The 72,089-nt window shown below is 31.7% G+C and overlaps 7 protein-coding genes across 7 annotated transcripts in view; 2 read left to right on the top strand and 5 right to left on the bottom strand.

Moving 5' to 3' along the window:
• The window catches only part of LOC11420060 (transcription factor bHLH63), a 2,387-nt gene extending 409 nt beyond the window's left edge, over positions 1 to 1,978 (bottom strand). The window contains exons 1-5 of the mRNA XM_003606884.4: positions 1,320 to 1,978; positions 848 to 982; positions 664 to 735; positions 279 to 488; positions 78 to 180 (exon numbers count right to left, since the gene is read on the bottom strand). Coding sequence (XP_003606932.1) covers positions 78 to 180; positions 279 to 488; positions 664 to 735; positions 848 to 982; positions 1,320 to 1,796 — 997 coding nt within the window. The 5' untranslated portion in view covers positions 1,797 to 1,978. The remainder of the gene's footprint in view (positions 1 to 77; positions 181 to 278; positions 489 to 663; positions 736 to 847; positions 983 to 1,319) is intronic.
• Positions 1,979 to 31,363: 29,385 nt separating this feature from the next.
• Positions 31,364 to 33,601, bottom strand: LOC11412979 (3-ketoacyl-CoA synthase 4). The gene has a single exon (XM_003606879.4). It carries the CDS (start codon positions 33,160 to 33,162, stop codon positions 31,648 to 31,650), a length of 1,515 nt encoding a protein of 504 aa, XP_003606927.1. The 5' UTR covers positions 33,163 to 33,601; the 3' UTR covers positions 31,364 to 31,647.
• A 15,488-nt stretch (positions 33,602 to 49,089) lies between these two features.
• On the bottom strand, positions 49,090 to 49,734 carry LOC25492748 (probable histone H2B.2). The gene has a single exon (XM_013600956.3). The coding sequence runs from the start codon at positions 49,687 to 49,689 to the stop codon at positions 49,243 to 49,245; it is 447 nt and encodes a 148-aa protein (XP_013456410.1). The 5' UTR covers positions 49,690 to 49,734; the 3' UTR covers positions 49,090 to 49,242.
• A 1,069-nt stretch (positions 49,735 to 50,803) lies between these two features.
• Positions 50,804 to 51,529, bottom strand: LOC11417139 (probable histone H2B.1). Its single transcript, NM_001425027.1, has one exon. The coding sequence runs from the start codon at positions 51,467 to 51,469 to the stop codon at positions 51,023 to 51,025; it is 447 nt and encodes a 148-aa protein (NP_001411956.1). The 5' UTR covers positions 51,470 to 51,529; the 3' UTR covers positions 50,804 to 51,022.
• Positions 51,530 to 55,118: 3,589 nt separating this feature from the next.
• Positions 55,119 to 56,120, top strand: LOC112420872 (uncharacterized). The gene has a single exon (XM_024780630.2). The coding sequence runs from the start codon at positions 55,119 to 55,121 to the stop codon at positions 56,118 to 56,120; it is 1,002 nt and encodes a 333-aa protein (XP_024636398.2).
• A 7,903-nt stretch (positions 56,121 to 64,023) lies between these two features.
• Positions 64,024 to 64,389, top strand: LOC11416846 (ubiquitin-40S ribosomal protein S27a). The gene has a single exon (XM_003606874.1). It carries the CDS (start codon positions 64,024 to 64,026, stop codon positions 64,387 to 64,389), a length of 366 nt encoding a protein of 121 aa, XP_003606922.1.
• Positions 64,390 to 65,400: 1,011 nt separating this feature from the next.
• LOC11413936 (glycine-rich RNA-binding protein GRP1A) lies at positions 65,401 to 66,489 on the bottom strand. The gene is made up of 2 exons (XM_003606873.4): positions 66,301 to 66,489; positions 65,401 to 65,989 (listed from the first exon to the last, which is right to left on the bottom strand). The coding sequence occupies exons 1-2, from the start codon at positions 66,412 to 66,414 to the stop codon at positions 65,609 to 65,611; spliced, it is 495 nt and encodes a 164-aa protein (XP_003606921.1). The 5' UTR covers positions 66,415 to 66,489; the 3' UTR covers positions 65,401 to 65,608.
• Positions 66,490 to 72,089: the final 5,600 nt, after the last annotated feature.

The following is a 72,089-nucleotide window of genomic DNA, read 5'->3' as shown; positions in this document are numbered from 1 at the left end:
TCTTGCATCTACTTTCTACTTCTAAGATAGCAGGCTAAGGCAAAAAGTGATTTGACATGTCATAAATTTGTATCTACCTGTAAATGGTTGAGAAGGAAATGATGTTGATCGTCCTTGATCAAAATCTACACTATGAAGATTTTGAAAATCACCTTCCCAAGTTGAGGATGGTAGGATATGCTGCAATACACATAAATTAAGATCAATTTTAGAAAACTAATCATATTAATGATTCGGAACAATATTTTCGAGGACAGATACATAGAGAGGAAACATACAGTGAAACATGATGGGTCGAGAAAGATTTCAGGTAAAGATGCAGATGCCGGTGCATTAATGTTCCTTCGAACCCCAATTTCCGGAGGGAGTATCCCCATATTGTTTATCAATCCACCACAACATGAAACTTGTTGTTGTGCTGAATTGAATTGAAGATATGCAGGGTTAGACATTTCCGATTGCATCATTTGAAAATTTTGAGTAAACACCTGTAAAGATCAAATAATTTAGGAGCACTTCAGCATGCATTCTAAAATAATTTATGGCTGTGTTGTGATTCGCGATACTGTGGATAATCGCGGTCAAATGTTGACTCATAAGCTTTAATTACGGTCAAATGTAGCTGATACAGCCTTAAATTTCTACAACTTGCATTGTCCTTACCTCTTTGGCAAACAATTCATCAATGTTGAAGTCAAGTCTTGGGTTTACAGCTGCTAATTTCATTGACAAGAACTGCATTTGGTGATAATGTACAGTTCAGTTAGATGGACTTGAAACTATTCTTAAAATAGATACCATATTATAAACTAAAACATGATAGATCAAACAGGACTAGAACTCTAACCTCGACTTGTCTTTGAAGAGACTGAACATAGTTAATAATTTCATCAAGCATTCCAGCTTTGCCTGCAATTTTGTTGCATCCTGGTACTAAATCTTGCAAATACTTCATCCTTTCGCTTATTTTTTCCCTTCTAACCTGCACAAAACAGAACAAACAAACATTGGACTTTAAACTCCAAGTAGTAAACCGAAAAATCATATTCTATTGTACAAAATAAATGTCTATTTGATTTCATTGTAGAAACTATCTATATTGTTAAAACAGATTCTACCTCCTATTAACGGTTATTTTAGCATTAAACCATATTAAAAAATTGTTATATGTAAAATGTTTTTACACTATCAATCAATCATGATCGTTGGAATAACTTTTATAATCATACATATTATGAGTGTATTGATAATCACATTTTGTTAACCAAATAATGACAAATTAAGAGAAAAATAGTGAAAGATAAGAATTGTGTACTCACTCTTTCAGCTAAGCTATGACTATCAGTAGCTTGACCACGACGTGCTCGAACATGAATGTAATCAGGCTTATGATTTTGAATCTCTGAACCTTTTGAATTTTCCTTGGAACCAACATCATCACAATTTTCTCTATTTTTCAACTTTGTATTCTTATTTCCCTTTATTTGCTCCGTGATTTTGGATTCACCTTCTTCAACACTCACTTTGATCCTCTTGTCTTTGGACTTCATATCCACCTTGTGATCAGCTTTCCTTTTCTTGACAGTTTCTTCGACGTTTTCGAAACCCAGGTCCCCGGGTTTCATAGAGTTAGCTACAACCTCACCAAGAGCAGAATCACAACCAACCATAAAAAATTGTTGATCTTGTTCATGTTCATGTTGGAACTTCTTCCTTGCTCTTTGTCTTTCCAACACTGTCATGTCGGAAATGATTCCTCCTACTAGATTTCCTGAAGTGTTAAGACAATGTAACATGTTGTTGTTGATCTTGTTGTTGTTGTTGTTTTGGGTACTGTACTGTTTTCAGTGTGTAATGTACTAGTTCTTGTTACGTGCTAAACGGAGAGTTAAGGGAAGAAAAGAGTGAAGTGATAGTAGTAGAAGCTGTTACACGTATATATAATGAAAGGTGGAATGGGTATGTGAAATTATTATTTACTTTGAAAAGCTTGATTATAATTTTATTATATATAATAAAAGACTTAACTGCAACACTGTCTAAGAAGAAGAAAAAATGATACAAAAATTTATGTTGAAAATGATATATTTAATGCATTAAAACTTGTAAATTACTCCCTCCGTCTTAAATTGTATGTCATTTTAGAAAAAATATTTGTCCCAAATTGTATGTCGCTTTATAATACCAATGAAAAATTAATGTTACCTTTTCTATTATATACTTAACTATTTATTACTATCTCTTCTTTCAATTCCTTCATTTATCTTTCTCATATCATTTATTGAGGACAATTTTGTAAAACAACTCATAATATCTCTTTTCCACACAGTATTAATTACATTTCTTAACATGTGTGAAATGCCCAAAACATCATACAATTTGAGAGGAGGGAGTATAATTTTGATCATCCATTTTTAATTGCATAATTTCAGTCCTCATTTCGAAAATGACCATCCAATTTGATGGTGTGTAAATAAAGCTGATCACTCAAAATCTTTGGAATCATTTCAATGGATCTTCTAGGAGCTCTGCATGTTTGGCTACACCTCAATTTTACATTCCATTTTTGAAAACTTTCATCTATTAGACATTAGTTTTGACGTGTCTAATTTAAATTGAATCATCTAAATTACGAATTGGTGAAAATTTGTCAAATGAGACAAAATTAAGCAATTAAAAGTGGATACCACCAAAGATCAAAACTACATTTAAGTTTAAAAAATTGGGCTGAGAATGGCGGAATCTGAGAAGGTGTGGCCGGAATTATTAGAAGAGAGAAGTGAGTGTGTGTCAGTGTGTAGGGCAGAGAGCCAATCGATATATCCATAACAGAGGCCGTGGGCTCTGGGCCCTACTGATATGACTGCCACGTGGGCGTGTTCCATAGCACAAAAAATGGGTCCACTCCTTTCAGTTTTTCTATTTTATTTTGGGTCTGGGTGGACCAAAACTTCAATTTTCACTAATATAGGAATTTTCGAAAATATACTAATAGTATGCCTTAATAATTGGGTGATTTGTCAACTCAATATTTCAACTTCAATAAAAATAGGTTTCAAATTAAAACAGTGAAAGCAATTTTCATAAATTTAAAAATTTGTAGACTAAAATAGTAAATCAGTAAAAATATGATGGCTAAGTGCATTTAATCTTTGATTTACAAATCCTTTCTAATGAAAGTATGTATGATTGAGATTAAAACTTATCATTCTTCTTTTAAAAATGTTCCCGCACTCGTATTTATAAAGTTCTAATTCTTTCTTTTGCTAATGTACAAGATTATCTTCATCTTCTTTGACAAACTTATTCTTAATGCGTCATTTCGCTCAAACTAACAATTGGTTTTTTGTTGATGATAGTGGTTAAAATCAGTTATTGAATTTTACATCGACTAATACAATTGTCAATGTTATTGTATATTTAAATCATGAAGTTTTATTACCCAATCAACTAATCTTTTAGGTTGAACTCTCTCATCGTATAATTAAAATACTAATGAATAAAATAATACAATCTTATGAGCTCTCTCATCAAGATTCATATTCCTGGAAACATAGATGAATCTAATAATTCATCATATACCACCTAATATGGTTGTCCATATTAGTAGCAACCTTTCATTATGAACGTTTATTTCTACTTCTAGTCTTCCTTTTTATTCAAACAAAAACATTTTTTGACATTTGTATTTTTAAATAATATTTTGATTGTCTAGTCATCACTCATGTCCACCTTTTTAAAGTAACATTTCTGTCTTTTCATATTGATCTGTAAATGTATAATCTTAAAGCTAACTTGAATGGGCAAGAGTTAGCTTAGCTATAGAAACCCATAAATAATGATGTGCTTAGATACTCTAATGTTGAATATTTAATAAGAGTCTAATCCTTTCAACGATTTGCTTGTGTTTGATTAATCAACAAGTGAGGCTACACTTTAAAGAAAGGGATTGATGGGTTTTAAAAACAACCTATTCAAATTTGTCGGATAATCATAGGTTAGGAATTGACATCATATTTAGCTGCTAAACATGACATTGATTTTTTTTTGTTATAATTAGTTATTTGTCATTCTAATGACACATACCTTTCTTATAGGTAAAATTTGATCATGTTGTAAGATGGTGCTTTGCAAACTTGCAAGAGGGCACTTCATTTAATATCAATTCAGCTAAGATCTTACAATGACCTAGTTTTGAATCCTGATGGATAAATCAAGTGTACTTTTGTCGGTGTTTTTTGAGCGTTGAAGTTGTATACGAACATGGTTAGTCTTCGAGACCTAACACGCATGGATTTTCATTTATCAAATTTTTGTTTTTGCAAGAGGGCACACTCTCTTTCATTTCTATTTCTATGTAGCCACTTGACATTAACATTATTCATTAGTCTAAATCAAGCTTTGCTTGCAAATTTATTCTCTCATTTTAAGCTTGAAGCAATATTGTAAGGTAAGGGGCAACCAAATTAATATTTCAAACTTTGTAGGAACAAATCCAGAGAGGATGAGGGCAACTTCCATTATTATCACATATGGACCCTCTCTCACCTACACCCTCCCTCTCCAACTTTATTTTTTGTTCAAGAGTCTCTCTATAGGTCCCCATTATTTTCTATATATGTTACTAGTTGCATACACTTAAAAATGACCCTATACCACAGCAAAAGGTGAATGGGACCTGCTTTCTTTCTACATCTCATTTTCCCCATCACTTTCTTTGTGGAATACATCAACAGAAAACTACTATGTCCCCCTATTAATTTGTTTTTCTTTCTAGTTTCTTAAGTGCTTTCCATCTTATATATATATTCTCTTTGACTAACCCTCAATAATATATACACTGCATTCATTATTTAGGCTTAGTACCAATCCATACAACCTGTACAAACAAATAATGTTCTTGTTATATTTAATTATAATAATTATAATTAGGAAAATTTATGATATATATTCATATAGCTATAGCTAGCCCAAATTTTTTTACGCACAATATATTAGTATTTTAGTGCCAACCAATTGTTCAGCAATTGATAGAAATTAATATCACTGCCTATGTACTCCTTACCTCTCTTCTTTCTTTATTATCATTTTATTTTAAATCGATACTAATAAAAAATAATAATTCCTTATAAAAAAATACTAACATGGTATTGAAATTTAAAAACACAAAATAAAAAGATTTTTTTTTCCTCTAAAAAACAATATTTTTTTATGAAAACAACAATTAAAAATAAAATATTTCGTGCAGACGAAATATACTACGATTTAACCAAGTTGTTTGGGCTCCACTGGCAAGGAGCTCCTTCCAAGTACGTACATGGGGAATACCGAGTTCGATTCTTAAGGGGAATAACACTTGGCCAGTACGCATGCCTCTACGCATGAGCCGAATTAATCGTCCATCATTGATGAATCGGAAACCGATATGAAAGAAAAAAAAAAATACTACGATTTGTCAATTAATGACATGAGAGTTTTGAGGTATATATATTTGCTGTTTCTTATCTACTCTTTTCTTTGTTTTATTTTCTACTGCTGATACAATATCTATCTGCTACTGTTTTGCCCCTTTCAAGGCCCACCAAGAATTCCAAAAAATGTCTCACCACTTGCAAATATATAGGAAAATTAATTGGAAAACCTTCTTATCTTAATCTTATCTAATTGATATCTATATGTACCAAAATAATAATTGTGGGAGGGAGATGCGAGATGGCATATCAGGAAGAGAGCAGCAGATTCAATGTACAAAATTGTACAAGGAAGGGAATCATATTTAGTGGCTAGAATGAATTAAAGATGTTGGGTTCTTGAAATTTGAGACTCTATTGGAAGTATCTATTGCTCCATTCCTTAGTCCATGCATGCATAAATTATAACACATGATGGATATGCCATGGGCTTTCTTCTCCTCTTTAATGCAGAAACATGCTCAACCTACAATTCTCTACCAAACAATACCCTATGTATATATCTACTACTTATTACTAACATTGACTTTTTTTCTTAATAAAAACAATTGACTTTAGTTTTGAAAAGCAAAAAAATATGATATATTAAAACATCAAAACAATAGGCCATCAAACCAAAATGAAAAATGATAATTAGTTTTTTTTTTTTTTTAGGGTAACAAGTGCCTTTAAGACACTTGACAAAAAAGAAATTTTATCTTAAAAATGGTGTATTTGACATCTCTAAACTTTAGAAATTGATTTTTTTTACCATGAATTTATCACTTAAATGGCCAAGAAGTATGATATATTAAAACAACACAATCACAACACAAGGAATGTCATGATTGAGAATAAACGAATGTTAAAGATTACAGAAAAGGCACCAAACAACAGTGCCACTAAATCAAAAAAGAAAAAAAATAATCAATTAGCAGTTTAATTCACTCATAGACATCTGAGTGGTTGGGTGTTTCATTGATAGTAACCATAAAAAAAATCTTTAACTTTAGACTTCACTCAAGACCATATCAATAGTTTAACCGTGTCAAAAAGGGAACTTGATAAAAATGATTATCAACTAGCATGTAAAATCAGTCTTAAACATGTGTGGTTTAATGCTCCACTGATGGTAATTATAAGAAAAACCTACCTTTAACTTAAAACGTAACCTAAAACTTGTTGAATGCTCCATTGATAGTAATCATAAGAAAAATCATTAACTTTAGACTTAATCTAAGACCATATCAATAGTTTAACCATGTTAAGCAGGGAATTTGATAGACGTTCCTGATTACTAAAAACCATGGTTTCGATGCTTTCAAATAGACCACATGAATGCTAACCAAATTGAATGAAGACATTTTTTTACTTGTTTTCCATGATATATCAAACCTATACATTACACCGCATGACAAAAGCTCTCATTTGTTCATGCACAATAGATACCTAATCAAAATAGAACATTCAACCATATTTTACCAGCAATAGAACAATAAAAAAAAACAAATATTAAGGATGTTTGATTCAAATTACATCCTTCCTCATTTAAAATTGATGCTAAATATTGCGCCCTCTACGGATTAAAATAATTTTAGTTAAAATACGATCATTTAAAATGTAAGAAGGCAAAAAAAAAATTAGCCTTCTTACATTTTGTCAAACTATAATACCAACAACACTTTGTTTTGCTTATAAAATACTCCATCCGTCCTAAATTGTATATCGCTTTAGGAAAAAAAATTCTCTCAAATTATATGTCGCTTTATATTATCAATGAAACATTAATACTTTTCCGATTATATCCTTAACTATTTATTGCTCTCTTTTTTTTCAATTATTTTATTTATTTTTCCAATATCATTTATTAAGAACAATTTTGTAAAACAACTCATAATATCTCTTTCTCACACAGTACACAATATTAATTACATTTTCTTAATACGTGTGAAATGGCTAAAGCGTCATACAATTTGGGACGGAGGGAGTAATATTTAGTTTCAGATATCAGCACAAAGTATATTAAATAATGAATATTATTTAAGTAATAATGAATATTATTTAAGTAATATTCATTATTCTTGTGGATTGGTTTGGTTTGGTTCGGTTGCTGAGATGCAAACCGCAAACCAAACCGAACCGCACGGTTTAGTACAAAAGTCATCCGAATTCATCCGAACCAAGTGCGGTTTTTTACGGTTTCAGTTTGGATTGGTTTGGTTTGCGGTTTTTTATTAGGTTGGTTCGGTTTTAAACACCACTAAATTAGATTAGATATATATACAGGCGGTCATAATTGATTTTGTTAAATTTATTTTTGATGAAAAATGATAGAATATAAATTAATTCATTCATATTCCTGTCAAACATATAAGTTAATTCATGTTTAAAATATTTCTACAAAAGTGAGCTGAATAATAAAAAAAAAAAAAAATGCCATCAATATATATTTTTCAAAGTGTTAATTTTATATTTCATATATTAAAGTTCATTTTTTGGAAATATAAAAATTATTTATTTTCTGTCAAAAAAACTTATTTATTTATTCACTAAAAAACTTATTTTATTTATTATCATATTACAACTTAACTATATATTATCGTGCTATTAAATAAGTTCGTTTTTATGAAGAAAAAAAATATATTGGATAAAATTCTCTTAGAATGGGCAATGAAATATATTATATATATATAACTGATGGTACAGGTAAATCAAATTGAAGAAAGAAAGTGTAAATAGTCAATTTCCCCCCTGAAATTGTAAGTTTCATCAATTACCTTCTTGAAATTAACAAAACTTCAATTATCCCTCTGAAATTTCACAACGTTAGTCAATTTACCCCCTCTGTCAAATTTTTCTATTAATGAACATGACGTTTTGCAAATACCCCCCTGAAGTTTTGCACTTATGCGCAAAATGTCCCCCAAACTTAAAAATTTATATTATTTTTTCTTAAAAACAAACAATTAATAGTTAAATATTAAAGCTAACTATTAATTTTGGAGTTTGGAAAAACTATATACATATATACATCAAAATAGGAAAAAATGTGTATTTTTAAAGTGACAATAATGATTATTTCTAATAGACAAATTATTATTTTTAGAGGTTTATAAACAAATTAATAATCAGATTTAAATTTATATTTTCTCCTTCACCATCTTAGTCTTTTAACTCCTCCAACTCCTTCAACAATTTGCTCAAACCATTTAAACTACACAACCCCCAATATTAATCCACAAATCATCCCATTATTGTCACTTTAAAAAATTCATATTTTTCCCCATTTTTGAGCCTATTTTGATGTATATATGCATGTAGTTTTCCCAAATTCCAAAATTAATAGTTAGTTTTAATATTTAACTATTAATTGTTTGTTTTTAAGAAAAAAATAATATAAATTTTTAAGTTGGGGGGCATTTTACACATAAGTGCAAAACTTCAGGGGGGTATTTGCAAAACGTCATGTTCACTAACAGAAAAATTTGACGGAGGGGGTAAATTGACTAACGTTGTGAAATTTCAGGGGGGTAATTGAAGTTTTGTTAATTTCAGAAGGATAATTGATGAAACTTATAATTTCAGAGAGAAAATTGACTATTTACTCAAGAAAGAAACTAGTCAATCGTCACAAAAAAAAAACTGAGAAAAGAAAAGTACAATGATTAAATGAACAGTTTAAATAATGTGATGGAATAAACATGTTTTGTTGAAGATAAGAAGAAACATGAATCCAGCTATAATACTACCCAAAAAAGTGAATCCAGCTATAAGCCTCATTAGAAGAAGTATGCATGGGGTACATGCATTTATATAGAATGGATCCTAAAGCTCAAAAGGTCAAACAATGACAATATATGTGCTAAACTACACTTAATTCAAAAAGAAAACATTTGTATATGCTTTATTATTAATAGAGATGGTAAATATCTCAAAAAGACATTTTACAACAATTTTTTCTCTTAATTGTTGTATATTTCTAGTGAATTAATTTTAATTAAAAGTAAAAATGAATTAAGAAAAAAAGGATGGGAAATAGAAACGACTAGTAAAGACAATTAGCCATGTCTCTACCAGCACTACAAAAATAGCCAAGCAAGGAAAGTAGGTGTTAGCATAAATATAAATATTATCATATTCCTTTTGTTTTTCGTTTTTCTTCAAATATATTGAATCACACCCATCCAAACAAGTCCTAGCTAGGGGGTAGCCAAGTTGTACTTCAATTGGGCCCTTTGTATTTTGTCCCTCATAGTAGAGATAAACTTTCCCACCTTCGATATGAATTTAGAGATGCTCATGAAAAAATGTATATATGCGTGGTTTTATAGAAGTTCAGGGGAGAAAAGTTGCTCATAATATGAATTTAGTTGATACCATGAGGATAATTTTGTTTCAATTTTACCAAATCCATAGCTGTAATGTTAAGAGTTTCACATTAAATATGGATAAATGTGTTTAATGTTGTATCTAAATTACGATGTTAATTGTGACCAAATTATAGTTTTTTTTTTAACGATAAAATTTATTAATAACAAGGCCCTGCGTAAGACGAACGGTGACCTGAAGACAAAAACTAAAATGAAAAGAGTGTCGTATATAGACGGAACATCCAAAACAAAATGCATACATCGGACATCTTAAACACCAATAAAAAACAAACATTCAATCACCACAAAAAAAAAAAAAAAAAAAAAAAAAAAACATTCAAGACTGAATCATCACGAAAACCAAGCTAAACCCCTACAAACTAAACATAAACCAAAAGTTGAGTCAAACTCACACTCCATCGTGAATGGCCATAGAATCAAAATCCAAACACCTATCGCCTGATATTCACATCAAAGCCACTCTAAAAAAACCAACACACCCACTAAAAAACCCAAACAACAACACCTCGTCTTCTCATCACCACAAACAACACCTCACCTCATCACCCCAACTTAGCCGAAATTCTGAACCAATTCAACTTCCACCACCGATCAATCCTCAGTCTATAGAAGAAGACACAAAAACACGCCAAAACAGCTTGAGACAAGAAACTAACTCTCGATCTCGAATCAAAAGTGATCGGCCCACCAGACTCCAGAAACAAATCACTAGACGCCCCTCAACTTCTGGACTTTGAAGAAGACACCTTACCCTTAACCATCCAAAAAACTTAAATCTAGATGCTAACTTCCGATCTCGAAATAAAAGCGATCGGCCCACCAATATCCATAAGACAAATTTCATAGTAGTTAACAAGTGGAATAGTAGCGCAAATCATAGTTGTATGTTAGGAGTTTAGACTAGTTTTTTGTATTGAGTTTTTGTCATTTGATTAAATCTTTACATAAATTTGTTCAAATTTCCATAGTCCTTTCATAATTACTATGCATGTCTATTTTGTGTAAAAAATTGATTTTAGAAACTAATTATCTCACAAGTTGAGTAGAATCACAAGAAATGTCAAAACATTTCCACAGTTTTAACTTTGCACTCTCAATTTTGGATTCAACTCAATATATCCCTTCTATCAAAACATTAACATACAGATTCCCATAGACATTTCATTTCATAATAACTAGTAAGTATGCAGAATAGTAATTCAGACACAGTGCAGTTGGCAATTATATTTCAACTTTTAACTAGGTTCAATATTTGACCGCATTTAAACTATACTTTGTGTATTGAATGCTGATAGTGATCTAAGCTAAACCAACCACCAAGCAAAATTCCGACAAAATGATTATTTTGTTGTCCTTATTTTGTAATAATAAGGTATTCCTATTCCTAAGTCGTATAGTACTACAACTTAATAGAGTAATTCAATTCATTTGCCATGCAGTAACATTGAATTGCTGCAGCTGCAACGTGATTTACCTGCCATAATGTCTGTTACTACAGAGAGAAGGGAGACTGGAAAAGGGTCACTGCCATGCAGGACAGTGTGTACAGCTTTGTTCACAATGAATGCTGCTTTCCATTAACAGATTGGGAGAAGATGCCAACTATTCAAGGCATGATAGTGACAACATTTTACAAGACTTTGCGATATTTTCAATCCTTTTTAAGTAATTTTCTTTTTACAACAATATATACATCTTTGGTATGTGTAATTCCTTGAAGGACATTTCAGCTCAGAAGATAAAAAACTTATTAATCAAGCGTGTCATTTCAACTGTTGGGTTTCAACTGTGAGTGATTATCCCACATCGATTAGGAATGGAGAAAACATTGGATATATAAGAGAGGGACTCATATACCTGATGTTTTAAGGTTTTAGGTGGAGAAGTGGTGTCTAAGTCTCTTATAGGGTCCTGGACGTTTAGCCCATTGGCACTCCCGGCGCTCCCCGAACTCCCCAGCAATTGGTATCAGAGCCTTGGTTAAGCTCGGTGGGGGGAGCGGGAGCGGGATCCTTGTCTGGATCAGGCAAGTGATGTGGGTGACTCACAATTGAGGGGGAGATCGACTATGAATAGAAGAAACATTTGACATATAAGAGAGAGGGTCCATATACCTAATGCCTTAAGGTTTTAGGATCGACTATGAATTGAGGAAATGTCTTAAAGTTTTAAGTGGAGATGTAGTGTCTAATTAAGTCTCTTAGAATCTTGGACGTTTAGCTCATTGTCGCTCCCGACGCTCCCCAGACTCCCCATTAAATTGGACAATTTAATTATAACATTGGACGTGTAGTTCATTGTCGCTCCCCAAACTCCCCAACAAATTGGACTATTTAATTATAACATTGAAGTTGATCCATTTACATATTCATATATTTTACAGTGATACTATCATCTTATAAGTTTAATGATATGCTCCCAAAATCAGATACATTAAAGAAGGAAACCCATATAAGCTTGAGAACATAATTACTTAAGAAAAGAAAAAAAGGATACCTGAATTGAGAGATAGAGACAATATCACATGATGGTCTTTGAACAACCATTTAAGAACAGAGACATGAAAGGCCTAGGATTATTCAGTATGTTTGATAAGATAGAATTTTGTGGTCACTACTGGGACGAACGAGAGGGACCATTAGATCTTAAAGAGCTATCAGTATCTTTGCTATACCGTTTTTTTTTGGGTACATCTTTGCTATACTTTATTAATTATATATATATATATATATATATATATATATTTGTTACACTTTATTAATTTACTAAGCGTATGGGCTTGTTCCCTTTTCTTGTAGGTACAAAACTAACTAACTTCATTTTATTTTTTGGTACCAACTCAATATGTTATATTCTGTTTCTCTTCAATGTTTACCTACTAAACATGAGTAACTGCATGCACATGACTCTGTCCCTATGCCTTTCTAGATATATAAGGTTGATATGTAGTTGATTTATTTATAAAGAGTTACATCAAGTTATCAACTCAATTTAAAGTGAATCATAATTTAAAAAGAAAAAGAAAATCTAAAGATATATACATCTTTTCATCGGATCATTTTAGATAACCTCAGCTTTAGAGAAACTTTTTCCAACCATACAAGCACTTGTGTAACTAATTAAATAGCTCTTTTATATATATATATATATATATATATATATATATATATATATATATATATATATATATATATATGTTGGGTGCCACTTTTAGTTTTCAATATAATTTTAATAACATTTTTTTAATTTTGTTATTTGATTGATAATATGTGCATCAATTTCGAGCTATTGCTTCCCACAATATGTGCATTAAGGTCCCTACTGTTGTGTTTCTCTCACTTTTATGATTCTTGCATATATATGAGTGGTCCTCCAAACTCTCCTCGTGACCTGGCATACATTAATTAAATATTATAACAATTAGAAACCTAGATACATTATCTTTATCTAAAGCTTTAAAATATTATGAATTATTTCTGTTATGGTGTAATATATCTTTCATTTCACTTATTAAGTATGAAGATGACTAACAACCCATATTTCCAACAACTATGATTGTAAAAATCCTGTAGTGATCGACCTTGCATTTCTTTTTGTTCCATATTCTAATGTTTGAAAAGGAACATCATTTTGAGGCCATTAATCATCCTCCTCTAAAAAGTCATGTACGAATTCGCATGATAGCTGGCCTAATAATCAAATGAAAATAGTTATTGACTGATTCGTTAAGCATATGTCTCCCTTGAAGTCATTCTTTAATCGATTTCCATAAATTTTGATAGTGCTGTTAAGACTTAGATTGTAACATTAATCCTTCTCTTGGACCCCATCTCCAACAAACACACATGTGATATTCATATGCGTTACCAAGACTATAGTCTAGCGTAGGTACAATAATTAAGTAATATGGAAAATAAGCCATTTAAAAAAGATGGAAAATAAGTAAGTTATAATAGTCTTCCGAGTCAAAGATAATAAAACATGATTCTCCATATTAAGTTCAAGTGGTTAATGAGTTCTAAATAAACAAATTATTCAGGATAATTTGAGTTCGAATTTTAAACAATTTTCAGTCAGACTTTACTTACCTCCTGATCGAAACTCATTATTATGAGAGTCATTTTTCTAAAGTAATTCTGTTTTTCCTCCTAAGAATTGAAGGATTCAAGAATGGGTTTTTCTAACATGTACAAATTTACACATATTAAGAAGTTTAAAAAGGTAAGTTTACGTTGAAATTTATGTATTAATATTAAATATGACTCCTTTGCATAAATAATTGTTGTTTTCAATAAAAAAAATCTATTTTTAGTTGCTCTAAAATATGCAATATTGCTTAGACAAACCCTTTAAGAATAAATTATAATAATAAGCATATGTGGTCCATATTGTAGATGTTACCTATCAGAAAAATGGCATTCCCTCTTCATTAACAATTAAATGACACTTAATCTCAAAATAAATAATAAATAATATTTTTCAATAAGGTGTCATTTGGTTTTTGTATATGTTTTTAACATGTATGTAAATTGTAGAAGATAAAAGTAAAACTATCAGAGAGAGATAGAGATAAACATGTATGATATTATATACGATGTCTGTATTTTGATGTTTAAATAACACAATTGTATTAAAAAAGGAAGAAAAAAAATTAGTTTATGTGTTTTTCCAAATTGTTTTTAAGAGGATGGTTAACAATTACTCCGTTCATTCACATTTATAAATAAAAACAACTTTTTAAGTTAATTAAATAACTAATGTATATAGTTCACTCAGAAACTAATATATTTAATATAAACCAGAGGGAATACTCTTATCACATATTTTTCAAATACAATGTCTTGCTAGTTAAAATTCCAATGAATATCATCATATTATATGTATGTATAAATTTTAACCAATAAAATTAAATTTGTTTAAAAAGTGTGTTTTACTATAGTTAATGAGTTTAGTTGATATCAATACAAAAATCTTACAACATGTATCCGATTATATATTAGTTAATTAGATACAATTATAAAAGTCTAAGATCTAACTCAAAATATAGAATATTGTTAAATTTGACACCTTTATTTGACTTTAAACGTTAAACTGGGAACCTCACAGTTGCGACTAATTTCATTTACAACAAAAATGTGATACAATCATACATATGTAAAACTTTAAGTGGTATTCTCTCAATCAATAGATTCAATTTTGAGGATGTTAAAAAGACTGCTTAAATTTGTGTACGTCATTGACAAAAATAGTGGGGAATGAATAATTCCTTCAATTATATGATGATTATGTCTAGTTAGGTGTAAGCGAAATCAACTTGATTTTCCGAGTACCAGCTATACTCGATATTTTCTATAATTCTATTTATTTATTTAATAGCATATGAGAATTATAGATAGGTCTGTACAGTGTACACCACTCCAGTGGTGAAAGTACACCAGATATTCTCAGTATTAGATGCTCATCTTGAAGTGATTGCTAGAAAAGATGATGGAAAATACTTACATTGGATATCATAGTCCAGAAGGCTTTGATGAATTTTATGGAGCATGAAATGATTAAGTCTTGGAAAAATCTGTATACACGTCAAATCTAATTCTAACATTGACATGACTATATTTCTACTTTGGCATCTTCCATTTGGCTAGTATTGCAATTGACTCTAGTAATGTTTGGATCAGGAGAATAATTTTTTTAAAAAAATACTCTCTCAACAAACGTTCAATTATGAATTACTTTGAATCCAAAAATAGTCTAAATGTTGCATTTGGCGTGTATTTGGTTATATGATGGTGAGAAATGTATGTTTTATAAATGGGATATCTTCTGCGCGTGCAATTTGTTGTATTTTTAGGGTTGAATTCAAACTCATGGCATCTCATTCAAATTCTCTTAGGTTGGTAATAATTGATTTTGATTAAATTGATTTTACATAATTGATTTTGGTTTAAAGTTGATTGAATGTAAAATTATTTATCTTTAGATACTTTCACAATATAAGTCAATATAAGTGATATGTATGAAAGATATTTGGATATTTTGTGTCAAAATTGTTTTTTAGTCGGTAAATGACCTAAATGCGATTTCATATGTGTGCATTTAAAATTAGATTTCATTTATTTTTTTACTATAAATTTCATTTTGTTAGGAATATATCAATTAATGGATGTTCATCTTTTAATACTTGTAACCCTAATTAAGGATTGAATTGTAATGTGATTATTCACTTACCTATTTGTATCTTATAGATAGGACCTGATGCAATGTAAAGATTACACTGGGCCTGACATAAAATAGCCCAGCACACAAGTAATACAAACAGCAAAAACAACTGGGCCTAAACTACACCCGAAAAACCTGGCAATTTGCTACCAGCACCCCCGAAACCCAGAAAACAACACACAGCAGAAACAGTCTCCACTAACAGCATAGCAACATCAAAAGACAGCAGCCACCTCGCCTCATTACTCAAATATAATCCATACATCTGAAGATGTGAAAATAAAATGAGAACCATAAAATATTTGATAAACAAAGTTTGGCTTATAACACAAGAGTAAAGGTGAAAATCTACTATTAATTTTGAAGAGACGTATTCATCTGAAGTGGATTTAATTACATTATCATACTTGATTAAGTTTAGCACCACTTGAAAGACTCAATCTATCTATATATACAGTAAATTTTAGAATATATGACCACTCGATCTTTTATATAAATTCCCTAAATGATATAATTTTATTGAAGCATATGAAATTCAGATTCTCAAAAGAGATTGCATAATCAAATAAAAATGTAGAAACATGTTGTATGATATTTTTTATGAATTTATTCAAAACAATATTAATGAATATTTTCTAAAAGAGTGATATAAAAATGATATCATTTGTCTATTCGAAAATAAATCCGAGAACTCCTTAAGTGATTTTAAAAGTTTATTTATTAAAGAAAATATATTGAGATGAAATATGTTGGAAGGATAAATATTTATTTTAGATTGCAAGTTGCGTGTTTCAAGAATAACACTTTTGTTTATCATGAAGCTTTAACAAGGTGTTAAAATGATTATATATGGACAAATCTCATTTAGTGTACACTCAAATGGTTGCAAAGTCACTAGTGTAAATATAGATCGTTTAAGAAATTGAGTAAATAATGAAGAACTAATTGGTCATGAAGTACCATATTTTAGTTCAATTGTGGGACAATAATGTACCTTGATAATTATTATGTTACCATATATTATTTGTTATTTTAGATATGCGTATTATTTGTTTGTCCTCAACATTAACGTGTTTGATTGTGGTCTATGATTGAACACATGTAGTTTGTCTTTTAGAAGAATGAATGTGACAGTCTTTTACGAATATAATATCATGTGTATTGCTCAGTTGAAAGGAGCGCTCGAACAAAGACATATTTTTTTAATGTTCTTTTTCACGTATCATCATCTTCAAAGAGTGGTGATATAAACACTCCACAAAAAATTTCGCATGATAATCTTGAATACCTTTTACAAAGTAACTCCCAAATAAAATGTTTCAGAAATTGGTACAAAAGATCGGTACTAATTGTCTCATAAATGATTGTTTGGTTAAGGGGGAGAAATAAATATATTATGCACTCTTTTTCGCTTCTTCATGTTTTGTTCCACTAGGTTTTCTTGATAAGGTTTTTAACGAGACATATATATATTGAATATTGCACCCTAACAATCTTCCACTAAAATATGAATTTATCCTTTCATCTGAGTATGTTTTCCCTCATGAGAAAGCTTTTTCATCAATATACATTTGGATTGCTATTACTTACCTCATCAACAGTGGATGTGCGCCTAACCACCATCATCAAGAAGACCATTGATACAAAGAGTCAATCCCTTTTATGCTATGAAGAATGTTTACTTCAAAAATAGAGATGTATTTATGTCATATATGTATCAGATATTGATACTCCATGAATGCTCACAAATACGTTCCATGGAAGTATGAGAATTATTTTTTCATTTTAAAAAGTATTTGATGGAATACTTATAAGATACTTCATGAAACACATATATCCTAAAAAGATGAAGGATATAAAATAAGATTGAGAAAATTTAATGGAGGTATACATGAATCATGAATTCAAGATAGACTTTTTGAATGAGACTTAAAAATTATATATATATATATTTTGATGGTGTTGAAAGAGAAAGAACATAACAACTCAACATTAAACAAAATTTATTTTGAATTCTTTAATGATGATATAGATAAACATATGAATGAAAATACATTATTATTTATACGAAAACATTATACTTTGTGTTTTGCTCACATGTATTATTGTTTACAAATTGTGATCTTTATAACTATACATTAATGAAGAACGGATAATACATAGTTTTTTCCATGTATTTTGTACACACTAGCGTTTAAACGAACACTTCGTGTTTGTCTATCCGTTATTATACTTATAAATTACGAACAATATTTTTTATAAATTTTTGTCTAAGAACAACCACGTATAGGAAAAATTTAACACCATATATTTACCCAAATTACCTTGAAACATTAGATATATGAATCTTCTCACTTATATGTCATTTAACATTCAATTTTTCATCCTACATGTAGCTTCTAACTCACACTTGACACACCAATGGTAACTAATGTCACATCTTTAATTTTGTTTGTGAAGTGTTAAAAGTGATAAGAGTTTAATTTTACAAACCATTAAGGGTAGAGTTTAAATGACCACGAATACGTTTGTAAAGTGTTTCATTCATAATAATTTCACATTTTTCCTTTTTTTTAGAAAGAAATTCAAGTGATGCACTTGGTAAATATGTTTGTTAATATTCCCTCTATCTGAAAATATAAGAAAATATGGGTTAAAGAAAATTGATGTATTTTTAATTTGGATTAAACTCATTATTTTTTTGTTGATCTATTTTTACCTATATTTTAAACGTAAGGAGCATATTTCATTTGTCTAATCAATTTATAGCCTAACTAGTATGCTTATGAAAATAAAAATAGACAAAATTAGAGGTGGGTAAAAAGAACCATGAATCGAACCGAACCGCGCGAACCGAACTAAACCAAAAATAACCGAACCGTTAATTTATTAACAGTTCTTGAACCATAACCGAACCATCTTGAACCGAACCGAACCGTTTGAACTGAACCAAACCACTTGAACTTTTTTTTTTTTTAACGAAATCACTTGAACTCTTTGTTGGATCATTCCAAAAAAAAACAACCTATTTAAAATAGCTTATTTTAAAAAGCTTATTTTAAAAAATAACTTATTCAAAACAGCTTATTTTATGAAAATAACTTATTTTATGAAAACAACTTATTTTTAAAAAACAGCTTATTTGAAAAACAGCTTATTCAAAACAGCTAATTTTATGCAAAATAGCTTATTTTAAAAAACAACTTATTCAAAAAAGCTTATTTTATGCAAACACATTATTTTAAAAAACAGCTTATTTTAAAATTTTAAAAAAAAAAAAAAAAACTTATTTTTAATAAAAAATAACAAATTAAAATTAAAAGTTAGAATAGTTTATTTCTTCAAATAAGCTGTTACAAACAGATGCTTAGTTGTTGACACTGAATTGCTAGTGAAAGTTAACTCTAATACTCAGTCATGTTATCATTGCAATTTGCAAATGCTGCATATAGTGTCAACTGTCAATAGCAAATACTATTTGAGAGGAGAAACTATCCTTAGTCTTTTGAATTTGATAACTTGTATGAAATCACACTTTCTTATGAATGCTAAATAAGAAGTAATGTAGGTTATTGGAACACTGAAAAACAAACTTTAATATGGGATTTGATCCCTAATATGCCTTAGCAAATACAAACATCGCCCTTGGTTTTGTTTCTCAGTGGGGGAGAATGTGAGTATGGCAAGAAAGCTCTTGAAATGCTTCTAAAAATGGTTTTGTAATTTTGTTTTTATTTGCAAAGGCAATGACCATACAATACAATTGATATTATTTCTACTATTGAGGAAAACAGACAAGGATGTTATGGGAAACTCCAAAACTGGATTGCACATTTATCTTTGTTTGTGGGTTCTTATGTGACACTGAAAAATACTTTAGCTATGATGATAAATTAGTTGATGGATATGAGAAAGAAACTAGGAAGTTGTTAATTATGATGATAAGTGGTTATGTTATTTGCCTGGTCTATTTCATGCTTCATGTTTTGAATGGTTTTGAATAATGGTTCTATCGCATACTTTGTGCTTTTAGTGATAATTCATAATTCACAGGGTGTTCTTGGTTCTTACTACAAAATTAAGAGTGCAAAGCTATCTACAGTTTACAGAACTATATGTTAAACTAGTTTTCGAATTATATATTACTTTCTAAAAAATAAATTCAATTTGTCAAATAGTATCTTATTCTTCCGTGTGCATTTTGTTTCTTATTATGTATGACTTTGTATCTTCCATATTTTACTGATCCCCTAGCTGGTGGTGCTTGTCTTGGCTGCTTATTGCATTGCATTGCCTGCAGCACTTCTTTTATTTCTTGCCTTAGAAGACTATAGTTACTTGATTTGGGTTATTTAGCCTTCCAATAAATATGCTTTTATTTGTGTTGATTGTAGGGTATAAATACACTTGATTTTATCATTTATGCTTTTAAAGGTGGAACTCGTGGAGATACAGTTCTGATTTAACAAACTGATTTTTTAAACAAGTTGTTTTGAATAAGCTATTTTTTTAAAATAAGTTGTTTTTTTAAATAAGCTGTTTTTTTTTAAAATAAGTTTTTTTTTAAAATAAGCTTTTTTTTTTTTAAATAAGCTGTTTTGAATAAGCTATTTTTTAAAATAAGGTGTTTGCATAAAATAAGCTTTTTTGAATAAGTTGTTTTTTAAAATAATCTATTTTGCATAAAATTAGTTGTTTTGAATAAGCTGTTTTTCATTGCATAAAATAAGCTATTTTTGAAAATAAGTTGTTTTGCATAAAATAAGCTGCTTTGATTAAGTTTTTTTGCATAAAATAAACTGTTTTGATTAAGTTGTTCTTAAAAAGAGATCGTAACAAGAATAAGCTGTTTTTCATAAAAGAAGCTGTTTTGAATAAGTTGTTTTCAAAAATAAGTTGTTTTTCATAAAATAAGCTGTTTTTTTTTTAAAATAATGTGTTTTGCATAAAATAAGCTGTTTTGAATAAGTTGTTTTTCATAAAATAAGCTGTTTATCAAATAAGCTGTTTTGAATAAGCTGTTTTTTTTTTTTTTTTTAAATAAGGTATTTTCATAAAATAAGCTGTTTTGAATAAGATGTTTCTTAAAATAAGGTGTTTTCATAAAATAAGCGGTTTTGAATAAGCTATTTTTAAAAAGAGATCGTAATAAATTGTTTTTCATAAAATAAGTTTTTTTGAATAAGTTGTTTTTTAAAATAAATTGTTTTGCATAAGATAAGTTGTTTTTGAAGAAATAAACTATTCTAACTTTTAATTTTAATTTGTTATTTTTTATAATAAAAGTGGTTTTATTCATTGGATAAAAAATATTTGTTTTGGTTCGGTTCGGTATGATTAATAGGTAAGCAAATGGTTAACCAAACCATAACTTTGGTTCAGTTTGGTTAGCTCCAAACATGAAATGTGTTATACCCTGATTTTGGACCTAAAAATACTCGTTCAAATTTCTTTTTTTTTTTAACACTGATATTTGTCAATTCTCTGTTATTTTACTCTGAACCTTTACTCTATTTTCAAGCGTATTTTACTGCCTCTGTCTGTCTTTTCTTGCATTACAAGTCATTTAAGAACTCTCAGAAACATCGCATTACTTTTCTTGCGCTTTATTTCAAAAATCATACAAAAGGATATTTTGGTCATTTCCTGCAGTGGAACCTATTTTAGTCCCTGTGATTGCCTCTGAGTCTTGTCAACTTGTCTGTGCAAATCATTGTTGAGTCTTTGTTTAAAAATCGTTTCAAAAATTGCATTTGAGTCAGTTTGGGTCAGTTTAGTCCCTAGGGGCATTTTGGTCTTTTCCTGTCAAAATTTCGGCAGGGAGGTATTTTAAAATACCTCATGTCAGTAATTGGTTCGTTTTAGTCCTTTTGTTGATTTTATTTTTTTGTTTCACTTTACGTTTTTTCAAATTGCCAATTTTAATCCAATTTTATTTTAATTTGCATTTTCAGTCCAAAACTTTTTTAAATTGCTTTTAGGTCCTTTTTTTATTGCAGTTCAGTCCTTTCACTTTTCTTTTTTGCAGAAGAGTCCCTAAGTCCAAAACAGGTGTCCTTTTCTCATTGGCTCAGAAACACACATGGCAGCCTATAAAAGGTGCAATCACTGTACAAGTCAGACGGAGATCCAATCACAGGCCACATCACAAACAGAAAAGGATTTTCTCTCTCTATTCAGTTAGATCAAAACAGAAATCATCAAGAACACAGAAAAAAGATCCCAAACCCTAACTCACAGATTCATCACAAATTCACCAGAATTCGACAAAATCTCTCGGATTTCTCTACAGTTCTCAGCGATTCGTCCTTGAATCGTCATCATCGAACCGTTCCTTTCGCAATTCCAGTGCGAATCCATCGCTGTTAGCAACGGACTCAAGCACGATCACGAAAGACTCGCACCAGAGAAGAAGAGGGAAAGCGCGAAAGGCTCGAACCAGAGAAGAAGAAGAAATCAAAAAAAGAAAGAGTTCGAACGCGACGAAGCACAAGGCCGAACCAAAATCGCAAAAGTCGTGAGTCCAGATCGTGAAACAAGAGCCTCAGCGACGAAGAGGTAATCCTCTTCGCTTTCCTCTTCCTTTTCCTTTCGTTTTTTCAACAAATTTTGTCAAGATTCAAACTCAGATCTACTCCGATTCGAACCTTTTCTGAAAAATCTAAGCTCGGATTCGAGAAGTAGACAAAAAAGGATGTTTAAAAGTGCAAAAAAAAATTGAATCAGAGAAGTTTTGAGCTCCGGCGCGGTGGCGCCACCGCCGTCCGCCGCGCCGGAAAGGGGAGCCACGCCGGAGAAGACAACCGGAATTCTAGAGAGAAGTGAGAGCTTCTCTCACTAGATGAGAGAAGAGAGAGAAGGGAAAGGAAGAAAATGAAAAAAAAAACGGAATTGAAGCATATATATAGAACATTGAACCGTCCGGTTTATTTTCGATTCTTCCCTTTCTTTCTCAGCCTCTAGATTGATCCAACGCTCCCTGTGCCTCCAGATCTTTTGGTTTTGGTTTGGGCTTTTCTTTTTTCGTTTTTGCTATTTTCTTGCTATCTGCACCCTGCTTTTTTGCTAATTGAACCTCTGTGTGCTCAATTTTTCTCTAAAAATTTCTAAAAAAATTGTTATATGTTTCTTGATACATTTTAATACTTTTGTGATATTTTTCAATGGTTTAAAAATGATAAAAATGTGTGTGATATTTTTCTTGATTAATTTGTGTTTTTGATCTAAGTTTGTGCATTTTTTGTGGTATATTTCTCATAAAATGTTGGCATGTGATGTGGATGATTGGTGTGCAATTTCATGGTGAATGTGTTGCTGATCATATGTGTGTTTTGCTGATTGTGGATGTAGATTTTCATTTCTTTCTTGTTTTGCAAGTAATGTGTGTTTTTATCAAGAAATAAAGTACAAAGTATCTTTAAAAATGTGTCATAATTCTTGGCTTGAATGTGTCCTATTTATTCTCACATTGTGGCATAAAATAAAGCCTCTAAAAAATTGCCACAATGAGAGAATTATAGGTCATGCACATGTTTAAGTGTTATGACCAATTTTTAAGCATATTTTACCACTTTATTAGTGTCTTTTTGTGCCTTTCCACTTGATATCTCTTTGTGTGCTTCCTATTATTTCATATCCTATTTTACTAACCATTTCACTCTCTTGTTTCATTCACCTCATAAGCGTTCTATCATTTCATCTCCATTTCTCATAGTTTAGGCGTTTTCACTTTTAATTTCTATGTTAATATCGTGTAATATTTTAGGAAGTTCAAATTCCCTTTTAAATTCTTGCAAGACCATAGAATGTAAACTAGGGCCAATGTAACGGACAATGGACTCTCTATAACAATGTACACCGACACAAGCACCGACACGCACACACGTTGTATGTTTACCGCTTTAGGTGTATGTTTAGGAAACGCGATGCTTAGCAAAATCCTCCTTTTTTCAAAACAAATTAACTCCATCACTCAAATATTTTTCCAATAAACCTTGGAGTCAAAACTCCATTGTATTCCCTTTATTTTCTTAATAAAAACTCAAACAAACTCTAATCCCAACTTAGACCTTTTGTTAATAATTGAGCTAACAAAATTCACTATCTTTTTCTCCTATGCCTTTACGGCTTCTTTCTCTTCTTCAAAATCATTTCTAAAACTAAAATCAATCTAAACACATCAAAAACATTTTTGGAAGAGAACTACATGGAGTTTGATCCCTTAAATGGGTATGTAGGCATGAGGTCAAAACCTCTTCAAGTCCACTAAAATAAAACCTCAAACACTTTCTCCCCCCCATTCTTAACATAAATAAATTTCCTTTTTCATAAATAGCATTAAAAATAAAGCGTAGACATAAAACTAAGAAAACGGCTCCTATAGAGTACTATAGTCACCACGGGTGCCTAACACCTTCCCGTAGTGAAAACGACCCCCGAACTTAGAATTTCTAAGGGTTTTCTCAATTTTGCCCTTCCCAAGAAAAAATAGAGAATATCAAAGATTGAAAGGTTCAAGCCTAATTAATGACTTGACACCCAAAAATCGCAATAACAAAATGGTTCGGTTCAGTTTTCCCAAACCATTTCAAAATTTCGATTCGATTCAGTTTTTTGAGTTAACCGAACATGCCCACCCCTAGACAAAATACTCTCTTTGATCCTTTTAAGTTTGACAAAAATACTAAAATAATCTTTTAAATTTGTTAAGTTCCAAATAATTTTGTTTCATTTATTTCTATTGTTTCATTATGAATCAAAAGGGATTAAGTGTCAAGGGAAAACACCTGAAAAGTAAAAATTATAGGAAAAGGAAATACAAAAGTGCATGCCACTTAGAAAATAAAGATAAAAGCAAAAGAAATCTATAAAAAATATAAAAATAAAAAAATAAAAAATAAAAAAAACTATAAGATTATTATCTACCTCAACTTACTTAATCCATTCAATTGAATAATAACAATCGGTTTAAGCAATCGAATCGTAACCTAGAAATTTCACTCGTTAAATTTCTAAAACATTACTGCATTGATATGATTGGGTGACATAAGCTTAAGCTTGTAATTTTACTAAAAATCTTACACCACGTGCCTGTTTGGTTGTGCGTTTACAACCTCCAAACCTGTGTTTTCTTCTCTAAACGTGAGTCTTGTTTTTGCTGTGGTATTTGGATAGAAGAAAACGTGATAAAGTGTCCAAACACGGGTTTGATTGAAGCCACAAGTTCAAGCTTCTGCGTCAAAGCAAACGCCAGTTGTAGCTTCAACTTTTCAGTGACATGTATATTGACCAAATTAACCATAAGTTATACTCCAATTTCCTACACATAAAGATATTTCTTCTTCATTACTGCACATCATCAGTTCTCTAACATATTATTCTCCCTCTTATTTCAGATGTATCATAATTTCTTTTAAACTTCATTCTATCAAAATTAATTCTCGCCACCGCCATACCAAACACACACTTTCTTTTTTGTACCATAACATTGATATACAAATATTCACCTTCGTTTCAACAATGACTATTCATCAGGACAGGAATTTGTGAGATACATATTGTAGATTCTTCCCTCTTAGTGTGTGTTTGGTTTAGCTTTGGATAAAATTGATTCTAGCAGAATTGATTCTAATAGAATTGATTCTGACATAATTGATTTTAAGAGAATTGATTTATGTTTGGATACAATAATGCAAAATTGATTAAACAAATTGAATGTTGTTTGGATAGTTTTGATCAAAATTACTTTTGAAAGTATAATTACTAAAATGGACATAACTAAATACAAGTAAATTGACATATAGTTTGAAGTAGATAAAATAGTCACAAGGAAGACCCTTTAAAAATTAAACTTGTCACTTAAAAGTTATTCTCAGGTTGATAACTTGGCATGGTTAAGTTAACAGACAGACTTCAGAACATTCTGAAGTGTTAGTATAAAAACAATCTAAATAATTAAATGTGTTTGTGTGGGTTGTGTTTACTGTAAGTACATAGTAAAGAGAAGAGAAGAAGAACACACAGAAATTTATAGTGGTTCCCCCAATGTGGGTTAGTCCACTCCTCACAGTTTTGTGAGATTTTCCACTATGATGTTTGAGATAACTTCTCAAATCCTGCACCTTACAACCTTGTTCACCTGAACAATTACAACAACAGTATTCTCTTAGCCTCATCGGGCTTACACCTTTAATGCTAAGTTACCCACTTAGACTTTACACCTTTCTACTCAAACTAACACTTTAGTACCCCCTAAAGCTAGATGAGACTTTGTTTACAATTTGTATGGAGTTTGAATGATATAGATCAGACAAGAGAAGAATGGACGTTGAGATTTTTCTTTGAAAAGATAAGAGAGATATTGATTTACACTTTTGAAGACTTCTTGGAATCTTTGTGATGATCAATATTTTTTCTAAAGCTTCAAACACTCTTATATTGTTTTCTTGTATGCTTTGCAAATGTGTGTGTTATGTTGAGGTCTTGAGATCTATTTATAGAGTTCTTGAGCCTTTGTAGCCGTTGGAGAGAGACCACTGGTCTTATGCCACGTGTCCTGGGACCCACCAACTTTCACTTGAAATTATGGGCAAACTGAAATACTTCAGAATGTTGTTGTGTTCTTGAGAATACTTCAGAATGCTGTTGTGTTCATCATGATCTTCATCTGGGTTCATGTGGATGAACGGTCAGATATGCATATGGGCTTTTGCAGATGAATGTCACATGAATTTCTGGGTTGTACTTGAAAATTTGCTTTGTACGACTTCAGAATGTTGTTAGATCAGATCTTCTTTGAAATCTGTCTAGGAGCGCGTGCAGGATCTCATAAAGTGGTGTTGTCACTTGGGGATTTGGTTTTCTTTGTACAGTACCAACTCCCTTATGTGTCGAGATCTTGTTGAATCAGACCTGATCTTGCTTTTGACTTTGTCTTTTGCTTTCCAACCACTGTATTGTTCACGTCAGAAAAAACATGGAGCAGGATCGAACTTTCTAAACTCAGGGGACTTCAGAATGTTTCTTTTGTTTCACTTAGGATGATTTGTAAGACTCTTATTTGATGTAATCAACTCCTAATAGTGAAACATTTATGAAGTGCTGCATGGAAAACATCTAGGATGATATTCTTAATGGAATATTCCTAATGTTTTGTACTTCAAATGTTCATAGTCTTGGATGAACATTGAAGATGCTCTTTTTAAATTTAATCAAATAAATGCCTTTATTCCTTAATTGATCTTAGTCATGTACTTTTATGAGCTTTTATTTAAGTCACGTGAACCTTGCATGTTCTTCATTTGTTCATGAATTTCTGGGCTTGGTTCTTGATGTTCATCATGAACAACCTTCTGAACTCTGTCCAATCTTCTGAACTCTTTTTAACTTTCTAAACTCAGACTGAGTTCTTTAAGTCTTTATGTCCTTTGATTCTTTGTATCTTGGTATGAATTGAAACTTGTTCCTGTCTTAGTTAACCACCCAAGAGCACAAGTTAAATACCAACAAATTAATCGAAGTCTATTAATTCTTTAATCATCAAGGTTTGTTATCTTTAAAATTAATTAGGGAATTTGCCTCAACATAGTTGAATGTATATGTGGATCAATACTAAATGTAGATATATTATTTAATTTAAATAAATAAATTTTCTATAGATTAATTTAAAAAAAATAATAAATACAATCATTAAACCAATTTTTTTACAAAATATTTGTTCATATATTTTATAATTTTTGATAAAAATATATTTAAGTTAAATAATATTAGAGTTAGTTGTCAAAAATGATAAAATATAGCGTAAAAAAGGTAAAAGAAAAAATACAGTAAATCTGAACGGAAACACTGTAAAGGAAAATCCAAAAAGGAAAATAATAGGTTGAGCGTTAAAATGATAATTAATACTGTCTTTTTCGAGGGCTAATTTGATTCGTCAAGTTTTCTAATTAAATTCGGTACATCAAATCAATTAAAAAGCAAAAAGAATGAGAATTGATAAAGAGCAATAAAGGGAAATAATAGGATGTAATAATTAAAATATAAAATTTATTGGAGAATTGATTCTAGTTAACCCAAAAGCTAGAAATTGTAGCTTCAATCGAAATTGTTTTTGGAGGATAAAAGCAATTCTGAAAAGTCAAATCTAACAACTTTAAAAACTCAATTTTCCTTTTCAAATCTGTAAAATGACTTCTTAATGTTGAAAAGCCAAAACAACCAGAAACTAATCAAATTTTTTCCATAGACATAAGTTAGAAAACGACCACTAATGAAATACATGCTCAAAGACACAAATTCCTTCTCATTTAAATTAACCCATTGTTTGCACACCATTTCTTTTGTTTGAGTCACTTCTTACTAATATACAAAACCTTCTTCATAATTAAATGCTATATTTGGATAATATCCATCAAATAAAAAAAATATATCATGTTCAAACACTTTTTTTTTTCAAGAATCATGTTCAGAGTTCAGACACTTATGTGTGTAGTACTAAATAAAAATAAATTCAGAAATAGACCACTCAAAAATAAAAATAAATTCAGAAATAACACTTCTAATCAATATTTGTCAGTTAGATATAATAAGCGCGGCACCGATATAAATAATTCTCTTAACCGTACAGAGCAACAATCCAATCCAAGAAGGTGCTAAGAGATGGACATGCATTCTAATTAAGCACTAAGTACGGCCTGGTGATATTGGCTTAAGATTTAAAAGTGTGCTCCTCCTCGTAGTCTCAGATTTGAATCTCTCCGATGTTAATTTGAGTGGTCTAATTCTGGAAAATTAATGGAAAGTGCTCTCTCTCCATCTTTTCACTAGTTACTTGTTTTGTAAGTTGCTAGCTGTAGAAAGATTCAAATTCAAATAAAGGAGTTGAAAGAACGTAATTGTTTGCTCTTTTAACTACAACTACAAGCAAATAAATAAGACAATACAGTACAATATTTATACCAGCTAGATGGGATGGTTGAACTGCATAGCATATAATATATGATATTGTACGTGCAAGAAATTGCATTATAGTAGCCTATGTTATTAATCTCTTTCGCGACGTTATTATCTTAAAAAATTCCAAAAACAATAGGTTTTTCAAAAAAAATAAGGGAATTTTGGTTTTAGGACATAATAAAAACAAATGTCTTTGATTTTCATTCCAACAAAGTTTAAAATGATACATTTGTTAGCTGAATATGTGTCCAATATAGAATCGAAGGTTACGTGCACTCACTTATCACTTATGTTTGTCGTGTTATATTAATTAATACATAATTACTTAGAACTTTTACTATAATTATATTATGTAAGATTGGTCTTTTTAATTTTTTTGAATCTCCCTTTTAATAGAGTTTTAGATAAGTATATGCTTCACATCAACGTCTCTCTCCATCATGAAATTAGGAATGTCAATTTACCTTGGAAAGTAGAGATTCCCATGGAGCTTTCCGATCAAGGCATGTCGAGTTTGTGATAAGGAAAAAAAAATCAGTCAATATCATTTCCGGAATAGGGACAAAAATCGTACCACTATCCCACATGGCCTCATCATCCATGCAAATATTACAAGAATACAAATACAAATACAAATATATCATGTTTTGTGTTCGTGATTACTACTAATATATGTCTATTGTGTTACAAATACAAATTCTTTTAATAAAATTAGTTTAACATAAAAAAGAAAAATATGTTTTTTTTTTCTTTTATAGCTTATGGGGTCTTCATAAGAATCAACAAAGATGGAGCAAAGGGAAAAATCCCATAGTGCAAATCCTAGACGAGCACTCCCCCCTTGCCTAATCATGTCAATTTCCACGGAAATTGGAGATCCTGATGGAAGATGAGGGTAAACATCTTAATAGAAAATACCTATTTAGTGCATGTTTGATTTTACGTTGAGAGGCTTGAAACTCACGTCCATATGGCCAAACACACTTCCATAAGCTTGTAAAGATGTTTGGGTATCAATTGTTAAATGTGATTCAAATGATTGGAATTGATTTTAGTTGAAGCCCCATTTCCTAACTTGTATGCTTTTAAGAGAAATCAATTCTTTGAAAAATCAATATGCTTTATAAGCATTGCCCTTTCAAATAGTTATAAAATATAAATAAAATCCAATTTCATATACATATTAATAACAATTTTGGTAATTATACATCCAAAATTATTTAATTCAAACAACATAAGCATATAAGGATCAATATAAAAATCATTTTTATGTTAATGTATCTAAACATAAATAAATTCCCATTCAACTCCCTTTTAATTAAAATTAATTTTATCAAAAACAATTCTCTTAGAATCAATAGGTAAAGATTTTGTCGTTTACACGAGGATGGGAAAAATCCATGAAGACGCTTTAAGGACGAGAATGGAGATCATGCCCTCCACCCATTTGAGTCCTTATGCCCAACAGGATTATCAATTTTGTTTTTTTTTGTTGATCTGATTATCAATTTATATAAATATTGATGTTTGGTCTTACTTGGACAAAAAGAGTTAAATTTTTAATGAACGAAATTATATATATCCATCAAACAGTCAATAAGGTTGGAAGCTTTGAAACGCTCCTCAACAGTTAGTTACATTAATCATAGCACACAGATTCAAATTCAAAATCATCTTGAATTTGACCAAAATATATAGCACACTAGGTTAGACGACCAACAAATGTAGGCACAAATGACAAACAAAAAAGAAACACCCCATTTGGTATGGCCTAAAAGTATATATATAAACAAACACTTCGTGTGGTATAGAACGCACAAAGTTGTGTGCTACACAGCAAAGAAATGAATAAGTATAATAACACTTTTTTTCTTTTTGAAAAGGTGGTTGCAATGCAAAGGCTGGCCATGTGCTTTGGTCATGCAGTATCTAATGCAAAAATGCATCTGCAATATGCGTAGTTAACACGTGGGAATAAGATACTTTGTTACAACTTTCTCCATCAACTTCTAAATAATTGGAAAAAAGATATGATGATTCTTCAATGAATGAATTGGCGTTACTATTCTTTTTAGACTTTTCTTCTTATCCCCATAATATTGTGCATCTTTATGCGTTGTTAAAGTTCCAACAAAGTTCTGTTTTCCAATGAAGCTACAAAGGAATCCTCTACATAGCTGATATTTCCTGATTGAAAACGTGTCCGATGTTTGACACGTATCAATACGTGTGACTATATTCAATTAATTCATCTTTTTAAATTATTATCGTCAATGACGTGTCAGTGTTCTTTTATGTGTTTGTTTCTGTACTTTGTAAAACCAAACTAAAACATTTTCGTTAAATAAATTAGATAATGTATACTGGTACTTGATGCATAGTAGTTTAAATGAACAAATACTCAATCATAATGACATTACTCTGCATAAATAATTAATTACCCAATATAATGGTTGAATAACTAGAACTCAAGCAATCTAGTTTGGACCTAGTAACACTGACTTCTAAAGCAGAGACAACATCACTGACCCAACAATAAATTTGTAAACAAATGAAAAGATGATAAATGTGCAAGACCCTTCTCTAATATTTGATTGACTCATATACTAGAAAAACTATCAAATCAAATCAAACTAAGAAACAATCTCAACTGGATACCTATCAATGCAATCTTCCCATGGACTCATAGGTGAAGCTTTCACATGTTTCATAGCCTGCCACACAGCACTGTTACACTTGAAACCACTCCCAAATGCAATCTGCCAAATTCTGTTTCCCTTTCTCATCCTTCCTTTAGCTTCAATGTAAGCCAATTCATACCAAATTGAACTTGAAGAAGTATTGCCAAATCTATGCAAAGTCATTCTAGATGCCTCAACATGATCAGGCATAAGCTGCAAATTCTTCTCAAGCTCATCAATCACAGCTCTACCACCAGCATGAATACAAAAATGCTCAAAAGCAAGCTTAAAATCAGGTATATAAGGCTTAGTTTTTGCATTAAACCATTTCTTAATAACCAAAGTAGTAAAAAACAAAAGCTGTTCACTAACAGGTAACACAAGAGGACCCAAAGTTGTTATATTCGTCTTAAGAGCACCACCAGCAATAGCCATAAGATCTTTAGACAAAGACACACCAGTTTTCCCAACATCGTCTTGTTCTTGATAAACACACTTAAATGCTTTATCATCAGCACCTTTATGAGTCCTCACAACATGAACAAGCTTATACTTAGCCCTGCTTCTATCACAGCCTTTGTTCGAAAGCAGAACCGCGGCACCACCAACGCGAAACAAACAATTCGGAATCAACATAGATTTCTTATTACCAAAATACCAATTTTGAGTAATATTCTCAGTACTAACAACAACAGCATAAGTATTTCTATGAACTTGAAGCATATCTTTAGCAAGATCAATAGCTATAACACCAGCACTACAACCCATACCACCCAAATTAAAACTTCTAATATTACCCCTTAATTTATATTTGTTAACAATCATAGCTGAAAGTGATGGCGTTGGATTAAACAAACTACAATTAACAACAAGTATACCAATATCTTTAGGCTTAATCTTTGTATTAGCAAAAAGATTATCAAGAGCACCATACATAACCTGTTCAGCTTCTTCTCTAGCTGAAGCCATACACGGAGTAGGTGGAATCTTATGCATAGCTTCAGGTAAATAAGTATCTTCACCAAGACCAGAACGTTCAAGAATCTTACGCTGAAACTCCAAAGAAGATTCATCGAAATCACCTTTGAGTTTGGAGTGTTGAATGAATTTGGTAAACTTAACAGCAAGATTTGAAGGTGGTTTGTAACAAGAGAAATCGATGAGGTAAATGGATCTGGGTCGGGTCATGATGTAAACGGTGGATCCGAAAACAAGAATAGCGGAACATGTGATGATGCTTACGAGATTGTATTTGAGGTGGAGCCAGAGTTGGTGGATTTCGTTTGGGTTCATTTGTGAAACTTGGATTATGATTACGGACATAAGAGGGATTAAACAAAGTGTTAAAAGATGTGTGATTAGGTAATGGTAACCTAGTTTAACGTATTTGAGATTTACACTTTGGAGGAAATCTGGTAATCTTCGATTTGTATGGATCTGAACATGTTCTTGTTGATTTGTACTCATCGTGTAATATGTTGGAAAAGGTGATGATACTGAAACTCAAACCTTAAGGCTAAAATGACTCTGACTGTGTTACAGACAGAAAGTCATAAACACACACACTCTTTTTTTTGTTTTTTAGAGTTGATGAGATTGGTGTAAGTGCATGGTTTTTTTATGGGTGAGAGAGAGTGATAAAAGTAGCGGTGATGATGGCTGCTGAGAAATCAATCAAAGGTAACAAATATTGAATGGGGGAAGGAATTAAAAATGGATTAGGGAAGAGAGGTAGCGGTCAAACCACGGAAACACGCATTTTTAATTAGCTGTCTGGAAAATTGTCTATTTATTGCTATTTAAAATGTCTATGAATTATTCTCAATTCTTAAGTAAAAGAATGTGTTGTTAGAGAAAGTTTAGGAGGATGTGGAGATGTGTTTTAAACATGTAAGTAAACTTTTTTTTTTTTTTTTTTAACTTCAAAAATTTAAATTTTTTCAAACGTTTCGTTTAAGCAGCTTCGCTCCTCTCCTGTAACTCTCGCGGCTTAGCGCTCGAAAAGAATTTATTATCTACTAGAATTCAATCACTTCGTTAATAGAAAAAAGTTTAAAGACTCATAATGTATTTAAAAAATTTCTACATTTAATTCTTTTTTTTTGGCTTCAGCCCGCTTCTTCAAAAAAAGAATATATTTATTAACTTGTTTATATAAAAAAAAAAATTAGGTATAAATATGTTTTTTTATTCCTATAAAATTTTCAAATTTTAAGTTTTAGTCCTTAGAAATTTTTTCATTTTATCCTAAAAAAAATTTCTTCACAACTTTTGATCCCTGTAATTAAGTAAAATCATATATATCTTTCGAAAATTTGTATTATTTATTCGTGGTCTTGTTTAGTACGCTATAGAAATTTTTCTTGCAAAAGTTTAATATTTTTTTAACAAGTGATGAATTAAATATAAATTTTTTTAAATCACTCTTGGAAAAGCTACAAAGAGTAATTATATTTACATTAAGTGTATTACTGGCTCGAATCTAAGATTTCTTAAATTCAAAGTTATATTTTACTACCAGACCGATCTCTTGAAATTTATTAATCGATATTTTGTTACCACTCAAAACAAATCATAAATTCCTTAAAAAAAACAAAATAATAAATATTTTCTTTGATATACTTCCAGAAGAGTAGTTAGCAAAAGGGGAGGCTGCTGGTTAAAAAAAAAAAATGAAGGCCAAAAACATAGAAGCGGAGGACACAATGTGAGGATTCTGCGTCTTTGACGTTGTATCTGACACCAGGGGCTGAGCTGTGCTTGTCCTCTGTACTTTTTTTACCTGATTTATTTTTGTGAGTAATAAATGTTAAATAATAGCTTTGGTCCATTCCCCTCAAAACTAGCTTTGGTCCATTCAATTTCATTGTTAATAGGGAAAATTACACGGCCCTTCTCTAAAGTTTATTAAATGACACTGACACCTCTTTTAATTTTAATAAAAAGGGAGAGGTAATGGTTAACAAAAACTAATATAAAAATTTTAAATTAGAAAAAAAAAAAATTAATTTTTACATTTTCAACTAAGGTCCAAGGCTAAAGTTACATGGACATAGATTGTCTGCCGTTAAGAAGCACATTATTTTGCTGTTATTTTGCATCTCAGCCGTTGATTATAGATTATATAGTTTAAATTAATTCAGTTGTCAAATCATTATAGCAATCTCAACCACATAATTCAGATCAAATGGTTCTGGGAAGCTGCAACAGCAGAAAATCCAGATTCCATAATCGATCCCATAATCCATTTTAAAATTCACATTAACCTCTAAGTTTTTTATTAAATAGACAAGCACTTTTCTTTTTTATTAACACAATTAACTTTTTTTTCTTTTAGTGAATTTCCATTAATATTTAATGGATATTTTAAAATTTTCCATTGAGATGACAAAAAAAAAATGTAAGTTAGCTATAATAATCGCAGCACGGATCTAAATAATACCCTTCACCTTCACGATTTCACCGAACCAAGAAGGTGCTAACTGCTAAGAGATGGACAAGCATTTTAAGCACCAAGCACTTCAAATTCTTGAAAATTAATGGAAAGTACCTTCTCTCTCCATCATTTTCACTAGTTACTTGTTTTGTAAGTTGCTAGCTGTAGAAAGACTTAAATAAAGGAATTGAAGGAGCTCCATGTTTGCTTCTAACTATACCTACAAATCTACAATCAAGTAAATAAGGCCATACAATATTTATACCAGGTATTTATACAAGGTATGGTAGTAGGGGTGGAGCTAGGAAATTTATGGAGCTCGGGCAAAAAATTTATCGCAAATTCACATGTGAGATAATATATAAACAATTATAAATTCAAATATTTCTTTTTCCTCAAAAAAAATCGAAATAAAATAGGTTTATCATTTTGTCAACAAAAGTACAATGTAAAATAGGATTATTAATTGAAATTGACCCTGTAATTAAATAACATGTATTCTGACCATGTAATTCGAGATTTTTATTATTTATAATCCTGTAATATACGCGAAGTTCAAAAAAGCAATCGAGAGATTGAATTTTTTCGTGATTTCTTAGATGCGAGTTAAAAACGTTAAAATCTGGCTTTACACAAAAAAAAAAAAAAGTTATAAATTTTCGACAAATGGCAAATTAATTATGAATTTTTAAAGTGTCAAAAGTTCAAAAACTAAAACAACGGAAATCTCGACCTATAAATCGAATTTTGAGCTCATTATTTGCAAAGACATCTACAAAAATACATAAAAAAGATTTGTAAAGTTTCATAGCATTTCGAAGTCGTTTAAATTTATTTTGTTTTTTCAATCAAAACGTGCAAAATTGAAATTTTGTTCCGCGTAAGCGTATACTCACAAGCAAGGTTTTACAACTCGATAGTTTACCTCAACTCGTTTTAGCTATGTAAACTTGAATCGTAAACTCGTACGAGTTTACCTAAAATTAAATTATATAAAATTTATTTTATATATATATATAAGATATGTAAGCTAATATTTAAACAAAACATAATCAATTAACCACATTTAAATAATAAACTGTAACAATAAAAAACAAAATTTATGAGTACATTTAAACTCTCTTTCATCTTCGGTTGTAACTTTAACTTCAATTGTTCTATTTTCTCATTTAAATACTTCAGCAAGTAATATATTTGAATGATTTCAAATCAATCAATAATAACAAGCTTTTGAATGCATTTCCTAAAATTCAATGTATGTCATTGTCACGCATTGGCGTAGCTTCTGTACATAACAAACATGGAAAAAACGAGTTATGTTAACCGTAAAGGCAACATTTCAGCAATTTGGGATTGAAAAAAGAATTGGATTTTGAAAGAAAATGAGACCAAAAAAAAAAAAAGAAAAATCAAAGGTAAACTCGGACGAGTTAACTCTGAGTTTACCGAGTTTAACGCGTGTTAACTCGGTCAAACTCGTCAAACTTTCCGATTTCACCAAAAATTAAGTTTACCTCCGAGTTTACATGTTTTTGCCACCTAAAAATGTAAACTCGAGCGAGTTTACGAGTTAACACTCGATTTGTGGAACAGTGCTCACAAGTCAAATTTATCCTAATTTTGTAGGCATGACTAGAACATGACTAGAACAAATTAATTATAAATTGTTTAAGAAATTCATAATTATGAGGGAATAAAAAATCATAATTAATTTATCCCTGGTCGAAGAAATTTAAATTTTTGTGTAAAGCTATATTTTAACGTGCTAAACATGTATGAAAAAAATAGTGAAAAAATTCAACATGTAGGTCACACTTTTAGACTAGACGTATATTATAGGGTGGTCAAAAATAAGAAGAAATTCAACTTACAATGCTAGAATATATGTTTTGTATTTTACATGGTCATTTTTCAGACATAATGTATATTACATTTTCAATTTGAACAATTAACCCGTTAAAATAAAAGAGATAAATCCGCCAATAGTGTGCTAAATAAAATTCCGAAACCTATTTGTGTATGAGAATTTTCAGATTGCCCAAATTTTTTTTTTGTAAGTGTGTTAATGGACTTTTGGGTTAGATTTAATGTGCAAAAATTATCGATCGAGTCCGGACGATCGCACGGAGTCGCCGGGCGGTGAAACCGCCCCGGATGGTATGGGTGATGTTTGAACTATTATACCAGGTATTTATACAGGTATCAGGTATGGGTGATGATGGTTAAACTGCATAGTATAAATATATGGTACTATCTATTTAACGTGTGCGATGCATGTGTATTATTAAAAAGACGCTTAAATAATATTAATTTTTCGTATAATGTGCTCATTGTTTGATTTCAACATAGAGACTATGAAAAATCCTGAATATTATTTATATATGAAATTAAAAAATTCCTCTAAAGTAACTTGTACAACGACAGATTATACTTAAAAAAAAAAAAAAAAAAAAAAAAAAAAAAAAAAAACTATATAGATTTGACTTCAATAATAAAAAAAACTAACAACCCTTCCACAACAAATTAAAAAATTCAATCTTGATACAATCCACACTATCATAAATTTTAATTTAATTACACTCAATTTTGTTTTAAAAGGAAAATACTTCATTAATTTTATTTAATAGGAAAAAGGCATATTAAAATATTTAAAACATAAAATATATTTAGTAGAATTAAAATTACCAGTGTCAAATGGATACACGTAGAAAGGCAAAAGTAATGGTGCATAAGGAAATCCTTATGCACCGTGCATAAACACTTCACAACCATCAGATCTAGTGTACACGTGTAATAATTCTAGGCTTCACAAATTACACCAAATCAAATTTCATTTGCTTCAAACATTTCTCTCACTAAAACATAAAGTTCTCCCTCTCTCTATACAATTCAGATGAGTCCTCATCTCTTCCGGCCACACATGATGATTCCAGCGCGGTGGCCGATGGTGGCACCACCGTGCCGGAGTTCAAAACTCCGTCCAAATCAAAAAGTTTTCACGGTTTTAGACATCCTTTTTTGTGTTGATTCCAAATATCGCCTTAGATTTCTAAAAAAAAAATCAAACAAGCGTAGATCTACGAGTAAAAAAACGGAACAAAAAGAGAAAATGAAACTACCTCTTGTTCTTCACGGATTCGTTTCGCGTTTTGGTCTTCTTCTCCGATCCGGTTCGGATTTGTTGTTGTGGTTAAGTGTTGTTCTGATCCGGTTCGAATCTTGTTGTGGTAGGCTGTACGAACTCTCCCTCCACCTCTTCTAAACCAATTCTGGATCTGGAAACCATTAAGCACATCTAATGGTTTGGAAGTACAACTGTTGGAAACCATTAAGTACATCTAATGGTTTTCCATATCAAAATGGTTTTGGCATTCCGGTACGGTGATGATTGTAACGCCCTATTTTATTATTTATTTATTTTATTAAGTTTAGATGTCTTTTTATATTTAGCCGATTTATTTTGATGAGTGATATTTGTTATGTGATGTAGAAATATATATGTTATCTGGTGTAGAAATATATTTGTTATTTGGCGTAGAAATATATTTGTTATTTGGTGTAGAAATATATATGTTATCTGATGTAGAAATATATTTTATTATTTAGTAGAGAAATATATTATTAGCCCATATTTTATTATTTAGTAGAGAAATATATTATTAGCCCATATTTTATTATTTAGTGGAGAAATATATTACTAGCCCATATTTTATTATTTAGTGGAGAAATATATTAAAATAGAATATTGAGGTGTGAGGGGCAGATTTGGAATAAGGGAAAAAATAAGTAGGTTAATGGTTTATATAAAGGGGAGAGTCATAGTTAGAAAATTAGAATACGTAGAAACCGTTTTTGAGAGAAAATGGAGAAACCAAGAGAAGAGAAGAGTCAGAGAAGAGAGAGCGGTAGAACCTTGCGATCATCTAACCTAAAGTAAGGGTAGGACTAGCTTTCTCTAATAATGGGTTGTATAATTCTGAAAAATGGTTTAATCTTGTAGTTGTTGTTAGTTTTGATGTTATAGAAATTAGGGTTAGATTTCATTCATAATCTTTTGTATAATATCTTTTTCTACTTCTACCCATAAGTGCCTATTTGTATAAAGTGATTACTGTGGATTTAATTGGTGAAATTTGTGCTTATGTTTTGATGCAATGTTTGGATATGTGAATTTGATGTTAATTAAGTTGTTGATGATGAATTTATATTCTCAAGTTATGTATATAAGTATACTTGTGTTTTTGCTCAAAATTGGTGAAGTATAATGTTGTTGTTGATGAATTCACTTCTGATTGTTGTTGTTTTTGTTATGAGATGTTGTTTTTGATGATTAAAACCTTGGGTAATCTTAACCATAGAGCTTGAAGTGAACTTTTGTTGTTCTTGAGAACTTTTATGAAAAATGCGTCAAATGGTGATTTTTGTTGAAATGATGCTTTAGCTCAAGTTTTATATGGTTTTGAGTCTCTTTTGATGTATATAAATGTTTAGACAAACTTTGGGATCAAATTTAGGCATAGGGAAGTTAAAATTGGGATTTTGGGGTGAAAAATGAGTTTTTCCCGAGTTGCTCTCTGACAGCATGTTCTGTTTCACGTTCTTGCGTCTTTTTCACACGTTTCTGTTTTGAATTGGCCTTTGGTGTAAACATGAAAGTTGTAGATAATTGAGTTAGCTTTCCAGTAGCTTTGGTTTGAATTGAAAATGATTTTTGATTTTTGAGTTATGATGAAAATACTCCAAGGAGGTCTTGGTGAAATTTTATGAAAATTTCGGATAACTATTTCTAAGTCAACCCAAAACTTATGGATTGTCTCCAAACTTCAAAGCTTGTGTACTATGATTTCAATTAAGGTGTTTAAGAGTATTTAACCTATGTTGTGATGGATATATCTTGGTTTGACGTGAATATCTTTATTGGATGATTTAATATCTATATGAATATATATGTTGAGGAATATGAGGTTATATGATGTTGTTCATGATTGATGAATTATTATATGAATGTATATGTTAATGAATATGATGTTATATGATGTTGATCATGATTTATGAATTATTATACGAATGTATATGTTGATGAATATAATGTTGTTCATAATTAATGAATTACTATATAAATGTATACATTGATGAATTGTGATGTTATGATGCAAAGTCGTTGTTGTTATCGTTGTCGTTGTTGTCGTCAATGTCATTAAAGTTGCAAGTTATTGCCAAAGTCACTAAGGTGTAAGTTGTTGTCTAAGTTGCAAGTTGTTGGTTGCTGAGTCCATGCATACTCATTAAGTTGAGGGCTTGATGCCCTGTGAGTCTATTTGCTCTATATGTTGGGGGCTTGATGCCCTGTGAGTATATTTATGTTTTATATGTTGGGGGCTTGATGCCCTGGTTGTACCACATGCATGATTAAGTTGTTGTAGTTGCATTGTCGAGATGATGTCGTTGTTGTTGCATTGTCGTTGTTGTTAAGTTGTCAATTACTAATGAGTTGTTAATGAGAAACTATGTGAAGTATCAATATTATTTATTGTTGTTGTTTATGTGAAGCATTGTTAATGATGATTTGAAGTTGATTGATGATTTATAATTGGAACTATGTGAAGGATCAATATTATTTATTGTTGTTGTTTATGTGAAGCATTGTTGATGATGATTTGTTGTTGTTCTGTGTTGATAAATTATCTTGCTTAAATCATTGTTTATTAGTTTTACTAAAGATGAATAGGTGTTGTTATGTGTCGTTAAATTCTTTTAGATAATTATAACACGACACTCTATTTACACGAAAGGTGCACGAGCGTGTTTTTTTTTCCCTTAGTTTGCTTTTGCTTTCATCATTAATGTGCTTGTGCTTTTTATTTCTTAAATCAATATAAATAAAATATTTTAAAAAACAAAAATATGTGTTGACTCATATGCCCAGAATATTCAAATACGAGTCAAATGGAAATTATTTATTTTCTATTGATTTCATTACTTGGGTATTGTAGTGTACCTTTGAGAAAGTTATTTGATACCTAACACAAAGGATAGAGGTTCACTCCTCATAAAGGTTATGTTTGGTAAAAACAACGAATAGTTTATAAGCTAGTTAATAGTTGATGACTGATAGCTTATAGCGGATAGCTGATGACTTATAGCAGATAAGTTAATTAAATTAAAGTGTTTGGTAAATATAGCGGTTCAACTAGCTGATAAATATAAAATGACATAAAAGAACATTTCTGATTCGTAATAAAATCTATATTAACTAATAGTATTTCAGATATTTGAAAAATTCTTGTTTTTTAAAAAAAAAATTGGTAATTTAAATATTCACATATTATTAAATTAGTTTCATTGTTTTGCTAAAATTTTATTTTGAATTTATTTTTATTTCAGTTTTTATACTTTATAAAAAATTAAAGTGTAAAATTTTATTTTAAATCAAAATACAAAATAATATACCCATAAGATTAAAAAAGAAAAAAGTGCTAAAGGAAAAAAACAAAGATGCGTATATATTGAAGGGACAAGTTGTATATATATACAACGATAACATTTTTTTTAGAAAAAGAAATTGCTATAAAAAAAAAAAAATCGTATATTAATTTGAAGTGCCCACTCGATGTTGTACGTTAAGGTAATAGCCTCATTTTGTTTTAAATTATATAAGTAATATTATTATTAATATTAAGGGTAAAAGTGGATTTTAATTAAAATAATAAAGGTAAAATTGGAATTAAAAGTGAGACGTTGTAAGTTATAAGCTTAAACGTTACTTGAAGTAGCTTTTGAAAAATAGTTTATAAGCTCGTTGTAAAAAAGCGTTACCAAACAGAATTTTTTTTATCAAACGAGCTTATAAGCTATCTGCTATAAGCTATAAGCTCTTTTTTGGATGTTACCAAACAGACCCAAAGTTATTTGAAAAAAATAAAAAATAAAAAATATATTATAGGATTGATATGGAGTAGTACAATACTATCCCAACCTCACAAGAGATATGTATATGTTGGTATAACACTAGTTCAACACTATCATCAAATAAAAGAGAGAAATATGATGTCATGCAACATGCACGAAAAAATCAGTCGTGAACTTTATCATTATATATATGACATTCCGAGTTTATTTAACAATTATCGAGAGAGATATCAATAGGAGACATGGTGAAAACATTGAGATTGAGTGAAATTGTCAAATGTGTAGGAATCAGTAGAAAATTAATGTGGAATAATTTGTGGTTATAAAGGGTGAGAGCGAATTCAAAAAATGAAGCTTTACATTTTTTTTTTCTATTTTGTAGGTTATATTTAAAGGAATTAACAATAATAATAGTGTAAGAAATTATGGAATGTTTTAATAGTTTATTTTTCTGAAGAAACTAAAATGAAATATATTAACAATAACGGAGATGCCTCTTAAGCACAACGTGTACTAAAGAGGACGCTCAAGTTACAAGATGTTTGTCAAATAATTACAAAAAACGAGCTTCAGCCGATACCCAAACAAAACAATGGGTCATACCGCCACTGCTCACAGCCATAAACAAAAGAGGCGTTATTTGCCTTTAACCACCAATAGGAATGAAATTTAACCTTTTCTGTAAGCTCCATAATGGAAGAATGAACATTATTAAAAATTCTATTATTGCGTTCTTTCCAAATGAGTCAAACACACAACAGCCACAAAAGTTGTAGAAATGATCGACAACTTCTCCTGCCGCCTAAGTAATTAGTGAAGAGAAATGATATTTGTACAACCATTTTGGTACAACTTTTGCACAACTTTCTCACTCATACTCACATTATGTTTTTATTCTCTCTCTTTTCTTTTTTCTCTCTCTATTTTTTTTGACGAACGGGAAGGGAGAACAACAAAGTTGTCTCAAAGGTTGTACCAAAATTGTTGTTAAAATATCACTACTCATTAGTGAATTGTGAGAAATGAGTGTTTAGGACGTTATAATCAACACCTGAAAAACCAAGCCACAATCTGACATGCCGCCACAAAGAGCCAAAAAAATCACAAGTAATAAACAAGTGTTGCACGCTTTCAATACGTCTGCATCCCGCCACACAAAAATTATTGTCCACCTCAATAATGCCTCGATTCAAAAGGTTGAATTTTGTTGGCAACCTGTCGCGAAGCAAGTGTCTAGTTAAGATAGAGACCTTTGATGGAACTTGATGGTGCCAAATATGTTTCTCTGATTCATCTAACAATATTGGGACCTGAGTTGAGAGCGTATGGTAACTTGAGTATCCCCCATGAATATCCGGGTGCCACTGTCAATTATCTAAAACATTAATCTGCAAATTAACATTAGCAAATAACAACCTATACTCCGCTACCAATTCCTCTTCCCACGCCCACAGCCTCCGCGTCCACTTCCACGCCTTGTTTTAATAGTTTGTTAGATGCCTTGTTTAAAAAAAAAATAGTTTTTTAGATGCATAGACCGTTATTATTAGATTCTTGTCTAGTCCATTGCATACTTCAGTAAAAAATAGATATGAGAAGTATATTCGTTTTCATTTTATATAATGTGAGAAGTTATGTTTATCTAACCAATTTTATATTTAACTTGCAAGGGCAATATTTTATTTTATTTTTATTTTCTTTACATAAAAAAAACAATAGATCGTATCATATGAAATCAATTTACCAATTTGTATTAGTATTATTTTTGTGATAATTTGTATTAGTATACATTGACATTGAATGCATCGGTTTTTTCATAGAAATTGTATAATATAATAAGGGGTTAATTAAGTTTTTAGTCCCTATAAATATTTAAAGTTTTGTTTTTAGTTCTTATAAAATAAAATCACACATTTTAGTCTCTGTGACATTTTCCTTAAGCATTTTAAGGACCAAAAATGTTGATGGAAATTTTTTATAGGGACTAAAAATGCTGACAGAAATTTTACAGGGACTAAAAGCACAAACGAAAAATTTTGTAGGGACTAAAAATGTGATTTATTTTTATAGGAACTAAAAACAAAACTGCATATATTTATATGGACTAAAAACTTAATTAACCCTATAATTAGACATTTAATTAAATTGATACAGTAGAAAGTTGCAAGGTTCTTTTTTTTTTTGGTAGATAGACGAAATTGCAAAGTCATTATAAATTCACACACACAAGTGGAGGTATCAGGGTTGGAACCCTGGTCATGACACCCGGCCTAACAATTTCGGCATTTTGCCAGTTGAGCTAGGATTTTTGGATAAATTGCAAGGTTATAAGAGAGGTTGGATATTTAATTGGGATAGTAGAGAGTTGCAAGATGTTAAGAGAGGGGAGAGATTTGTATAGTGTCACATCAACACAATGCTTACATAACAACAAGATCAATGATATTTGAAGAATCATTTTGTACAATCTATTTGACAACCTTTATTTTCTTTTTTTTTATTGGTCAAAAACAATGGAGAGAGAAAAAGGAAGAGAGAGTAAAAATATAATGTGAGTATGGGAGATAAAATTGTCACAAAGTGGTTGTACAAATATCATTTCTCTAACAACAAACCAATGTTTGATTACGAATAGATAGATATATCGTACATACAAGAAATAGCATAAAATAATAGTGTATATGTTATTAATCTCTTGAGAAATGATAACAACACACATTTTAACACAATTTTCTACGCATTATTTTGATTGGTTAAAATCTGTATGGACCCATTAAATTTATATGAAATTCATATGATTTGGTGGGACCCATGTTATTTCTTAATTTTAATATAGTTTGCATTCGTTGAAATTTTAAATATGCATATAAATATTTAGATCCACCTCTAAAGGAAGTAAGCCTGAAATTACTCTAGAGGGTTGCTATGGGTGGAAGCCAAACATCGACCAAATTTTCATTGCAAATCAAAGTTGTGCATCAACGTGATGGTTTATCATTATTAATTTACATGATTCAGTTCACTATTCAACAAATTGACATACTTAAAGTAACTCAACACAGCTCAATTAAATGATGACACAAACAATTTTTATTCGTATTCGGTTCATCAATCACCATTGAAAGAGAAAAGTTTCTTTTTGTCTTTTTTCTTTCTTCTTTTTGTCTTTTTTCTTTTGATTCAGGTACTCATATTTAGATTTGGTTGATGACATTGAAGGATTGACCATGAATGACCAATTCAACAATGAAGGATTGCTTTTGCCGGAAAATTCCCTCAAGAAATAAAGTTAACAGAAAGTTAACAGTGTTAAAAAAGAGGTGTTTGTGTATTTGATGAGAATTTAAGGGAGATTATTGTAAGTTTTAAGAGTGTGTTTGAATAGAGTATTTTAATGAGGAAATGTAATTTTTTAGAGAATTTAAATTGACTTGACCCAAATTCTATTGTTTGGAAAAATATTTAAGTCATTTTTAAAATTCAAGGCATTTAGATAAGAATTTTTCTTTTGCAAAATTTGAAGGATTTAAAATAACACCTAAAACACAAAAATTTCACAATTCTCTGTCATTTCATCACGCGTTTCTCACTTTTCTCTCCCGCGTTTCACACTTTTCTCTGTGAAGCTCACCTTCACCTTCATCGTGCCTCTCTCTCCTTCCACAGTGGTGCTTCTCTCTCCTCGCCGCCGCCGCCGTTTGCTTCTCTCTCCTCTCCGTCACAGTTCTCTCTCCTCGCCGCCGTTTCCATTACACACGTTTCTCACCAGCTCAGGTATGTACATTTTTTTGCTTATAAATGATAGATCTCAATCATGGGCGGTTCCACCGTGTAGCGACCCCGGGCGGTCGCCCGGGCTCGGTCGATAATTTTTGCACATTAGACTCAACCCAAAAGCCCATTAACACATTTATAAAAAGAAAAATTTGGGCAATCTGAAAATTGTCACACGTAAATAGGTCTTGAAATTTTATTTGACACACTATTGACAGTTTCATCTCTCTTATTTTAACGGGTTAATTGTTCAAATTGACTCTTTAATATACTTTATGTTTGAAAAATGACCCAATAAAATACAAAATATATACTCTAACATTGTAACTTGAATTTCTTCTTATTTAATTTTGACCACCCTATAATATACGTGTAGTCTAAACATGTGACCTAAATGTTGAATTTTTTCACTATTTTTTTCTTACATGTTTAGCACGTTAAAATATAGCTTTACATAAAATTAAATTTCTTCGACCAGAGATAAATTAATTATGAATTTTTATTCCCTCATAATTATGAATTTCTTAAACAATTTATAATTAATTTGTATCTCGTTTAAAATTTACAAAATTTCATTGTGAATGTTTCTTATCATGTTCTAGTCATGCCTACAAAATTAGGGAACTAAATTTGACTTGTGAGTATACGCTTACGCGGAACAAAATTTCAATTTTGCACGTTTCAGTTGAAAAATCAAAATAAATTTAAACGATTTCGAAATGCTATGAAACTTTACAAATCCCTTTTATGTATTTTTATAGATGTCTTTGCAAATAATGAGCTCAAAATTTGATTTATAGATCGAGATTTCTGTTGTTTTGTTTTTTGAGCTTTTGACACTTTAAAAATTCATAATTAATTTGTCGTTTGTCGAAAATTTATAATTTTTTTGTTAAAGCCATATTTTAACGTTCTTAACTCGCCGCTGGAAAATCATGAAAAAATTCAATCTCTCAGTTGCTTTTTTGGACTTCGCGTATATTACAGGTTATAAATAATAAAAATCTCGAATTACATGGTCAGAATACATGTTATTTAATTACAGGGTCAATTTTCAGACTTCACGTATATTACGTGGTTAATTTAAATTAATAACCCTATTTTAAATTGTCCTTTTGTTGATAAAATGATAAACTTCATTTATTTTGATTTTTTTTAGGTAAAATAAAAAAAAAATCGATTTATGACTGTTTATATATTATGTCACATGTGAATTTACGATTAATTTTTCGCCCAGGCTCCATAAATTTCCTGGCTCCGCCACTGATCTCAATGCTTATTGATTTTAAGCTGTTAGAATTTGTTGATTTCAGCGTTTTTGGATTTTAAGTTATTAGAAATGACTTATTTCACTGTTTTTCTGATTTAAGCTATTAGAATTGATGAATTTCATTGTGTAAGCTGTTAGAAGTTGTTGATTTCAGGGTTTTTTGGATTTTAAGTTGTTAGAATTGACTTATTTCACTGTTTTTCTGATTTAAGCTATTAGAATTGATGAATTTCACTGTGTAATTATACATTGCCGAATTTCACTGTTGTTAAAATTATACATTGCCAAAAGTTAGCTTCCAGCGAAATCCAGCATTTTCAAGGGGTTGGATTAGCAATCACCATCAAATAATTAGAAGAAAAATCGCAACGAGCACAACAGCAATATCAGATGTGAGAAAGTTGTTGTAATTTAAACGTTGTTCAGTTCAGCGACGCTCTCAAACGCTTCCTTCTTATGAGCATCTCAGTGATTCTTTATCTCAATGTTTATTCTCCCTGACTATCTCTTCTCTGTGTTATTAGAGACCGCCTATAAACAGAATATCAATTAATTTGAACTTTCTATTTCATTAGATCAATAATTAAACGGCAGCAATCAACACAGAAAAGACTTTGATTCGATTTGAAACCAAAACTTTTTCTAATTCAGTTAAGCTTACTCAGTTACAAAAGCAGACTATAGATTTTGATGATGAATAAGTTTTCGGGCTTGATCTTATATATGTACAAGCAATAATCATGTTCACCTCGCGCAAAAGAAAACATTTCGTAACTTACAAATTACAATCAGCATAATGTAGAACTCTTATGCAGAACTACAGCAAAAGCATCCGTAGTTTTCTGCACAAGTTTGGTCGTTAAAATGCAGAATATTCTGCAACACTGGAGTGGTAGAACACAAACTTTATGCTGAGTTATAACAAAAACTGCAGGATGCTTTTTTTATAACATTACCACAAGGATAATGCAAGTTTCATACACTAATAGCACTAAATATGCAAACTTGCTGTAGAACAATTTTCTGCATAACTAACCATTACATGCAATCTTACCCGTTGCTAGAAATGGAAGCTCATAAAAGTGTGTATAAACCTCTTCTACCGCAATCTTACAATAGAGAGTTGGGAATTCAGAATGCAAACCAGTTTGTGCAACACCTAACAACATAATATGTCCATTCATTTGCACGCTTCAGCTAGCAACTCAGTTTCATCTCTTTAAAGGGCTAAACATGTCTCTTCAACTATGAAACAATAACACAAGCACCGGCACAACACACACACTTCGACACAACATCGATTGTAATTTAAAAAAATGACATAATTGAACACAATCACATGCCAATACCAAACACCAACCTCACCTTCAAGCAAAAGTGTATGCTACAAAGGCCATCAATGTTTAAAAGGAGAATAGTGGTCAAGTATAAAACATAAACTTGCACAGTTATACCAAATAAATATTTTTGAAATCTAATATTATTAATTCTACCATTTTCTTCAACAGAAGGATCAACAAGATCCCATTAGTTCATTACAGTTCAATAAAAAAAAAATAGTGGATCTTAAACAGAGATGAGAGATAGCAACTTTTTAACAAGATCCCCAAATCTAAGAACTTGTAAACTTAATACTAACAGCTTTCGTGCCCTCGGAATCAACATGTTTCGCCAATTCTCCCGGAAGAACAAGCCTAAAATGTGTACAGATCTCTTCTACCACATTCCTACACTAGAGTTGGGAATTAGGAATTCAAAACAGATGGTACAACACCTAACAGTGCATCGTGCCCACGTCCCTTCATATCGAAAACCCAGATTGACAAACATCAATATGGAGTAAACACCAAACCAAATATACATTTCATCTCTATAAAAGCATAAAAAAAAAATAAAAAAAAAAAAGCCAACAATATTCAAATAGTACAAAGATATTGAATCTTGGTTACTCTGGCCCAAACAAATAAAACATAAACTTGCACAATTATAGTATATACAAAAAAGATCATTAATTCCACCATTTTCATTAACAAAAGGGATCAACAAGATCCAATCAGTTCATTACAAATCAAAAACAAAAAAAAAACTACAAAAAAAAAAAAGACTAATGGTGCATAAACAGACATAGTAACAACCTATAGGAAACTAGATCTCAAATCTAAGAACTGGTAAACTTAGTGACAGCCTTGGTACCCTCAGAAACATCATGCTTGGCCAATTCACCGGGCAGAACAAGCCTGACCGCGGTCTGAATTTCCCTTGAAGTGATTGTTGGCTTCTTGTTGTAACGAGCAAGTCTGGAAGATTCTTGAGTGAGTTTCTCGAAGATATCATTGATGAAACTGTTCATGATACCCATGGCTTTGCTTGAGATACCAATGTCTGGGTGAACTTGTTTCAGAACCTTGAAGATGTAGATCTTGTATGTTTCAACGCTCTTCTTGCTTCTCTTCTTCTTCTTCTCTCCGGCGGCTGAACCACCTTCCTTTGGAAGCTTCTTTCCGGCCTTCGGCTTCTTCTCCGCCGGAGCTTTCTCAGCGACGGTGGACTTCTTCTCCTCTGCTGGTTTCTTCTCTGCTGGCTTCTTCTCTCCTTTTGGCGCCATTCAAAGGATTGAGAACTTGGAACCTCGAGTAGTGACGTACAAATGCAGATCAGTGGATTGGCATCATAATAGCATATATCAACTTCCAGCTAGTTTTGTGCTGAAGATTATAGGTAATTAATTTGTCCTGATGCCAATGTTTGGGGGGTAAAATGTTGTATATTCATTCATCCTACAATCTGGCAATAAAGTATTCTTCTAGATTTGTTTACTAGCATATGGAATTGTGAAAATAGGAAGAGAATTGGTTTGTATGTGCTTACAGTTCTCTTGCAATCAGCAGCAGCATACATACTATATAAACATGTCAATCACAATGACAATGAAGTGAGCAAATAAGCTAGCATTATTTCCTAAAATACATTGAACATAGTCTACTTAAGCAATGAACTGAAGCTAGTTGGATAGTGGATTATTAATATCTCTAATCTCTAAAATTCCCTCCCAGCCAGGTGAATATGTATTGTTCGCAACTTGCACATTATTTTTTCAAAATTTGGGCAAATCAATTCTTCAACACAGTAAAAGTCTAAAAGTCATTTTCTTCTCTAGCATGTTTAATCGTGATATACACAAGGGTTTCTTAGAAAAATTACCCTGTATGATGATAAATTGTAAGTTTTGTTTAAAGACAAAGTTTGTGGACAATTTTGAAACATAAAGGACATTTTTAAAGATGGTGGAAGGATTTATTTTGTTGTTCACAACCCCCGTCGATGTCAATAAAGTTCCATTGAAACAAAATATGAAGGTGGGTTTTAGCAAAGAGCGTCAACGTAATATTTCACATTTTTCTTCAATAAAAAGCATCATTTTTAGAACAAATGGATTGCTCAAAAGTAAAGTAGCGTTGTGGAGCTCACTCATTTATGAAAAATTGAGTCGTTGTTGCGTTGGTTTAATCAGTTTACACATATGGCCAAGTTAGAATAATAGATGAGTGTACTTAACTGGTTTGCTTAAAAGTACTTTTTTTTTTCAATTCGGTATTCAATTTGTACTAACATTGAAGTGAAGTCGAACGGTTCTATGTCTATCTTCTGGCCCGTGTTTCTTTATCTTCAAATAATTCATTTAAGATCATGTGAATTAAATAACTTTAAAAATTAGTACTGAAAGAAGTTACGCACAAAAGTATGATGCGGATCAATGTACGATACATTTTAGAAGTCATATATAATCAATCCCACCATTATAACACAAAAAAGAAGGATCAGCCAGATCAAAATCCTTCAATTACATCATTAAAACAGGGGAAAGCTACTAATGAAACCTAAAAACACGGATCTACGAAACTAAACACCAATAAACAACAACGAAGTAGTTTTCAAATCTAAGAACTAGTAAACTTAGTGACAGCCTTGGTACCCTCAGAAACAGCATGCTTGGCCAATTCACCGGGCAGAACAAGCCTGACCGCGGTCTGAATTTCCCTTGAAGTGATTGTTGGCTTCTTGTTGTAACGAGCAAGTCTGGATGATTCTTGAGCGAGTTTCTCGAAGATATCATTGATGAAACTGTTCATGATACCCATGGCTTTGCTTGAGATACCAATGTCTGGATGAACTTGTTTCAGAACCTTGAAGATGTAGATCTTGTATGTTTCAACGCTCTTCTTGCTTCTCTTCTTCTTCTTCTCTCCGGCGGCTGAACCACCTTCCTTTGGAAGCTTCTTTCCGGCCTTCGGCTTCTTCTCCGCCGGAGCTTTCTCAGCGACGGTGGACTTCTTCTCCTCTGCTGGTTTCTTCTCTGCTGGCTTCTTCTCTCCTTTTGGCGCCATTGAAGGAATTGAAAATTTGAATTACTTGTTAGGGTTTTGAATTTGGGAACTGAATTGAGTAGTGAATTGGAGAATGAAGTGATTGTTATATATAGAGAAGCGATTCACGTTTTGATTGGCTGATAATGTTTCACGCGGATCGCTGATGTGGACTTCTGTGTTTGATGGAAACCGAGACGGATTGATGAGTTGGCAATGGTCTTCCTCGTTGAGTTGCTTTGTAAATGGACGGTGGAGATTTAATTGATTAATTTTTGCTTTTCGTTTTTGTTTAGCGCCAAAAGATGCCTCCACTTCATCTTCTACTCTAATCTACGGGCTAAGATTCTCTCCATTTACTAAAACTAGATTTTAGACCCGTGCGTCGTACGAGTCATTTCGACTAATATATAAGAATAAGTAAGAGTAAAAAAAATTCTAAAATAAATAAAAGATGAAGAGTATTATACATTTTACTTACGCAAGTTTAAAAAATAAAGTAGGAGATGACATGAAATCGTTTAAATGAAAATAATAGGAAGAATTTGTTAATAAGAGTGATAGTAATGGTAAAAAAAATCCTAAAATAAATAAAAGATGAAGAGTATTATACATTTTACTTACGTAAGTTCAAAAAATAAAGTAGGAGATGACATGAAATCGTTTAAATGGAAATAATAGGAAGAATTTGTTAATAAGAGTGATAGTAATGGTAAAAAAAATCCTAAAATAAATAAAAGATGAAGAGTATTATACATTTTACTTACGCAAGTTCAAAAAATAAAGTAGGAGATGACATGAAATCGTTTAAATGGAAATAATAGGAAGAATTTGTTAATAATAGTGATTTTTTTTTTATGTTTATCTATTTATTGTTGTGTTGGAAACAAAGAGGAAATTGTATTTTTTTTTTTTTTATGTTTATCTGTTTATTGTTGTGTTGGAAACAAAATAGGAGGAAATTGTTATAGGAATAGGAATAACGATTTTTAAAGTTTATCTCTTAATTAAACAGCTGATGAAAAGAAAGGAAAGTCTGATCGTCAACCATGGCTTATTCAAGGTTTCCGGCAAGCTGTTTTGGATGCTAGGCTTGCTGATATTCATATGGATGGTTATGCTTTCACTTGGTTCAAAAGTCTTGGAACTGTCCGCGCTGTGGAGGAGAAATTGGATAGAGCTATGGCTAATAATAGTTGGTTTGATAAATTTCAGAACGCTAAGTTTGAATGTCTTACTACCACATCTTCTGATCATTACCCTCTTTTGTTGGATTGTGCTCCGCAGCCTGCGCCTAGTCCCGGTCAACGTCGCTTTCGCTTTGAGAATGCGTGGCTTGTTGAACCTGAGTTTGGGCCTTTTGTTTCTCAAAGATGGCAAGGTTATGGTGATCGTCCTCTTGTGAATAAACTTAATCAATGTGCTGTGGATCTATCTAAATGGAGTATGAATACTAACCAAAACACCAGACAAGAGATTCGCAAGACTCAACGTAAGCTTGAAACTATCCGTTCACATGTGGATGCCTCTAATGTGAATTATTTCAATATGTTAAGACAGAGGTTAGATAAATTGTTGATCAAAGATGATATGTTTTGGAAACAACGTGCTAAGACATTTTGGTATCGAGATGGGGATCTTAATACGAAGTTTTTTCATGCGGCAGCAAGCACCAGAAGAAAGTTGAATAGAATTGAGCATCTTGAGGATGAGAATGGTATCGAATGTCGAACTGAAGATGGTCTGAAGCACATTATACGTGATTATTTCATGCATCTCTTTCAAAAATCACCAAGCTCGCGTGCAAGTGTCATTAATTTGGTTCCAACTTCAATCACCAGAGATGATAATGATATGTTGACTGCGAATTTCACCTTAGAAGAATTCAAACAGGCGGCTTTCTCCATGCAAGCAGATAAATGTCCAGGTCCAGATGGTTTTAATCCAGGTTTCTATCAACATTTTTGGGATACTTGTGGTCATGAAGTCTATCAGACAGGTTGTCATTGGCTAGCTAGTGGTGCTTTCCCACCACATGTCAATTCTACTAATATTACGCTTATTCCTAAAGGTGATTCTCAGAATTCAATGAAGGATTGGCGACCTATTGCTCTCTGCAATGTTGTATACAAAATAGTAGCCAAAGTGCTTGCTAACAGGCTCAAACATGTACTAGATAAATGTATCTTTATTAATCAGTCAGCTTTTGTCCCAGGTCGATCTATCTTAGACAATGCAATGGTGGCTATTGAAATTGTTCACTATATGAAGGCTAAGGCAAAAGGTAAGAGTGAAGATGTTGCACTTAAGTTGGACATTAGTAAAGCATATGACAGATTAGATTGGGATTACCTACGAGAAATCATGATTCAAATGAGTTTTTCATCTCGATGGGTTAGTTGGATTATGCTTTGTGTTGAGACGGTTGATTACTCGGTTTTGGTTAATGGAGCTTCAGTGGGTCCTATTGTGCCAGGACGCGGACTCCGTCAAGGGGATCCTCTCTCACCTTATTTATTTATCATTTGTGCTGAAGGTCTCTCTTCCCTTATTCGTGAAGCCGAACGTTGCAATAATATTAGAGGTACTTCGATTTGCACAAATGCACCAGTTGTTTCTCACCTTCTCTTTGCAGACGATTGTTTTCTCTTCTTTAGAGCATGTGAGAGTGAGGCTGTCTGTATGAAAAATATTTTGACTACTTATGAAGAAGCTTCGGGGCAAGCCATTAATCTCCAAAAGTCTGAATTATTTTGTAGCCGCAATACTCCAGATGATTTGAAGAATCTTATTGCTACTACTCTCGGTGTTCGTCAAGTGTTGGGTACAGGTAAATATCTTGGTCTACCTTCTATGATTGGCCGCAGCAAACATGCAACTTTTAAATTTATTAAGGATCGCATCTGGAGTAAAATAAACTCCTGGAGTAGTAGATGTCTCTCGCAGGCTGGTAGGGAGGTTCTCATTAAGTCTGTTTTGCAATCTATTCCTTCCTATGTGATGAGTATTTTCCTTCTTCCGGGTTCCCTCATAAATGAGATAGAAAAAATGTTAAATTCCTTCTGGTGGGGTCATAATTCAACAAATTCTCGAGGATTACACTGGCTATCTTGGGAGCAGCTTTCAGTTCCAAAGGTATATGGAGGTATGGGAGTTAAGGGCCTTAAGGCCTTTAATATGGCTATGGTTGGTAAGCAGACTTGGAAGTTGGTTTCTTCTCCAGAGTCTCTAATCACTCGTTTACTCAAAGCTAAATATTTTCCTCGAAGTGACTATTTTGGAGCTAGCATTGGCCATAATCCTAGTTATGTTTGGCGTAGTATTTGGAGTGCTAAAGATGTGATTCGGAGTGGTTTTCAGTGGAGTATAGGTACAGGCGAACACATACCAGTTTGGGATCATCCTTGGATCAGTAATGTTGCACGAATTTTACCTTCAACTCATCATCAATTGGAGTGGCCTTCCATCACTGTTTCTGACTTGTTGATTACACCCCAGAAACAGTGGAATATGGAGCTCATTAATACTTTCTTTGATTCTAGTACTGCCAGAAACATTTTTAACACTCCGTTGCTTCCTTCAGTAACTCATGATATGCCTGTTTGAAAATTTTGAAAGGGATGGTAATTATTCAGTTAAAAGTGCTTATAAAGATATTCTGAATCATGATATGGCAATTGTTCAACACCGTGTACCGGGTAACTGGAATTGTATCTGGAGCTTAAAATTGCCCCCGAAAGTTAAGAATTTCCTTTGGCGAGCTTGCCGCGATTGCTTGCCCACGAGAATTCGTTTGCAATCTAAAGGAGTTCAGTGTACTGACAGGTGTGCAGTGTGTGATGATTTTGGAGAGGATAGCAACCATTTGTTCTTTATGTGTAGTAAAAGTATGCTTTGTTGGCAACGTATTGGCTTATGGAGCCCTTTGATGGCTGTCTTTGATATCAATGTCAGTTTTCCAACCAATGTGTTTGCTATCCTACAACACCTGGATCAGCAGCAAAAGCAAATCTTCAGTGTGACCCTTTGGAGTATTTGGAAGCATCGAAACAATAAGGTATGGAACAACATCACTGATACAACTCAAGATATTTGTGCTCGTGCAGGTTCTCTTCTTACTAGCTGGAGGAATGCTCAGAATATTCGGCATCCTAGCCCTCAAAATCCTTCCACCCCGAATGATTTGAAGTGGATTAAACCAAGTCCTGGTAGGTTTACTTGTAATGTTGATGCGTCCTTTTCTCAAGCTCGGAATCGGGTTGGTATTGGTGTTTGCATTCAAGATGAAGAAGGTCGTTTTGTTTTAGCCAAGACTGAATGGATGACTCCGCTCCTTGATGTCGATTTGGGTGAGGCTTTGGGTTTGTTATCAGCAATGCACTGGGTTCGTGATCTCCAACTAGGTATTGTGGACTTTGAGCTTGACTCCAAAATTATGGTAAACAGTCTTTATGGTAGTACTAGTGGCGTCTCTAATTTTAGCGCAGTTATTAATGATTGTAGACGTCTGTTAGCTTCTGATTTAGTAACCTCTGATGTTAGGTTCATTCGGAGACAAGCCAACAAAGTCGCTCATAGCTTTGCTAGAGTGGCTTTGCGTCATGCTAGTTTCCATATTCATATTAGGATTCCATCTTGTATCTCTACTATTATTTTGAATGAAATGCAATAAGTTTCTTCTTGTCAAAAAAAAAATCTCTTAATTAAACAGGTTTAATTGAACACGGAGGTAATAACGTAAAATTCATCATAAAATCTAGGTTAAAATTAGGTTAAAAATTGGCTTACGGGTTAAATTTTATATATAAAGATAAATGAAGTTTTGCAATTTGGAGAAAGATAGACACAAAAGAATAGATGGTGAGTCCTACCACTGAATGGGTCTCATCATCATTAATTATTTTTGGTTTAATACATGTTTTGCTCCCTTAACTTATTTTTGAATTTCAATTTGGTCCTCTAACTTTAAATTGTCTCAATTTGGTCCCCTAAGTATACTTCTGTTTACCCAAGTGGTCCTTTCTGTTAGTGTTTTTCAAAAAATATTAACTTTATCCATCTAGCCAACATGGACAAAGTTAACGTTTTTTGACAAAAACTAACAGAAAGGACCAGTTGGATAAACGGGGTATAGTTAGGGGACCAAATTGAGACAGTTTAAAGTTAGGGGACCAAACTGAAATTCAAAAATAAGTTAAGGGACCAAAGCATGTATTAAGCCATTATTTTTTACTTTTTTCAAAAATTTGTGTGTCTATATCTCTCCAAATTGTAGAAATGGAGAAGGACATAAATGGACTCCCCAAACTTCCAAATCATAATCCTTGAGATGGACTCACATATGGTTTTTCCAAAAAGCATAATTCTCACCATTTAACATTGATGTTATATTGTAATCTCCATTTGGACTCTTTGAGGCCATAACTTGAATTTTGAAAGGCAATTAAGCACTTAGTCAAAATGAACACACGCTTAGATGCCACTTATTAAATAGTTATTCAATGGCTCAAAGTATCTAGAGGGAGTGAATATATAAAAAATAAATCAAAGTTGTAGCAAAGGAAAATCGATTATTTTCATATCACACTTATTCGATCACACAAACGAGAAATTGAACGTTAAAGAAGGTCAACACAAAACACAAGATATCGAATAAGCGATACCATTTGACTTAATCGGATTAAATGATAGAGAATATCTCTTAATTTGAAAAAGAACTTAACTTGTTAAAACTTATTTTCAGCCAAATTGAACCATTAGGAAGTAAATGCAAACAATACAATATTTATTCAACTGGGTGATTAAGATTTAGAATTCTAAGAATCCCTCCTTGATGTTATCGATTCTTAACAAATTATACACTTAATAGAGTTTCTTTCAAATCAATCAAACATGGGTTTTTCAACACAATTTTCAAAACCCACAATTGAATTAATTCAAAAATAGAAATTAAATACTTAAGGGATAAGAGAGACGAACGCGACAATTATACTGGTTCACCCACACCATCCTCTCTAGTGGGTTACATCCTCTTCCAAAGAAAAATGTCAATGAAGTTTTTGTTGAATATTTAACACCAATTATTTGTGAAAACGTTTACACTAATATTGCTCATTAAGATATGAGAATTCCACCATGAACCCAAATCTTTCAACAATCCTTGATGTATCCCTTGAACCTTGACATTGGGATTCAAACCTACAACTATCTAAGATAACGAAGCTTAATCAACCGATGTGATGACCCCATCAATACAAGAGGTTCCTCTATCTTTGCACGAGGCACCCTAAAACTCTTCGGTCTTCATTGATCTAAAACACTCAACATATAATTCTTCCACCCCCCTCCCCCCAGTTCCCTAAAGGAGGCGAACGACTGCAATCTTTCCTTTAGGTTTCAATTTCCCCAATTGAAAACCCTAGAATATCATAACCCGACGTACAAAGAATATATATATCTTTGTAACTCACAATTTTTCAAATTCAAAATAAATATCTAACATTGTTGAAAGAGTAAAGGGTAGAAGAACATGGTTTGAGAAAAGAGATTATATGGCTATGATTTCTCAAACGTAGAAAAAATATTCAATCAATAAAGTGATCATAGAGAAATCTTAGTTTTACGTTTGCAGTGGAAGAACTCTCACCAATAAAATAGGGATATTGAAAAATGTAATATCCCAATTATACCCTTAAACAACTTTTCTATAATAAAGATTGTTATTGGTGTCATTAAAAAAATATATTATATTTTTTTGTTATATTGTTAGTGCCATTGAAATAGATAATCATGGTTTGTTTGATTTATTATAACTTGAAAGCAACAAATATTTAGATTTTTAGTTTTAATAAAAATTTCATAAAAAATAAAAAACGTTCATAATTTTCAAACTATTTAATGACATGTAGTGCCTGTTTGGTATGGCTTTTTTTAGCCTCAAACGCCGTTTGGAGACCTTCACCGTGGTTTCTTTATTTTCCATCATGTTTGGTTTTCTTTTCTAAAAGTGATTTTGTCTTCCAAAATCAATTCTATGAGAAGCTACAAATCTCAGCTTCTGCGGTGGGCTAGAATCAATTCTTCTATTATATTTAACTGACATTTATATAACTCACATTTTTCCTTCTTTACCCTCACCATCACCTCTCTCTTTTTCCTTACATCTGTTCGGCTTTTCAGTTCCTCTTGCCCAACCCATTTCAATTTGTCTTCCATCTCTGCATTTCTTAATGCCTATTCCTTTTATTGTTTTCTTACCAGCTGATTTCAGAAATTGTGGTGTCAATGAAACGAATTTGTTTGATTAAACTTAGAGATAAGAGAGGGGAAAATTTGACGAATTAAACTTAAAAAGAGAAAATGAAACGAATTTGTTTGATTACGCTAGAAGTGGACATTTCAGTTCTTGCCTTGGTGCATCAATGGAGTACAATATAGACTTTTTTTTTGCTGTTGTTGCGACTCTTGTGAGTGGGGAAGTAGATTTTCTTGGTTAGAGAAGACGATGACAATGGGTTAAAGGATAAGGTCCAATCTTTTTTATTCTTATTTTTTATTTTTATTTTTTATAAAATGCCAAATTTTCTACAATTAAATACTAAAGGGATAATATGGTCATTATACATTCACAATCAATTTTGATTCAATGTATCCAAACAATATCAACTCAAAAGAATCACTTTTAATTAAGCGTATCCAAACATAATCAATTTATATCTAACTCACTTTTAACCAAAATCAATTTTCTCAAACTCAATTCTATCAAAATCAATTCTCCCCACCGTCATACCAAACACACACGTAGTCGTGAAAGAAATTATACAGTTTTTTTAATTAAAAAGCAAAATGTCAAATTAAATAGTTGAAAACTATTTTATAATACACACACTAGTGGCACAGGACAAGGGCCGCCTCTAGAGATCATGGTCCCCCACATTCTAAATACATAATAACCGAGTTTTTGATCATTTTACATATATTAAAAAAAAGATTTAATTAGTCTTTTGGTCCCCTAAGTAATTTTCAGTTTTCATTTTGGTACAATAACTCGTAAAATCAATATTTTGGTCTCTCTTGTTTTGCTCCGTTTTTATAACTTTATTGATTTACCCTATGACGACCACTATGAAACCTAGAACTTGTTTACATGAGATCCAAAAATTGCAACGTGCTTTCATTTGATCATTTAGGTGGTTGTTTCACATCCAAAGAATGTTGGAATGCAGGACATTAGAAGACTTGACGAAATGAACCAAGCTTTGCCTTATGAAAATAAGATGGAAGATTTTGTGTGGTGAGAAGGCTTTATGGTGTGATGTTATGCAAGGTAAGTATTGCCGTAATGATACCCATGATCTTGATAATGTCATAGCTAAGTCTAATGATTTATGCTTATGGAAAAATTTAACTAAGCTTTGGCCTAAGTTGAAGGATTTTGAGTATGGACAAAGTATTCACGCATGGAAACAATGTTGGGTGGATTGTGGTTTTAAAATTGTAAATTTGGATGTTTGAGGAATGTCATGGTGTCTGAGTTGGTGGATACAAATGGTCAATGGAATGAAGAGATTTTGAAAGATTAGTTTCCAGTGGATGTTTTGGATGGAATTAGCGCTATTATGTTTGTGGAGGAATAAGGAGGAGCATTGTACGGGCTTTGAGAGACCACAACAGTCGTGGCAGGTGGCAGCAGGTTATAAATTATGCTATAAGATACATGGCAACGAGTTATGTGAATCATGATGTTTTGAATGCAAAATAAATGGATTTTTTAAATAAATGGAAAATATTACATTAAACGATTGAGTTAGGATCCTTTCTATTTATTTATTTTTTTAAAATAAATGGAGAATGTTATTTGGTGAAAGATAAATATAAAAAATTAGAGTCTAGAAGTCCTAGCTCAACTGGCAAATGCCGAAATTGCAAGGCGGACGTCATGACCCGGGTTCGAACCCGGGACCTCACAGTTGTGTGTGAGTTTATTTTCAGTGGATTACCACTTCATCTAAGACCAAAAAAAAAAAATATAAAAAATTAGATAAGGAGTCGTATCATTAAGTATGTCTCACCACTATTAATTACTTATATATTTTTTTTAATGGATGTTATAGAGACAATATTAAATTGAGAGGATTTTAACTCACAACAATAGGTTATATTCGAAGATGATTATTTATGAGCAACCTTCGACTCATATTAGTTAGTTACTTTTTGCAAATTCTATTGAGATGATACATTTTCGCAGTGTTGCTTTGCAGTTGTTTCTTTTGGGTTTCACCCTCTTTGTTAAAAGAAACAAAAGTAAAATAGATTGAAATCCTTAAATGCGTGAAAGTAAAATGGCATGTATTAAAAAGGGCTTGTGAATAAAGTTTTAAAGTGGCATTTCACATGGGAAAGGTTAGTTCTTTTCCACCATGGGAAAGTTGGATTCAATGATTAGATTAAGTGAAGAACATATTCTTAACATGCTCTTTCAACACTAGATTTTTCTTCACACTATCTTCCAACAATTTAAAAATTCCAAAAATTAATTTTCAGAAATTAAAAAAATCAAAAAAATTCAGATAATTTTTTTAAAATTCTGTAATTCAATTATTGAATGTTAGAGTTTTTTTTTTGAAAAATTGAAAAAAAAAATTCCAGAATTTTATTTCAAAAAATTATTTCAAAAACCTTATTTTCCAGAATTTTATTTTCTTAGAAAAATAAAAAAACTTTAATTTCAAAATATTTGTTTAGGATTTTTATTTTATTTTTCAGAATATCTTATTTTATTATGAAATTAAAAAATATATTATTTTTAGAAAAATAAAAACTTATCTTAGTTTCCAAAATTTTATTTTTATTGAAATAAAAAAAAATCAATTTTTTTTTCTAACATTCAATAAATGAATTAAAGAATTTTAAAAAAAAAATTATCTGAATTTTTTTATATTTTTTCGATTTTTTTAATTTCTGAAAATTAATTTACGAAATTTTTAAATTGTTGGAAGATAGTGTGAAGAAAAATCTAGTGTTGAGAGAATATGTTCTTCACTTAATCTAATCATTGAATCCAACTTTTTCATGGTGGGAAAGGATTAACCTTTCCCATGTGAACACACACCAAATTTTAAACCATTTACAATGAAGTAAAAGGCGACGAAATGTTTAAGTTTCACAAATCTAAAGAGGAGGAAGAAAACGCATATTTTTTTTAACGAAGAAAATGCATAATTATAAAGTGCATAAAGGTTAGGAACATCAAATTAAAGATCATGAATGTGAATTTGACGATAAAATAATGGCATCTTTGAGATGACTAGGTGATCAATAATTTCTTGACAAAAAAAAACATGATAACAATTGTTTAATGATAGCTTTTAATCTTGCTATGGTAGTTAAGCAAGGATGGGGTTTTCTGTCTAAACCTGATTCTTTAGTTGCTAAATTTTTTAAATCGAGGTGCTTTCCACTGTCTCCATTTTTGGGTGCTAAACTTAGTAATAACCCAAGTTTTGGTTGGCGGAGTATTTGGAATTCGCGTCAGTTACTTTTATATGGTTGTAGATGGACGATTGGAGATGGGCAACATGTCAGTGTGATGAATGATCCGTGAGTTCGAGGTGTTCACGGTAGTTGGATTCAATCCCCACAAGGCCAATACGTGCATAGTTTGTGTGTGTCTGATTTGATAGTTGACGAGGAAAGAGTTTGGGACATTGATAAGATTGAATCTTTGTTTTCAGATGATATGGTGCAAACTATTCTCGATACACCACTGTTTGCGGAAGTTCAGAATGATAGAATAACGTGGATGATGAAACGTAACGGGAGGTATACTGTTAAAGACTCGTTATAAACTGGATATGATGGAGTTGTTACACACTGATCGGTTCCATGTTGAGGGAGAGTGACATAAAAACTGGAAGGTGAATTCGTTCACGACATGTACAATGTGAGGTGATCTGCCCTTAGTGTGATACGGCTGTTGAGGAAGATTGGCATGCTTTCGTGGGTTGTACGGTTGCGTGTGAAAGTTGGTATTAGGCAGGACTTTCGACTGTGCTACAAACGCGAGTTGGAACTGAGAGTCACTTGGCAGATTTTGTTTTTGACATATGTTGGAGAGGGAGGCAGTAGCCTTACTCGATGCTATTTACTTTGCTGATGTAAACAGATGGGATCGGGTTGTCTTCGAGTCTGACTCTGATACTCTAGTGCAAGCTCTATCGTCAGCGGGACATAGTGATTCAGAATTCTATGCGATTGTTTTTAGTATTATTTATCAGTTATCTTTACATTCCAACTTCGAGGTGAAGTTTGTTAGGAGACAGACAAACATGGTTGCTCATACTTTAACTACGGCGGCCTATTCTTGGGCTAGTCACCGTATTTTTAATTCTTATTCTTCTTGTATTGAACATTGGTTGATTAATGATAATAGTTAACTTTATTTTGGTAAATAAAAAAAAGGCAGATGTGATTTCTAAAATATACATTAAATCTCTTTATTACAATGTCATCGACTACTTATTGCATGAGTCTAAGAGTTTTTCTTCAACACTTCAATTTGATGAAGGGAATTGTTTTCGTCTTCGACGCATGATTTGTCTGTGTGTTTATGCTTGTGGAGGGTTGAACGCTTGTTTGCATGTTTTCCTCTCTTGAACAAGCTAACTAGCCTCTTAAATAAGATCTATTTTCGAGCGAAGCTTGGCTTTTCAATATTCATCAGTGAATTTTTTGTGACTGATTTCTTGAGTAGTATCTTTGATAAGTTCTTTATTTTGGTCCCTCGTTCTATTTAAGAGGTACATAGAGTTCACTTATTATTCCTACCAAACCAAGGGTCAGCAGTTTACACAATGAACACATTTATATGGTCCCGAAAATACCAGTACAGGATTTCCCCAAAATTCAACAATAAACAAAAATCTAAATTACAATATTATGTTCAAAATTCATCCTTGCCTATTTTTTTTCACGTCAAATACCTTCTAACATCTTAAAACATCTTAATGTCTTCCAACATCTTAATGTCTCTACTTAGATCATAAGCTTGCATTACCAAACTCGGCTCCATAACAATTTTATTAATTACACTCTTTATGTCTGAATTATTATAGTTATAAACTTCAAATTTCATCAACTATTTTTATTAGGCTAAAGTGCACTTTTCCCCTCTAACTTTCAAAAACTTGCAATTTTGACCTCCTAAGTACAAAAACTACAATTTTGACCCCTTAAGATTTAGCCCATTGCAAATTTGATCATTTTAGTCAATTTTAAAATAGTCAACGCCTGCGTGGCATGCCACGTGTGTCCGCATGGTGATGAACTCATCACCTATCTTTTTAATTTTACAAAAAAGATAGTTCATCACCTATCTTTTTTTAAATTTACAAAAAAAATTAAAATGTCATAAAATCATTTTATAAATTAAATAAATAAAAAAAGTAATTAAATTATAAAAAAAAAATTAAAATTAAAAGGAAGCGAAATGAAAAAGGAAGCGAGGTGATGAACTCTCGCCAGAACTTATCTCCGGGAAGAGTCTCCCCCCTTGGAAGACGCCGCCGCTGTTCCCAATGACAACCCCTCCTAATACAACTTCGCCACCGTCAAGATCTCGTAGCTTCCGTGCACCTTCCTTGGACGACGGCCGCATTCTCGTCGATTGTAACATCCAGAACGAGTCCACTCACCACCTTGCTCTTCGTCTTCGTGGTGGAGCTAAGAAGCGTAAGAAGACCTTCGCCAAAATTTCTCACAATCGGGTCAACATGAATCTGGGTCGGGTCGGGTCAGTTTCTGGAACTGAAGCTGAAACTTTTGCTACTGAAGAAGTGGATGATGTTGATGGAGAAGATGAAGATGGTGTTGTTGAACGTTTAGAATTTGATGAACGTTTTTGTAACTTTTCTTGTTCCAACACCAACTGGTATGTTCCTTAAAGCACCACCTTTTGTCCAATATCTTTTGCAATGTTCTTGTTCTCAAAATATTGGTTTCATGGTTTGAAATGTTGTTGGATCTTGCATTTTTATGCCACTAAAAGGTAACAACTTGAATAAAAATAAAACTAAAAGGTAACAACTTTGATTAGAAAATGAATACAATTTTGTGCCTTTTGAATTAATTTTTTTTTTTGAAGATTGTTATGAAGACATGAAAATTGAAGATTGAAGGTTTTTTATTCTGGATTAATGACAAATGATGAATGTGTATTATTTTGAATTTTATTTTAAATTTTTTTCTGATTTTTTTATATTATTTAATTTAAAATCAGAAATAAATAAATAATATAAAAAAATTAGAAAAAAATTAAAAATTTTAAATGATTTTAAATTTTTATTTATTTAATTTATAAAATGATTTTATTATTTTTAATTTTTTTAATTTATTATTTACACACGTGACATGCCACGCAAGCGTTGACTAGGTCAAAGGCTAAAAAGATCAAATTTGCAATAGGGTTAAATCTAAAGGAACTAAAATTATAATTTTTATACTTAGGGACCAAAATTGCAAGTTTTTGAAAGATATAGGGGGAAAGTGCATTTAGTCTTTTTATTAATTTCACTTTCATGTTTTTAGGTTTTAGCTATATTTTTTGGGTAACTTCTCTTGTGCACCATATGTCTTGTAGGTAAATTTTTTCCATTTGTTTATGCGTTCCATGACATTTCCATTTGGCGGATATTCATTTGGCTCATGGAAATGGTCAACAACAATTATGTGCTCCGAAACAACCTGATTAAAAGTGTGTTCATTAATTAGAGAAGATGCCATCATGTAAAAGTAATAAAGTCCACCAGTTTTCTCCCAATTATCCGAAACGAATTGATTAAAAGCGTGTTCATTTGTTTTAGAAGACTACATTATTTTTCACATTCAAAAAACCATACATTTGAATAAGATTAAGTTATTTTAATAGTGCATCAGATCTAAAGAAGCAAACCAAATTAACAAAAGTCAGTAGAAATTTGTTGTTATTACTAATATCTCACTATCCTTTCAATCGATCGTTTATACACAACCAGATTCAGAGGTACAGAGAACCATTTTCATTCATAGGTGCACATAAACATTAAACTATAACATAACAATACTAGATCCCAACATCTAATATACCAACTAAGCATTAATAGTTAACACTTAACATCTGCATAACTAACTTCTCCAGCTTCCTCCATCACCACCACCACCGCGTGAATAGCGGGAACCACCATCATCACCATAACCACGGTCCCTACCACCACCATAACCACCACCACCTCCTCCTCCATAACCACCTCCACCACCACTGCTTCTGTTGTAACCACCCTCACGGCGACCACCACCGCCATATCCACCACCACCACCACCGTATCCACCGCCACCACGGCCTCCTCCACCACCACTACCACGGCTCTGAGCCTCATTAACAGTAATGTTCCTTCCATCCATATCCTGACCGTTCATCCCTTCAATAGCATCTCTCATCGATTTCTCATCAGCAAATGTCACAAATCCAAAACCTCTGGATCTTCCAGTTTCACGATCATTGATAATCTGCACAAAAATAAAAAACACAAAATCAGATCTAAAACTTTTAACACAGTAAAAAAAACAAAAAACCATATAGTAACCGATCGATCTTCTTCTTTTGGTTAAAAGATGAAGATGAACGTACCTATTAAGGTGAGTAACAATATATCATATAGTAACAGAATCAATCACAGTAACAGTAACAGAATAATAGAGATCAAGTAACACAGAACAGAACAGAACAGATCGGAGATCACAGATCAGAAAGGTTTCATGAGAAATCCGAATCAAAATCGTGTCAGATCCGATCCGAAGCCTGTAAGCAACAAACAGACCTTCGAATCGATGATTTCTCCATATTGAGAGAAGGCTTTCTCGAGAGCTTCGCTATCGGTGGCCCATGCAAGACCTCCGACGAAGCAACGGTATTCAACATCTGCAGAAGCCATTGATGGAAAAAACTAAAACCCTAGATTTTACAGTAAAAAGATTAGAAGATAAGATATTTTGTGATTTTGTACTGAAGAAGGTGGAGTTATATATAGATGGGAATGGGTTAATTGGTGGGGTTAAGATTGTAAATGATGCACGAAGATATTTTTGATCCTTTTTCCGAGGTGTTAACTGCGGTTACTGTTGTGTCAGAATATTACCAGGGTTAACTGCATTTGTTATGGGCTTTTTTTAAAAGAGAATCTTCGTTATGGGCTTTCTCTTTCAGATATTTTCCTCCTTTCCCTTCTTATTCACACTCTCTCAGAAACTAGTATAATTTGGGAGTGATGTAGTTTTTTGTTCGTGGATTTTAGTTTGAATTTCTCACTAAATTGCATGGAAGCTTTGACATGGCAAGTATTACTACCCTTATAAAAAAAAATACAATTCATCAATTTTAGAATTGAGATGACTAATGGTGAGGTTTGATTATTTAGTCCTAATGTCCTATCTATTATAGTCCTAATGAAGATAATTGTTGAGTATAGTGATCTTATAGGCATTAGAGATAAATTCAAGGAGAGTCACAATTCTAGCAAGTAATTTCGTTGATATCATATCTCCCATAGGAAATATAGGTTGGTGATCCACCTTTGACTATAAAATGTAATAATTTTTGTGATAGAATTAACCTTTTTTTTTGTTTTTTTTTTTTTTGTTGAGAGAAGTGATAGAATTAACTTTTGAAAGGCTTAACAAAACTTTTTGTTATAGGAAGTGGATATTACCCTACTCAAAAGCATTTGTTTAGGTTCTTCCGAAATTAGAAAAATAGCGTAGCTTCACAAAACATTTTTAATTTATCATAGAATTAGCGTATGGCTCATGAATAATTCATATACAATGAAATGATACAAAGGAGTTAGAATAAAAATGCTTATATGAACCAAAACTTGGCTACTCTCCAGAATATCACGATCTTGAAGCATTATACATTCGAGTCCATTATTCATCAGAAGAAGAATTTAGAAGCTCGGTTCAATGCAATTCGCTTGAAGGAAAAATGCACGTTAGGTTTGTTGAATTTTTCCCATTTTTATTTATTTATTTAAACAAGTGGTAATTATCATTAAGGGCTTGATACGATAAAAGTAAATTGCATTCTTTGAGTCAGTGTCAAAATCTCAATAAAAGCACAAATTGATACGATAAAGTAAATTGTACTTGCACTTTTTGGGGTCAGCATCAAACTCCAAATTTTATTCACAAAACACTTATTATTCTCTCTATTACTACTCTTAGCATAACAAACTACTTTAAAACTACATTCCTATTGTTAATGGAATGGATAGTAACAATTTTGCTAATTTTATTGTTACCGGTTAGTAACAATTTTACTAATCTTATTGTTACAGGTTAGTAACGTAATCCCTTCACTTCAACATCGTTTGTTATGCGTTATCCCAATTTATTTTCTTTTCGTCAATACTATCGGGGCTCATTATGGCAATTACTCATTAAGCATCTTTAGAGCATCCACAATGGAGATCCTCATATTTGATGTCATAAACGGGTCTCACATTAACACATCATTTTTTATTATTTTTTAATAATGGTACCTAATAGGTACTCAACCACTCCAATGTTGATCCTATATCAAAAGATATAAATGGGTCCCATCGATAACAAAAACAACTCAAATAATGATTATTTTATTGAAAAGTGGTGTGGGGTTCACTTAAGATTGGGGTCTTAAGTGAGACCCCGGGTCTTAAGAGACCCCCAATTTTTTTTATCACAATGGGAGTACATATTAGGTACCGTGTCTTAAATTGTAAAGACCCTACCAATGTGGATGCTCTTAAGCATAAAGTTGTCTTTTATTCTTTCCCTCAATTATAGTATAGTAACTGCCCACTGTCCCATTTGGAATGAGGAGTAAGTGTTGCATATACTATAACTTCTTGATGGCAAAAGTAGAAGTAGATGTTGGTTCCCTAATGAGAAGAGCCTCACCATCTTCAAACAGGAACAATGGTTGGAGGTATGCCTTGATCCTTTAATTTAAGTTTCCGTTGTTTAAGTAGAATGTCGTTTTCGTTTTTAAAGAAATTAACTCACAATAACTCATTTAGAAAAGAAGCTTCAAAGTGGATTATCAGATTAAGACCTAAATGGTTGTGACGATGCTTATGGGATTTGGGTGGAAGACAACGATCTTGTCATAAATATGGTCAATTCATAATATCTAGTGATCTTCTTCAATACCTATGTTGATAGAGATTTGTTTTAACTATTGAACGTTCAGATGAATTGAAAAAAATATTGAAAGTATGTGGAAGGCTTAAGGGTCGCATGATTATCCTGCTTGTTTTAACCAAAATACATGGGACATTATTGGTACTAATACTTGTGACTTTGTACGTCAAATCAAATGTGAAAAAATTTAAACTAGTTGGGAGATATCATCAACTTTGAATATGAGCATGAATTGATTAAACATGAGGAACATATATATTTAATTCACAAGTCATATTGCATGATTTCAAGGCTAGTATATTAAAGGTTTGTTTGGAAGATCAAAGAAAGTGAAAGGAAATATTGTAAATGGAAAGATAGTTGAAGGAATAAAAGTGAGTAGAAAGTGAATGAAAAGTGAGATGATTATTTGACCGTTTGGTATGAAAGAAAGAGGAAAGAAAGATAAAGGAAAGATAGATCTATGTTTATTAAAATGACATAAATATCCTTATATTAAAAATTGATATTGTACTAACATATATTAATAAAAAAAACAAATAATAAATTAACGGTAGCATAATATTATATGGGAATTATTTTATTAACCGTTAACTTATAAGAAAAAATGTTAATGGATGGGTGTATATATGTATAATAGTAATAAATGATGAATGCCACCAAAGTCACAGTCACAGGTGAGAAAAAAGAAAGTACATGCCATTGGAATTTTTTTATTCAAATAACAGCAGTATTGTAATTTTACAATTTTGGAACCCATGCCAAGCTTTCTTCGCTGATTTGAGCGGAAAGTTTTAACACGTGGGCTCCATCATAATTAAACTTTCTTTCCACTCTGACAATGCAACCATGCAAGGGAAAAAATGTTTTTCAACAACCTTTGTTTCCTCTTTGCTTTCTTTCCTTATTGTTTCTGCAGTTCCAAACATACCCTAAATTCGTCAAATTGTTAGAGTCGAATTAAGGTCAAGTTGTGAAATTTGGATTTGTTAAAATAAACATGGATTTTTTAAAATTTCAAAAGTTCAAGTTAAGAATAATAAAAATATACACCTAAAAATTTCGAGTCTAGCTTTTGCGGTAGAGTTTTTATTATGTTTTAAATTTGTCTACAAAAGTGTCATTTATGAATTTCAAAGTTTAAGGATAATTAAACAAATTTTAATTTAATATGAACTAAAAGCGTGTGTTGAAAATTAGGTATATATTCTTCATTATGAGTGTCCTTATGTTGCTCATTTTTAGACACAAACATGCCATTTTTTTATGAGAACGAAAAACAAAATTTAGTAATTTTGTAGGCACGGTAAAAAGAATGGTGCAACATAAGGACACCCAGAATGAAGACATGTTGTGTGTGACTTATAGTTAAAAAATGTGAATAATATGGTCATATGTGCCTAGAAGTAGGCCTGGACAACGGGCGGTTCGTTTCGGTGCGGTTTTCGGTCTCAAAATTCGGAACCGATCAAACCGACGGTGTGAATATTACAGTCCGTTTCCGTCCGTTTGAGCCCACGGTTTCGACAGTCGGCGGTTCAACGGTTTTAGCAGGTGGTCGGCCGGACTCCGTCGGTATTCGATTAAACAAAATCTGGTACAAAAATTACAAAAAAAAAAAAAAAAAACATAATAACAGTGTTGGTGGGTGTTCACAACTTATTACATGTGAAAAATGAAAAGGATTGTGTTGTCTGTGTTGATAATAAAGGAAGAAATAGAAGATGAAATATTTGAGATTTGTGGAGCTGATTGAGGAAAAGCTCTCGTTCCGAAGGAATTGTGGTGTACTAGTAGTTCCAGCAGGAGATATGATGTGTGTATGCTGATGTGCAATGACTATGGTCATAAAGTAGTGATTTGAAAATATAAAATATTAAAAATAGACATAAATTAATGCCTTGAAATTGAATAGTTTTTGAGAGTTCCAAGACAATTGAGAGAGAGACAACACGTCTTCCCTATGCAAGCCAGCTTTCACATTGTAAAAGTGTTAATTTTTATCATTCTTGGCATAAAATCGGTCGGTTGCTGGGTACAGATGGATTGATTTTTGCAATCCGAATCCGACCGTTCATAACTGTATAAAACCAAAAAAGCATGAATCACCAACCTGCAGTTCATATACGCCCGACCCGAATGTTCACGGTTTCACCGGTTTGGCCGATTTTCGGGTGGGTACGGATATTCTGTCCAACCCTACCTAGAAGTCTAGTTTGGGTTAAGATGTTATGATAACATGATTGCTTGATGAATTTATGTAGAATGACTGTGTGATATAATTTATCAAGATGTGGTTATGTGATTATATCCTTATGAGTCGGGAATGGGTGATCCTTGAAATGTGTGTTATACTAAGTGACTATATGCTGTGATCTATCCTTATATGAGTCGTGAATGGGTGATCCTTGAAATGTGTTATACTAAGTGACTATATGTTGTGATCATATGAAATAGTGAACATGAATCTTGAGTACTCTCTCTCGACTGTCAATATTGGAATTCCATAAAGACCACAATAACCTTAGACGCACCCTTACAATCTAGAGCGCTACGAGCATGACTGAAGGCCCAAGTTACTTGGGGTCTAAGTCACGGAAATGCAAGTTTAAAGAAGGCTACAAATACCCCTCTTGAGAGCATTCTCAAGGCATGACCTAAACAATTATAAACTCTAGTTTTAGATATTGTACTCACTGTAAGTACACCCTCCATCCCTTTTTATAAAACCATTTTACAAATATCACGGGTTTTAAGAAAAGTTGTTAGAACCCTCAAAAACAAAAATTGTTATAATAATAAATTTGTTTGAAAAAATAAAATACAAATTGTTTCCTCAATTTCATGATTGTAGTTCTAGATTTCGTGTTGATTGTACTCACTAAATTGAATTCTGTTTGTGCAATTCATGATTGCTAATTCACACACTATCATCATTTCTTTTTGGGTTAATTTCTAGTATCCTAGTGAGAGTAAACAGGGAAGTGAGGAACCACATATTCAAGGTTATTTGCTTATGGTGACGAGATTGTTGGGAGTTCACATGAATAATGAGGACTCCTCACGAAGAGAGAATATCTTTTACAGTAGGTGTCTAGTTCAAAGAAATTTTTGTATAATGATTGTGATGTGGTTGCACTAATGTAGCCGGTACAAAACTAGTTACAAAACTAAATCTTAATATAACTAGGATAGGGAAGTCCACCATGACGCTTCACTAACAAATTCAATTTTGTTCACAACACACACAAAATTGTTCTTTCCCTTCTTAGTTCACAAGAAGTGTGCAAGAGCCAAAATGCTCTTAAACTTAAAAGATGGATAGAAAAATGAGAAAAAAAAGCTTAAATATGCAATCCGTCCCTGTAATTTGGACGCGTTTTAATTTTCGTTCTTGTAAAAAAAATTAAAAATTAAAAAATCATAAAAA

This window comes from Medicago truncatula, chromosome 4 (genome assembly GCF_003473485.1).
Source record: "Medicago truncatula cultivar Jemalong A17 chromosome 4, MtrunA17r5.0-ANR, whole genome shotgun sequence".
Taxonomy (NCBI): Eukaryota; Viridiplantae; Streptophyta; class Magnoliopsida; order Fabales; family Fabaceae; genus Medicago; species Medicago truncatula.
Note: the sequence above shows the minus strand (reverse complement) of the source record. Positions and strands in the feature narration are given on the sequence as shown.

Coding starts and splice junctions, on each gene's coding strand:
- LOC11417139 (NM_001425027.1), bottom strand. CDS start 51,469: ATGGCGCCAAAAGGAGAGAAGAAGCCAGCAGAGAAGAAACCAGCAGAG.
- LOC112420872 (XM_024780630.2), top strand. CDS start 55,119: ATGGCAATTGTTCAACACCGTGTACCGGGTAACTGGAATTGTATCTGG.
- LOC11413936 (XM_003606873.4), bottom strand. CDS start 66,414: ATGGCTTCTGCAGATGTTGAATACCGTTGCTTCGTCGGAGGTCTTGCA. Junction 65,990..66,300: donor GAGAAATCATCGATTCGAAG/GTCTGTTTGTTG, acceptor ATTTTTGTGCAG/ATTATCAATGATCGTGAAAC.
- LOC11412979 (XM_003606879.4), bottom strand. CDS start 33,162: ATGAGTACAAATCAACAAGAACATGTTCAGATCCATACAAATCGAAGA.
- LOC25492748 (XM_013600956.3), bottom strand. CDS start 49,689: ATGGCGCCAAAAGGAGAGAAGAAGCCAGCAGAGAAGAAACCAGCAGAG.
- LOC11416846 (XM_003606874.1), top strand. CDS start 64,024: ATGACAACCCCTCCTAATACAACTTCGCCACCGTCAAGATCTCGTAGC.